Source organism: Poromitra crassiceps (genome assembly GCF_964638095.1).
Source record: "Poromitra crassiceps genome assembly, chromosome: 17".
NCBI classification, from domain to species: Eukaryota; Metazoa; Chordata; class Actinopteri; order Beryciformes; family Melamphaidae; genus Poromitra; species Poromitra crassiceps.
Window position 1 is genome coordinate 8,594,010 of NC_139635.1, and position 72,089 is coordinate 8,666,098.

Sequence of the window (72,089 nt, forward strand, 5' to 3'; positions counted from 1 at the left end):
AAGATAAGCCGCTTTTTGCGTTACCAGTAGGTCCTATGCCGAATTGCACGGTATTCTGCACCGCACTCTTTCGGGGGTTTTGCAGCACCAAGTTTGAAGTCAACCAGACAAATAAACCGCTTTTTGTGTTGCCAGTTAGTGCAGGACCTAGGTGGCACTATGCTGAATTCCCAGAAATTTGCACTACACTCTGTCGGGTCTCCAGCAGCGCACGCAATGAGCAACATAAAAATGAAGATGATTAAACACGAAACAGAATGAATGAATGACTGACTGAGGTGAAATAATGGAAGCCGGTATGATAAAAGTTGTGTTTTTGTCTGCCCGGTCCGCACTCAGACTCTATAATCATCAAGATAGCTTTGGTCTCATCTACTATTATAGGTAAGATGTGAGGCATCAATATTAAGCTTAGACTGTTTTATAACAATCGAAAATCTTGCTCGTAGTTGCTTAAGTTGATTGTGTGAGGTAGGGGGCCTCGGTATGATGATGGTTTGGGTAACAGAAATGGAAATGATTCTGGCAAGAGAATCGAAGAGAATCACAGGTTTATTACACTGGGCAGGTTACAGGTATTTGTATGGGTGTGGTCTGAAACAAAGACACAAATATACCGTATTACAAATTAGTCCAAAGGACTCATATCGTCTAACTTAAAAGGAACAATAATTATCCTATCATTGCCCAATTTGTAGAATTTGCCTCCCAAATGGCCATAACATATACACAGCCTCTATATATATATTCTGGATATAGCCCACAAAGTATACAGTAAGACAGCACTGATCCATAGCTATCATGCAGTGATGCAGTTGAACAAGAAAAACATAATTATAATCTTAATCCCCATAAACATGATGAAATTAAAGTGGAAAGCCCTGTTACACAAAATCAACCCCGGACATGAACAGCTGCAACCAATTAAGGAGCTAATTAAGCAAACACCACTTTGCCAACAGAAGCCTGGCCTAATACAGAAATACATGGTAAATATCTCCACCAAGACAAAGAAAAGGCCTGACATTCTAATCAACAACCCAACGGGTAAAAGGACTTACATCGTCTCATGAACGCACACACAACAAACAGGACGACAAACCTAACAGTAAGTCTGCTTGGAGGCTGCTTGCTGGAAAGTGTCAATCAGTCTACTGCCTGCTCGAGTCCTTGTCTCTGTCATGTGTGCGGACGAGGACAGGCTTGTCCGGGTCAGGGTCAGGGTCCCAGCAGCGCAACCCCAGATGTAAATTGGCTAAGGAGTGCTGCTTCACGACTGCAGGTGTTAAAAACAGGTGCTCATTGGATCCAAGGGAAATAAGTAGAAACAAAGATGGTTGACGTAATAGTAAATTCAACATGGTGAAGAATCAGAACCAAAAAACTACCATGATGCCCTGATGAAGACTATAGGCTCTATCTTCCCGACTTGCGTTAGCGCCCGTTTTGCGCTGGAGTACCGCCGCGCAAAGCCCTGGGCCGCTGCACTTCACGTCATCTCAGCGCAAACCCTGATAGGCGTGTTTATGCCCATATTAACAGGATTCACCACAAGTTGAGATCACTCCCCTTAACTCATTGAGTGCCATGGACCAATTAAATAGTGACGTAGAGTGCCAAGGACGTCTTTAGACGTCCAATGCGTTTTTTGACGGTGGGACGTCGATCAAAGCCTTCTGCATCTCCTGTACAAATATTGTAGCTATTGGAGGTCTATAACCTATTTTACGGACTCATCAGGTGGCGACAGTGCTCTCCAGATTACAGAAATGTCCGAATACAGCCTGAAAAAGCCGTGATCAAAGAGAACCCGCTCATGCTGCAGCCCAGAGCCATGTAGATTGCTCTGGCTGCAGTTGACGGTGCCTGCCCAACAGCAATCAATCCGCGCACACAACTGAGCTCCTCTGCCTCTGTCTGTCTGTCTGCATAGTTTCTCCACACGATTACCCACCAGAAAGGCAGCACCTGACGCCGAAGGGCCAAACCTTACCTGCAGTCCCGTTTGGCATTTCCTTGTTGCGCTGTGACCCACCCGGGAGCCGCGGCGCAAAAACGGGGGCTCCGAAAATAGACTGGGTGCGTGTGGGGAGGAGTTTGCAGCTGAGTGGGGGAGAGGGGGGTGGGGCACGCATGCACCACAGAACTACACCAGGTCACTACATCAGAAAATATTAGCTAGAGTCAGTGAATGTGCTTGAAATGCTGCATTTCACAAAAGGCTGAATATCTCAGCTTATAATTTGAAATGCCTGAAAACGCTGAAAACAACCTATCTTCTCCGGCTCATAACTAAAGAATGGAAAATGGTATTAATAAACTTTTTTTTGCTGATGATACAATAGAGTCTCCTTGTTCTTTTTGCGTGTTCGGTGTTTAAATAGTAATATCACACAATATTCTGTGGGCCTCGAGAAATCACTGAAAACGCTCTGAAAACTCTGGCACTGGGAGCGTCCGTTCTCCAAAAGTGGCTGGCACTCAATGAGTTAAAAGCCACAGTGTCACCGCCTACATGTCTGTGACAGGCAGCAGCTTCTTTCTTGCTTAGTGCAAGCAGAGTGACAGTGTGAGAGAGAGAAAATAAATGAATGAATGGTTTACTTTCGGTCATAGGTTAATGAACCACAAACAAAATGTAACAATTTCTGTGAATATACAGCAAGAGAACATCATCATACATGTACATATCAAACCATTTCACACAAATACAATTTATACAATCAATGACTGAAATAAGGAATAGGCTGAAGCCAAGGCTTATTTTTTGCCTAACCTGTAAGAAAGAGGGAGAGAGTCAGAGAGAGAGAGGGGGGAGAGAATGAGAGAGGGAAGAGAGAATTGGAGGATGAACCAGTTCGGATTGTAACGAAAATTGATGCTTTTGTAATTAGTAGCCTTTTAACACATTCACTGCCAGCCGTTTTTTTTTTTACTGTAGGTAGCTTCTGCAAAAGGGTTTTTTTGAGGATTCTGGCTCATCTTTCAACAGCCGAGGATTATTTTCTGTTAGGATTTTGTGAACACAAAATATCTCAAAAGAACTAATAGAATGTGTGCTTTCTCTGTCTAAAAGAGTTAGTTTGTAGAGTTAGTAGTTATGTAGGCATTAGCAGTTGAATACAGCATGGTTTCAGAGATTTTCAGAGAGTTTTGAGATAAATGGATTTTTAGAACCACCTCACGTGCCTGTGATTATGGGTGCCCTTGGGCAAGTGTGTATACTGTATTGTGTTTGTGTGTGTGTGTGTGTGTGTGTGTGTGTGTGTGCGTGCTTCGATAGAACAGGCAGAACAGTCACTTTAACCATTTATTTTTGGCATCAGTGAGACATCAGACATCTAAACAATATCGTTCTGAACAGTAATTTCCTCCATAGCACCAGCACCCCCTCTCCTTCAAACTCCTCCCTCCGTAGGTGTTTCTCTGGTGGCTTTGCAGTGTTTGTCACAGGCGAGTTTCTGCTGCCTGTTTGTCTGTGCTGCTGCCGCTCTCGGGCGAGTCTGGATGACTGTAAAATCGGGCTCGTTCGTTTCTGGGTTTTCGGTTGTGAGCTTTGATGAAGCTGCGTGCGATTCTGCTGGTGTTTCAAAGTGTGTTGCACCCATAATCTATTATGCAAATTTGCAATCCCCCACCGCCAGCTCCCAGCGCGAAAGCGAAAGCGTTTTCGCCAATCCATTTTCATGAGAATGGCTTCCTCACGCGGCTGTTTTTTCTTGGCTTTCTCTCGTCTGGAGAGCACTGTCGCCACTTAGTGGGTCGGTAAAATAGATTATACACATTCAATACCTCCCATATTTTTATAGGAGATGTAAAAGGGTTCGATCCACGTCCCACTTTGTTTTTTTGACGAGATATCTCGTCCACGGCAGTCAACCGCTGGTTTCTGCTTGACGAGATATCTCGTCCACGGCAGTGAACGTGTTAATTAGCCGTTTCGCTCATATAGGCTATAACATACACATTTAAAAATAGCGTATTCGTTTCTTTAACTCATTCACTGCCAATATCTGACTGGCATTTTTGGCACAGGCCAAGTATTTCCATAATGTTTGGTCATCTTTCAAGACCCACAGTAAATTCTGTACTAGGACTACAGTGATGTCCAATACCTCGAAATGAAGATCTAAGTCTCTACTTTCACCCCCAAAAAGAAAGTTAGCTTTTAGCATGCTCTGTACTCTACTTATAACCCTTTTTATACACCCCATGTTCACCAAAAAAGCCTGTCTGGGAAGAGAAAAGGGAGAAAAAAGCATTTTTGTAAAAGGGCACAATCTCAGGCATAACTCACTCTCAATTCTTTTATTTTGAACTGTATTGACATCAGACATGTAAATATTATTCGTTAGGACACAAATGACAAAAAAATAAATAAATATATATATATATATACACATGAAGTGCTTTTTTTTTACATTCAACAATACAGTTTACTCGGTGTGAGTGTGCAGACAGACAGACAGACAGACAGACAGACAGACACACCGACAGACAGACAGACAGACAGACACACACACACACACACACACACACACACACACACACACACACACACACACACACACACACGATCCCCTTTTTAGATTTCTAACCCAACATAGGATAAGCAATAACCACGCCCTGTGGCGCTGGGATTGGCCAGGAGCAACACTGGAGGGCACGCAGCCCAGCGATTTCATGAACCAACTGAAGAGCTCTTGAGAAGGACAGCGGGCTGCTGTGAGTGCCTTCTGCCCGCTGCTGCCTAGCTGTTCCTGTGTTTATTTTTGATTTGTTCTGGTACACCCGTCCTCGTCCATGTCTCCCTGTCATATCAACTCTGCTATTTGATCGTTCCCGTTTTCCCCTCGGCTATTCAACACGTCCTCACCGCCCTCGCAAACTGATCGATCATTTCCTCATTCCTCCGATGATCAAACACATCTCTTGATTACTTTCTCCCGTTTTCTCCTGGCTGGCACAGAGGAAGGCGACTCCAGCTCGTGCAGCGCGCCGAGGGCGTTTCAATGGCGTTTCTCCTGTCTGCACAAGGAAGCGTTACCCGTTCTCTGCTTTTCCTCTTGCTCAATTTCAAAACAACAGCTGCGGTATGTGTTTGATCGCGTGCTGTCGGCTACCCTTTGAAGGCAGGGACCTGTGTCTGTGTCACAGGCTGGGCAAGTGTTTGCTGCAGGCGCTGCACCAATAAAAACAAAAACACGTCAAACACGTCCTTGGCGGGGAAGGCCATTGCTGATATTCAGTCAATTCAGTCTTTGGCGGTGAATGAGTTAATAGGGTAGGGATGTGTGAGATTTTATTTCAATAGCCTATACCAGAATTGTCCATCGGGTTAACCTATTGTTGCATGGTGCAATTGTGCAGGGAGAGAGGTTACTGTATACTATCAATGGTTACTATACTAGACGGTGATGTGTCAGAAAGTGATTTTCTGCCAGAAACTGATTTCGATCCGCGGGACCACCACGCACAGCACAGCACAGCGCTGCCTCGGTGCCTGGGCAGTGACAAACCATGACAAACAAAGTATCATTGTTAAATCAAGGTGTGTTTTTTTAGTAGGTTAGGTAGGTTAGTTGAAAATCAACGTGGCATTCTGAGGAGGGAATTGTGTGTCCGCGTGCGAGCCGTGCGTAATGGCCCTATCCAAGCGAGGATTTCCTGCGCTGCGCTGGAGAATACTGTCTGCGCTCAGGTGTACGCCTGCGTTTGCGCTAAGACCAGCTATTTCCTGGTGTTAAAATTGAGAGCACCCAAGGCGATTTTTTCCAACACATTGCGCTGAACCGCCTATTTTGGAACAGGCAACTCCCAAACCTCTCTTTGCGCTCGCCACATACCGACGGTATCTTCCCCACAGCGCTAAATGACACTTGCACGAGACACATGATAGGCTAGAGGCCCACCGACACGCCTGGGCCACACCTACACCTGTGTCATCACAGCACAAAACTGGACGGTGCGCTGGGAAGATAGCAATAAGAGGCATGCAAACGCAGCGCAAAGGCAGCGCAAACGATAGCGCCGTACAAAGATAGGGCCCTATGTGTCGAAACGCGTAGGCGTGAAGCCACTTAATTAAAGGCTTTTTTAAAATTCTGCAAACACTGTGCCTTGGTAGTTTTTTGGTTCTGACTCTTCACCAAGTTGAATTTACTATTACGTCAACCATCTTTGTTTCTACTTATAAACCATTTTTTGTTGGCAGTAGGTGGCGCTATGACTATACGCGTGTCGAAATTGCACAAAATTCTGCACTGCAATCCATCGGGTTCCCAGCAGCACACTCCAAATTTTGAAGTTGATTCGATGAAAGCTTCTCAAGATAAACCACTTTTTGTTGCCAGTAGGTGGTGCTATGCTGCAATGCACAAAACCTGGCACCGCACTCAGTCGCATTTCCAGCAGCATGCTCCCCAAGTTTGAAGTCCATTCTATGAACGGTTCTCGAGATTAACCACTTTGTGTTGCCAGTAGGCGACGCTATGCCAAACTGCGCGTAATTCAACACCACACTCACTCGGGTACCCAGCAGGATACTCCCCAAGTTTTAAGTTGGACGAATGGTTCTTGAGATAAAGCGCTTTTTGTGTTGCCAGTAGGTGGCGCTATGCCAAATTGCACAGAATTCGGCACCACACTCTGTTGGGGTTGCCAGCACCAAGTTTGAAGTCGATCAGATGAATGGTTCTCGAAATAAACAGTATTTTTGTGTTGCAATGAGGTGGCACTGAATTGCCAGAAATTCACACTGCAGTCTGTCGGGTCGCGAGCAGCACACCCGTCAAGTTTTAAGTTGATCAGATGAAAAGTTCTTGAGATAACCCAGATTGTGTGTTGCCACTAAGTGGCGCTATGAGAATGTGCGTGTCCGAAATTCAGCACTGCATTCTGTTGGGTTCCCAGCAGCGCACTCCCCAAGTTTTAAGTCAATCTGATGAACGGTTCTCGAGAGAAACCACTTTTTGTGTTGCCAGTAGGTGTTGCTATGACTATGTGTGTGTTCAAATTGCACGAAAAGCAGCATTGCAAACCATCAGGTTCCACCAGCGCACTCCCCAAGTTTGAAGTCAATCCGACGAACGGTTCTCGAGATACGCGAAGGACAGACAGGCAGATCGATAATTTTCTAGGCTTTACCGCTCCTTCACCCCCCATTATTTCTCAAATGAGTGCAAATCAGACGTTCAAATATTGAATGCAAAATCACCACAATTTTATGTGACTGAATAGGCTACTACTCATACAGCAAAAACTAATTAAGAACTTTCCAGTTTGGCACCTCCCTCCTCTGTCCTGTGCTCCCTGTGGAGTCATGGAACATCACTGTTCTATAACTACTTGTCATGCTTTATTATCTATAAATACAGATGCAAGCTCTGCCGTGCCCCTGTTAGGGTGCACCTGCTGCTGCCCCGCAGTTTGTCTCTTAAGGTCCATACACAAGCGTTTTTTCTTGTGCGATTAATTTGCATGTCAGTCATATTTTTCTAACTTATATCAGTCAATGCAACCATGCATACCAACAGTGAAGCTTTGCTGAGTGATATTGCAGCAGATGTTTTTTTCAGACCAGGGTTGATTTTTCATAAATTCACTTCCAACGTTTACACACATCTGTTGCTGTGATTGACAGGTGGGTCAAAATTTGCTTTGCAATTTGGTGCTGTATATTTGCATCGCGCTTGGTGTGTAACGGTCTTTAGTATGATGTCCACACAAAGGTGGCCACAGCAGGGTTGGGTCCTTCTGCAGCTGCTGCTGGTGGCATCTCTCTCTGGGGCTGAGGAGCTGGTGTGTCGGCAGATAGGGGAGCCAGAGATCCCCCAGCTGTCTAAGAATGGGGACATTATTTTGGGTGGAATCTTCACTTTCCACAGCAGCTGGAAAGGCAGACAATACTCCTACATGCACAGACCACCGCCACTGCAGTGCACAAGGTAAATCACACTGTAGCCAGCTGTTTGACAGTAAGATAGAAGATTAGAAGAGCTGGGTAGATATACAAAATAATTAGAAATGTTTGCTCATGTAGTTTCACTTTTAATTTTGTTTCATTTCAAGGACATACTGGCTATAACAGCAACTATGTATAACTGTCTGGGTCAAGTTTGAATTTCAGAGCATTCCAGGTTGCTCAGGCTATGCTCTTTGCCATTGAGGAGATTAACAACAGCACAGACTTGCTGCCTGGCATCTTTCTGGGCTACAAGATCTATGATGAATGTGGCTCCATTGCAAGGGGAATAAGTGTGGCACTGGCCTTGGCTAATGGTAAAGAGGATATATCCACAGCCTCCAAGGCACCATGCACCAGACCGGCCCAAGTGCAGGCCATTATAGGAGAGACCCATTCATTCAAACGGGTGATTTTTTGGATTGGATTCACCAACGCTTGTAGAGAAAGCAGATGCACGAAGCGAAATGTGGAAGTATTTTGCTTACGTTGCTGACAGGGAAGGCAAGCCCCTGGACACATCAAACGAAGCTAGTCTGTAAAAAGTGGGGACACCTCGGCATTCCGAAATGTCGGCACTCCGAAATACCGGCATTCCGACAAAATTATGATCTGTCTCGCCATTGCGAAAGAACCCTCCCCCAGACCCTAACCCTAAACCTAACCTCTCCCACCCCCCACGCCTAAGCCTAACCTCCCCCAGAACCTAACCTCTCGGCGAAACATTTTTTGGAGATAAAAAGGGCCACCTCTCCGAAAGCATAGAAGTCAATGATCGGAATGCCGACACTTCGGAATGGCGAGCTGACCCCGTAAAAAGTGCTTCAACGCGACGCAGGTGAACGGATAAACATCGAACCAGGCTATTTCTCTCAGACAGGGATCCCAACTTCTTCAAAGATTTCAGTTCAAAGACTGGTTAGTGAATGTGAAGGATACAACATACATGCCCTCTTAAGTCAAACGAGTGTGATTTATTGTGTGACAAGCGAACTTATTTCACCATCGGAGTTACAAAATACAGCTTCAAAATACAGCTTCTTTCACAGCTATTTTTACACATGTGATCCCTCAGGTGTGAAGCGAAATTCCGGGAAATAGCCGTTATTGATTTACAGGTAATGTTCCTGTACGCATGTGTGAAAACGGCTTCTGGAGCGTGTTGGAATGCAACTGTTCTCACATAGACTGATGTAGGATGTGACTGCATCAGTATATTCATCCAGACTGGTCATGGCAGCCCTGAATACAATCCAATCTGTACAGTGCAAGCATGCACAGAGGTCTTCCACAGCTTCACTGTCCACTTTTTTTACATCCTCAGAACAGGTTTAGCGAGTTTTACACCCCATTTACATCTGGTTTTTAAATGTTACCTGTATCCAGATAAGTTATCTGGATAATGGTAGGTAGCATTTTAAAACCAGGTGTAATTGGGGTGTAAAAGATCTGAACACAATGTGAGCCAGACTATGTCCAGATGTGGTCAAGATGTTCTGATCACATCCTGATCACGATGCATCACCTTGCATTATTATGCATTTTTCCTTATAAAGATAACATCCTTATCCAGATACAGCCACAGATCACATTTAAAAACCAGGTGTAAATGGGGTATTAGTTGCTGTCACCCCCCCCCCCAAAAAAGTGTGCCCCATCCTCTCCAGAGTCTCCACCCTAGAACTTTGTTCCAGGGCACACTTGCACGACATCACTGATGACATCACAATTGCTTGAGTGACATCATTATTGATATCAATCATTGATGTTGCAATAAACACAACTTTTGATTCTCTTCCTCTCTCTCTATCCCTCTGTCCTGATTCTTTCTCTATGGAAACAGAGACACCAATGTGTGTCATCAGAGAGTTCACTCAGGGTGGAAACCGCTACCTTTTAGAAAGGATGTAGTTGTGCCTATTCATGTGGGGCAGTAGCCAAGGGCACCGTAATGTTAAGCCCCAAAAACACAGAAAGCGTTAATTGACGTGCCTCATTTGATGTGCGTCAATTTCTGCTCCTATAGCGCACTGCAGGCATCTGTAGGCTACCAAATACCAAGAGCACAGAACCATGAGTATTTTGGGGAAAAGGTCACAAACTTATATGTAGGCAGGCACCAATGAATAAAAAGTTGTTATACCGTCGTTTTGAGCCCGTCAGTCAGAGGCTGTAATCGTCCTACCTGTCTATCAGGCAGTGTGGAGAAAAAAGGAATTGCTGCTGCAGGAAGCAATCCAGTCTATCCAAACTTTTGACGATCTGATCTCATGACATGAAGCAGGGAAATATAATTTGGTAGCCGATGTGTTTAGAAGAGCATTCTCACTTTGTTCAGACAGTCTTGCCATTATGCGTTATATTTTACTTGCTTGCTATATTCAAACTGCTGTGAGATTTGTTTGGGGAGCATATGAGACAGGCGGGGATGAAAGTGGGGAGAGAGGGGGGGAGGGCTCAGAGCGTGTTGGTCGCTGCTTGAACCTCATTTGACGCTCCAAAATCGCAACAGGTTCGGAGTACGGGCTTCAAGGCAGTTTGACGCACATCAGAACGCTCTTGGTGCATGTTCGGCCATTTAAAACAATGGGTAGACTGAAAATGCAAGCGTCAGACGTTCCCAGTGCGTTTGGGGCTTAACACTATGGACAGACAGGATGCGTAAGCGCAGAAGCGAAGCGCATTTTCCTCATGAGCAGGCGCCTGGCTGTCCACACAAGGAGCGCATTTTTCTGCGCCGGGCATCAGCGACTCGCTCATCTTCATCTTTTGTTTTCACATATCTACCTCATTTTTATCATGAGTGTATAACCTCATGTATAACATAATGTGTTCATCACAACTGTTCATGGCATGTCCATGTCTTGGGATTGGGGTAAAAACTGAATGACTGACCACGGTAGGACAAAGAGTGTTTGTTCACGTTGTTGTGTAGGTAGGTCTATAGTCTCTCTCTCTGTCTCTCTCTGTCCCTCTCTAGCTCTGTTTTGTCAGATGACCACCTGAAACCCCACTTCAGTCCGCAGTGCGGACAGTCAGATCAGTTAACATGGGCACAGAATGAAAACTGGCTGCGCTTGTTTTGGACGTAAGGGTCCTTGGTGCTGCCGAGGACACCTAGTGCCATCATCAGTGATGTCATAGAGAACTGATGACATCATCAGTAATGTCAGAACTCCTAGTGACATCATCAGTAATGCTATAAATCCTATCCTGCTGGTGGTATAAATAGGATGAGTAGATGTAGTGTACAAACTTCTGAGTGGACAATGGCGAGTACCAGTCTACCAGCCCGCAGTAACTTGGAGACCTCTTTGTCTTGCGTTCGGAGCGACACCCGGGGGAAGCGCCAGCTAACTACAGAGACTCAACCTGTACAGTCCTTTAGAGTCCAGCTAACTACAGAGAATCAACCTGTACAGTCCTTTAGAGTCCCTTTAGAACACTCGTCTGTCCAGCCAAATCTCTGCTTTACAACAGCAGGTCCTGCCAGATCTCCACAACACAACTGTGACCCATGTGGGGAAAGCTTCAATCACTCAGGTTACATAACAAAACGCAAAGACATTCACACTGAAGCGAAACCCTTCCTCTGTGACCAATGTGGGAGCAGCTTCAGTCGCAGAGATGCCCTAATGTCACATCAACGGATTCACACTGGAGAGAAACCCTACAGGTGTGACCAATGTGGGAGCAGCTTCAGTCGCAGAGATGCCCTAACGTCACATCAACGCATTCACACTAGAGAGAAACCCTTCACAGCTGTGACCAATGTGGGAGAAGCTTCAATTACTCAGGTGACCTAACAAAACACAAACGCATTCATACTGGAGAGAAACCCTACAGGTGTGACCAATGTGGGAGCAGCTTCAGGCGCAGAGATGCCCTAACATCACATCAATACATTCACACTGGAGCGAAACCCTTCCTCTGTAACCAATGTGGGAGCAGCTTCAGTCGCAGAGATAACCTAACATCACATCAACGCATTCACACTGGAGAGAAACCCTACAGGTGTAACCAATGTGGGAGAAGCTTCAAGCGTGGAGATGCCCTAAAATCACATCAACACATTCACAATGGAACAGGCTACAGGTGTCTCCGCTGTAGGAGACTGTACGCTCAGTTATGTAATCTGAAGAGACACCGCTGCATCTAACCTGCCGAAGAGCACCTCCACTGGCCTATCTGGTAGCTTGGGACAGTGCAATAGATAACCATTTTGGCAGTTGGTTTCCAGTGTTTGGGAAGCTACTGTAACGCTGGTGTAGTGTAGCGTTAACTCCTTAATTAATAAACCTTTCTTCGGGTCGTGGATAATAACTGCACGAGGAGAGCTTCTGTCTTGAACCACTTCAGGTAACTTTATTGTTCGACTTCACATGACAACAGCCACCAAGCCCCTCGGCTTGGGGTCACTTCCCTGTTTGGGGTATCACTCCGCCCATTCTACTCCCTACACAGCCAAGCTGTATATATAGTTCCTACTTTAGAATAGAACTAGACAGAATATATTTATGACCTGATGAACCATCAATGATTAACAAAATAAATCTCATCTTACACTACTTTGAAAGCATAGCTTTGGAAGCTACCAACTACTTCACCATGGAAGTAGTTGAAACTACAGCAAAGCTACCCTGGGAGAAATGTTGTTTCGGAAACTACAAGCTACGCAGAAAAAGTAGTTCAGACTACTTTGTAAAAAAAAAAACATTAAATTGACAATGTACATATATATATGAAATAAAATATAGCCTACAAAAAAGCACAATGCCAGCAAAAAATATGCCTCTCAATTGAGTGTATTGCAAGAAACCCAATAGCATCCAATGTTATATTTTAGCTGTAAACAAATCTGGGTTCTTCTGGGTTTTGTTTTATCAGACAAATAAACAGTAAAGACTTGCCTAGGACCTTGGTTAAGGTTAGGGTAAGAATATCAGGCCAAGTCAATCAGAGGCAGTGTAGGCTGTGTTCCTTGTCAAGAAGTAGAGTTACGTTATTGGGATCCTGGCTGCCTTCACGGTCTATGCTGCCTTCAAAGCAGTCAGGACAGGCCCGGCGTTGGGGGCGGGCCTGACCGGGCCGGGCCCCCCCATTCAACAAACTGCCCCCCCCCCCCCCCCCCCCCCATTCAAAAAAAAAAAAAAAAAAAATTTTTTGTTGTTGTTGTTGTTGCTAAAAACGTTTTTCCGTTTTTCTGTTTTAAAGTTTAAAATGGAATCTGGCTGTCATTAGGCATTGATTAACTGAATGCTATTGCTAACTGTTACTTTGAACATCCATTTGCAATGATTCTGGCTGGATATTAACTATTGTAAATTTGTCACAATGAATGCAATTTGTGCACAATGTGTAAATACACTTAATATTAATTGTTTAGGCCTAATTATTTGTAAAGTCACAACACATTAGAGATGTGTGTAGTTCTTCACAGATTTAGCCTCTTCATTTTGCTCTCAAATGCACCAGGTTGACGAATTTTACTTTAAAATGTACAAAATCTTCTTCCGGGGGAGAATCCCCCCGGACCCCCCTTGGGTAGCTTGGCCCCCCCAAGCTAGGGGCAGGCCCCCTCTGTAACTTGGGTCTGGAGCCGGGCCTGAGTCAGGACGAAAGAAAAAAGGGCTGTCAAAGGGTTCTGGTTCAACAGTAATGGTCAAATAAGACAAATAAATATATTCCTTCCATTTTATTGCCCAAAATTGTAGTTTGTAGTTTCAGTAGTTAACTACAAAAAAATAAGCATAAAAAAAAATAGTTTAACTACTTGTCTCACTACACAAATATGAATGTAGTTGAACTACCTGCAAGCTACTGCAAAATGTCGTTAAACTACGTAGTTCAGCTACATAGTTCACTACTCCCCAACACTGGTTTCTTATTTCCAGTTTTGCACCCCCCCCCCCCCCCCCCCAATGTAACCATGGAACATCACTGTTCCATTACTATCTGCCATGCTTTTGTACCTATAAATACTGATGCAAGCTCTGCCCTGGTCCTGTTAGGGTGCATGCGCTGCTGCCCCGCAGTTTGTCTCTATGATCTCCACCCAAAGGTGGACAGAGCAGGGTTGGGCCCTTCTGCAGCTGCTGCTGGTGGCATCTCTCTCTCGGGCTGAGGATCCAGTGTGTCTGCAGATAGGTGAGCCAGAGGTCCCGAAGCTGTCTAAGAATGGGGACATTATTTTGGGGGGAATCTTCTCTTTCCACACCAGTTGGAAAGACAGACAGGACACCTACAGGTTCAGACCACCGCCACTGCAGTGCACAAGGTAAATCATACTGTAGCAAGCTGTTTGAGATAGAAGATCAGTAGAGTAGAGTATATACAAAATGCATTTAAAATATGGTTATCATGCTGAGTTGAGAAATAAGAAATCTTTGCTCATATTTTCACTTTTAATTTTGTTTCATTTCAAGGATGTACTGGCTATAACACCAATTATTTATAACTGTCTGGGTCCAGTTTGAATTTCAGAGCATTCCAGTTTGCTCAGGCTATGTTCTTTGCCATTGAGGAGATTAACAACAGCACAGACTTGCTGCCTGGCATCTTTCTGGGCTACAAGATCTATGATGAATGTGGCTCCATTGCAAGGGGAATAAGTGTGGCACTGGCCTTGGCTAATGGTAATGAGGATATATCCACAGCCTCCAAGGCACCATGCACCAGACCGGCCCAAGTGCAGGCCATTATAGGACCAGATTCCTCCTCTCCTGCCATGGCTGTATCCACTGTCATTGGACCATTTCATATCCCAGTGGTGGGTCTATTTTTTTTTTTTTTTTTTTTGCAACAAATGTATAATCATGTACTGTAATGACCTTGGACACAGTTTGATTTATTTATCTTGTGTTATTTTCTTGATAATACAGTAATTATTATAGTGCAATTTGTCTGACTGCTCACAGTAAAGGCGGTTTTAAGAGAATTACTGCTAATGTGCTCAATGTTAACGGTTTTAGAATTTGCATCCTCATCTTGGGAATATCATTCCTTTCTACTCCCTAGATCAGCCACCTTGCCACCTGTGCTTGTCTCAGTGATAAAGTCCGGTACCCGTCCTTCCTCAGAACAATACCCAGTGACTCCTACCAGAGCAGAGGTCTGGCCCAGTTGGTGAAGCACTTTGGCTGGACTTGGGTCGGGGCAATTAGGAGCAATAATGATTATGGCAATAAAGGCATGGCCATATTAACAGAGACGGCCCAACAGCTGGGCATCTGTCTAGAGTACTCTGTATCCTTCTTTAGAACAGATCCACCAGAAAAAATACAGGCAGTAATTGACATTATCAAAGCTTCCACTTCGCAGGTGATTGTCACTTTCCTCCCCCCCCATTATTTGGCAATACTAATACATGGAATGGCCTCTCAGAACCTGACTGGGTACCAGTGGGTAGGCAGTGAGTGCTGGATCGTTGATTCCTACACTGCGACTATGAATGGACACCACGTCCTGGATGGTGCGATAGGGCTGTCCATCTCCAAGGTCCATGTCACAGGCATGAGAGAGTTCATTTTGGATGTAAAGTCACTCAATTCATCTAGTAATGAATTGTTCACAGAATTCTGGGAGACAATGTTTGATTGTAGGTTCAAGCAGACGAAGGGCTCAGAAGGGAATCAGAGATACTGTACAGGGTCTGAAGATGTGTCTGGGCAGCAAACAATTTTCACTGATATGTCATACATGCCCTTCTTTAACGCTGTCTATAAAGCAGTGTATGCTGTGGCTCACACACTACATAATGTTCTTGGCTGTAAAGAAATATGTGGTAGTAAGATACAGCCAGATCCATTCACGGTGAGTTGAACACTGAAGGCTGAATGATAGTTCAACATGAACAGATTCTTTTTGCTTTTTTAATTTTTAACTGTATGTTTTGTTGTTGCATGTCCATCATTCTGCAGAGCTAATACAAGGTGCCAGTGGTTTACATTTAATGGAAGAAGTAATTAAAGTAATATCTATCTGCTTAGATTTTGCAGCACATAAAAAAGGTTCAGTTCAAGACAAAGGAGGGGGAGGGCGTTTACTTTGATGAGAATGGAGACCCAGCAGCAAAGTATGAAATCATAAACTGGCAGCTGAACGAAAATGGCAGTGTGGAGTTTGTCCCCGTTGGTCTTTATGACACATCTTTACCTGCAGAAAAACGGATGATTCTGCACCCTAAGTCCTTAATTTGGGCACAGAACTCAGAACAGGTCAATACCATATTATCATGGATTGTTAACTTGTGGGAGTATTATCGTAATGTCGATTTAATCAGCATTCCAAATGGTGACTTGTAGGACAACAGCATGTCAAAGTGTATCTCATACTGCTTTTTTGTTCATGCAGGTGCCTGTGTCAGTGTGCAGTGAGAGCTGTCCCCCAGGAACCCGTAAGGTCCTCCAGAAAGGAAAGCCGGTCTGCTGCTATGACTGTATACCATGTGCAGAGGGAGAAGTCAGCAACACCACAGGTACCTAAGTATTATTTAATGGATCAGAGACGCCTGTCTTTTTACCCATAATTTCATTAATTCAATAATCTTTTACTGCTGTTCCCACTGTCAGAGATTCTCTGTTGATAGTAAGTTCTCTTATTTACTCTGTTCATTTTACTCACCTCGTTTCTTAACGTACAGTAAAGTTTTCTGTCATTAGGAGAACCAGAAAGAACAGCAACCTTTTTGGCCTCGTTCCTTTGAGACATCACGTTCTTCAATGAGATGTCTATCCATAGCGCACATTTGGCTTTAACTGTGAATTTCTTTAATTGAATGGATCAGACTATAACGCCTGTAAATTCAATATCAGCAATCAAATAAATATTCAAATATAATACCAGTATTTATTATGTTTATATACATAACAGTACAATTCATAGTAAAAATGGAGTTCATCATCAGTGCATTTGAATATCAAATGTGGGAGTACTGTGAAATCGTGTTCTGATTTATAGAAAATGGTAGCATGTGATTATACTATAAACAACATGTACATGTACATTAGTTGTAGATAGTCTGACTCACTGGAAGCATGCAGTATAAGCTGGAAGTATAAGCTCTGCCATTGGCACCGACCATTTCAATCGGAGTGAAGGGAAATCCTTTTCCGCTCCCTGCATCTGTGCTCTCAAATGCTCCCACCACTGTGAAACCACAACAACGCTAGCTAGCGAGCTAGCAATCTACACGCTGAAAATGGCATTTTTTTTTACAAAGGAACGCAAAACGTGTCATTTTGGATACGGAAGTGAACAGCTTGAGGGCGGCAGTTCCAAGTACAGATTGTTTATTTTTATTTTTTCTGTATGCCCACAGAGAGCCTTAACAAGCATTAAGAATGAGCCATACTCATTGTATCCCATGCGGTTTCACCGGTTTGTATCCCATGTGAGGGCGGAGTTTCTGCAGGCGAACACGAGTTAAACACTGTCCTCTCTCCACCCTCTCCCACCACCCACATCCCCCAGCCACCAATCGAAACCTGACTCTCTATGACCTTCCTATCCCTAGCTAAGGTCCCTTTTCCCTAACCGCACCGCCTTCCCTCACCACACACCCTCCCAACACCCACATCCCGTTAGCCACTCCACCTACCCACCCCTCGATTCCTGACTCTATGAGCTTCCTATCTCTAGTTATGGCCGCTCTTCCCTAGTCCCACCCTCTTTCCTGACCACACCCCCTTCCACAGTCCGCGTCCCCCCTAGCCACTCCCCCTACCCACCCATCGAACCACGACTCTCAACAACCTCTCCATACATCGCTACGACCCCTATTCCCTAGCCCACCTCCTTCAGTTTATAAGTGAATGACTGACTGAGTGAGTGAGTGTTCTGACCCCGGCCTGGCCTGCTGCCACCGCCGTGGGAAGGGAGATACTCAGGAAATCTAATATCTGTTTTGATTTTAACTTGTAGATTCCATCACCTGTGTGCGATGTCATCCTGAATTCTGGTCAAACAAGAAAAGAGATGACTGTGAAAAGAAGGACACAGAGTTTCTATCATATGAAGAGATTATGGGGGCACTGCTCACGGCGGCGTCCCTGTTAGGAACTTGCATGACTGCTATGGTGGCTTTCATCTTCTTCAGACACAGGAAGAGCCCCATAGTCAAGGCCAACAACTCTGAGCTGAGCTTCCTGCTGCTCTTCTCCCTGGCTCTGTGTTTCCTGTGTTCTCTGACCTTCATCGGCCGGCCCTCTGAGTGGTCCTGCATGCTGCGACACACAGCATTTGGGATCACCTTTGTCCTCTGCATGTCTTGTGTTCTGGGGAAAACTATAGTGGTGTTACTGGCCTTCAGGGCTACACTTCCAGGGAGTAATATCATGAAATGGTTTGGCCCTGCTCAGCAGAGACTCAGTGTTCTGGCTTTCACTCTCATACAGGTCCTGATTTGCATACTTTGGATAACTATCTCTCCTCCTTTTCCTTTCAAGAACTTTAAACACTTTAAGGACAAAATCATCTTAGAATGTGCATTAGGCTCAGCTGTGGGCTTCTGGGCTGTGTTGGGGTATATAGGAGTCCTGGCTATGTTATGTTTCTTTCTAGCTTTTTTGGCTCGGAAACTGCCTGATAATTTCAATGAAGCCAAATTTATCACCTTCAGCATGTTGATATTCTGTGCAGTCTGGATCACCTTTATCCCTGCGTATGTCAGCTCTCCAGGGAAGTTCAGTGTTGCTGTGGAGATATTTGCAATTCTGGCCTCCAGTTTTGCACTGCTAATCTGTATCTTTATTCCAAAATGTTACATAATCTTATTGAAGCCCGAAAAGAATACAAAAAAGAACATGATGGGTAAAATACCATCAAAATCATCATGACTGAATATAGGCTAATAGGCATAGTAGAATGACTAGAACTTGTTTCAATAAAAGCATATTGTATTCATGAATAAAATGTGGTACTATTATAATTAACTGTGGTTGCTGTCATTGACATTAATCCAAATCATTGATACAGTACAGTATGTGTTTTTGAGCTTAATTCTTCACACAGACTGGCAAACTTGCTCTTGTAAACCCAATGCCTTTCTTTTTCTCATTCTTCTTCTTCTTCATTTTACTGAAGAACAAATGATCTATCTTACACTTAAATCAGAATGTCGGCCATTGAGACATTACTACATTTCTTCAGTCACAAGTTCATTCTCAAATTGAAGTTTCTTTTGGAGATTAAATGATTGTATTTATTGTATTGTACTATATATACAGTATATGACAAAAACAACTCTGGTCAGGTGTCCTGTTGTCTCCTGAGGCTTTGAGAGTTCAAACCCCCTTGTTTTTGAAGGTAAGATGATTGCCTTGAGCTGTAGAGCTGGTTCTGGCCTGCACAGCAGCACACAGCTACAGTATGCCATTGCTGATGCTGCTCCTTTTGGTCCTGCTAGTGGGGAGGGGAGACTGCGTGTGCCAGCTACAAAGGCAGGCTTCTTAGCTAACCGTAACGTGTAGAGTGAACATATGGGGCTCTATTTTCCCACAGGCCTTAGGCGCAGAAACTGGCCTTAAACGCAAAAAAACGCACCTTGCGCCTGCCTCGGGAAGATAGCAACATGGTTTTAGGCCACGAAATGCGCTGTATGCCAAACAGGCGTGGCGCAGTGCCAGAATAGGCCAGAATGGGCGTTTCAGCCTTAAATACTGGCCTAACGATATCTTCCCCCCTGGCGTTAATGTAGCGCTTTGCGCTTTTGAAAACCAGGCCTTATTCAGTGCGCCGCGGATATTCCACGCACAGCTTCTGCTCTGCTGATCTCAGTTTGTCCCCCTCTTTCTCTCTCTCACTCCCTCGCTCAGACAGGCACATGCAAGTCCGATAAAAAATAAGTTGTTATACCGTACATAGTATAACAACATGACCGTTTTTTATAACATGACAGTTTTGAGCCCGTGACATTCAGAGGCTGTTGCATCATCCTACCTGTGCAGTGGGGGAGAAGAAAAGGCGAGAGAAAACGAGATCATTCTGCCCAAACAAATGTTCACTGCCTGGCTTCCCTCCCAAAGCCACAAATGTGAAATCTCCCAGCATGCATTGGGCTAATACATTTCGATAATAAATAGCAACAAAATGAGCCGAAATAGATAGAAAGGTAGATCTAAATAATGTGTTGTGTTAACACAACCTGCAATTGTAGAACATTTCAATATTGGACCAAATAAAACATCGAAATCAAAACACAACCCTATGTGAAACATATATGTCATCTTGGGGCTATATCCCTTGCAGAATCCCTTGCAGATTTAACGTGATTTAGATGAGTGACAGTGTAACGCGGTTCTACTGTCATGTCCTACTGTGAGGTCCGCTCCAATAAATTGGCCTTACTTCACATTTAGTTTTACAATAAAAACACATTTATGCAATGACTTTACATAATGTAGGCTATTCACCTATTCACCTATTCGTCTATGTTCAGACCTTACAGTGGGCCAAATTCTTCCGGGTCCTATTAACATTTCCGGCGGTCACTGCGCAAAATAAGAGAGTTGTTTTTGGAGCGGACAGTGAAGGGGTAAAATAAAGAACGTAGCCTACTACTTTGAGCCGGTACACAGCAAGCAAGCGAGTATCCACTGTTAGCCAAGTCAGATAACGTTATCGTCGACAATGACGAGCATTTTCTTGTAAAACATACCTGGACTCCAACAAAGAAAGCTTCAGATAGCTAGTTGTCTCTCCTCCGAGGCAGCGCGAGCCACTAACGTCAATAAGACCCGCAGACGTTAACGTAATTCCCTGGAATGCGAGACTTAACGAGCCAGTTACATGGCGTTGCATTCTTAGACATTGCCGTTTGCTTTTATTTGGTATGTTACATACAATTGGCTAAATTATTAGTTAATTCAGAGTTAGATGATGTTGGAGCAGCGCAGCCATTTTTTATTTTATTTTATTATTATTTTTAGCCGGAAGTTTTGATACGGCCACACAACCGGGTCAAATGGGCGTGGCTACATAAGGTGAATATTTATGTGCATCATCCTACCTGTGCAGCAGGGGAGAAGAAAAGGTAGCAAAACGATATCATTCTGGACAAACTTTCACCAATCTAATCTCATCATGACATAGGCTATATTTTTCTAGCTGATGCGTTTAGAACATTCTTTTCACTTTGATCTTGCTATAGTGTAGCGTATTTACATGCTCGCAGTATTTAAACTGCAGTTAGATTGGTTTGAGAAGCATAATAATATGGAATAATAGCTTATATATGGAGACAGACAGAGGGGATAAAAGGGAGGGGGGGAGATCAGAGCCCTCGGCTGTTCTGAAGCCGGACTGGATCGCTCCGTGGAATTGGAGCTTAAAAGTGATGCTTGTGATTCGTTTACTGCACTTCCCCAATGAGCAGATTGTGCATAATTTTACGCTTAAAAGGCGTGGTTATAATGCTTAAGGCCACCTGTTGCGCCGACACCAAAATATCGAGTGCGCTGGTCCACACCCACTAATCTGGGCTGCGCCTGGCACTAAGCCAGTTTATAGGCAGATGGAACGATAGAGCCCATGGGCTCTATTTCCCCACAGGCCTTAGGCGCAGAAACTGGTGTTAAACGCAAAAAAAACGCGCCTTGCGCCTGCCTCGGGAAAATAGCATCATGGTTTTAGGCCCCGAAATGCGTTTTACGCCGAAGAGGCGTGGCGCAGTGCCAGAATAGGCCAGAATGGGCGTTTCGGCCTTAAATACTGGCCTAACGATATCTTCCCCCCTGGCGTTAATTTAGCGCTTTGCGCTTTTGAAAACCAGGCCTTATTCAGTGTGCTGCGGATATTCCTCTGCGTATTTACGCACAGGTCTCCTCTGCCGATCTCACACTCTCTCCCCCTCTCTCTCCCTCTCTCACTCCCTCTCTCTCGCACTCAGACAGGCACAAAGACCGATGAAAAACAAGTTGTTATACCGTACGTAGTATAACAACATGCCAGTTTTTTATAACATGACAGTTTTGAGCCCCTGACATTCAGAGGCTGTTGCATCATCCTACCTGTGCAGTGGGGGAGAAGAAATTCTGCCCAAACAAATGTTCACTGCCTGGCTTCCCTACCAAAGCCACAAATGTGAAATCTCCCAGCATGCATTGGGCTAATACATTTAGATAATAAATAGCAACCAAATGAGCCTAAATAGATAGAAAGGTAGATAGAAATAATGTCTAATGTTAACACAACATGCAATTGTAGAACATTTCAATATTGGACAAAATGATATCTCGAAATCAAAACACAACCCTATGTGAAACATATATGTCATCCTGGTGCTATAGGTGCTATATATATCCCTCGCAGATTATATCCCTCGCAGATTTAACGTAATTTAGGAGATGAGTGACAGCCGTAACACGGTTCTACTGTGACTACCTACTGTGATGTCGCTCCAATAAGACGACTTACTTCACATTTTCTTTTACAATAAAAACACATTTATGCAATGACTTTACATAATGTAGGCTATATTTATGTGCATCATCCTACCTGTGCAGCAGGGGAGAGAAAACAATATCATTCTGGACAAACTTTCACCAATCTAATCTCATCATGACATAGGGATAGGCTATATTTTTCTAGCCGATGCGTTTAGAACATTCTTTTCACTTTGATCTTGCTATAGTGTAGCGTATTTACATGCTTGCAGTATTTAAACTGCAGTGAGATTGGTTTTTGAGAAGCATAATAATATGGAATAATATAGAGACAGACGGGGATGAAAGGGAGGGGGGGAGCTCTGCAGCGTTTGGCTTTTCTGACCGGACTGGATCGCTCCGTGGAATTGGAGCTTAAAAGGGAAGCTTGTGATTCGTTTACTGCACTTCTCCAATGAGCAGATTGTGCATAATTTTACGCTTAAAAGGCGTGGTTATAATGCTTAAGGCCGCGTGTAGCGCCGATACCAAAATATTGAGTGCGCTGGTCCACGCCCACTAATCTGCCAATGCAACGATAGAGCCCATACACACTATGTCCACTCTACACTTCACATTGCTGTTGTTGATTCATACTGTTGCAGTCCTGACTCCTGACTGCATGATGACGACATTCCCCAAAATACCAAATAGTGTAAACATCATGGACGTTTTCCATGTCAACTCCAACATTTATATATATATATATTTTTTTATTTATTTTTTCAGGGACAGTGCAACATTAATGAACATTTTCATGTAAATGTGCCGGATTATAGCCTTAGCTAATTTCCATCCGCAGTCCCTCGACAGGTGAGGTACAGAAAAGTTTAAAAGAAGAAATAAGAAAATTAGTGCATACGTAGGGCATTCATAGACATACAGCAATGTAAATGACACATACATACACATAGGGTAAACACAAACAACACAACACAAATGAAACAAAAACAGGGAACATTAGGGATATTAACCAAGGTGGACACAGGACTTTCAAGGACATACAAAAACAACACATAAAACAAAAAGGTTTAAATGTGATCGCAGGTTTGATTTGATCTGAGCCATGACTTTAACAGCCCCTTAAAGGTGTGAAAGCTGCTACTCTCTCTGACTGACAGTGGTAGGCTATTCCATAGTTTGCTGCCCCCATAGGACAAAACATTTTGTCCGATAGAGGACCGTCTCAGAGGTAGTTCACAGTCGCCTCTCGACGAGCTTCGCGTGATGTTCTGGGTAGCTCTCCGTTTGATAAAGCATTCTAAAGATAGCTATTTCGTCATACATTACTACATTCAGTTTAAATTTGATCACAAGACCTGTCTCCAAAGCAGGCACCTGATGTAAAAAAGGAAGTAAACTAGAACCAGGAAATTATCGCCCAGTCTCAATTCTCTCTTCCATATCTAAGTTAATGGAAAGAGTCATTTTTGAACAAATTGACAGTTATCTTGCATCTCGGGAGCTCCTGTTTAAATTTCAGTCTGGATTCAGAAAATCACATTCAACTGACACCTGTCTGCTTTTTCTAACCGATCACATCAGGAAGGAAGTAGACTCTGGTAAATACTGTGGTATGGTCATGCTGGACCTTCAAAAAGCATTTGACACCGTTAACCATGACGTTCTACTGTGTAAGCTCGGGGCCCTGGGCTTCAACAGCACTTCCCTCAACTGGGTTAGGTCCTACCTGGAGGGTAGGGAGCAGGTGGTGGACATAAACGGAACGCTGTCCTGTCCCCTCCCCCTGACGTGTGGGGTCCCCCAGGGAAGTATTTTAGGGTCTTTATTCTTTTTAATTTATATAAACGATATGCAATCGGCCTGTGATTGCAACCTGTTCCTCTTTGCGGACGACTCCGCCCTCCTGTTCTCTCACAAGGACAGGGGGGAGATCGAAAGGAAATTGAGCAGTGAGCTTCACAGTGTTAGTGTGTGGCTCTCGGACAACAAATTATCACTTCATCTGGGGAAAATGGAGTCTATTTTATTTGGGTCAAATTTTAATTTAAAAAAGTCCCCCCGGGTTTAAAATTATGGTGGGTGACGTAGCTGTTAACACCAAGGAGGAGATTACGTACCTTGGCTGCATTTTAGATAACAAACTCTCTGGAGAGAGCATGGCCTCAAAAGTAATTTCCAAAGTAAATCAAAAAAACAAATTCTTAGCCAGAATTTCATCCTTCATAGACAAGAGCGCCCTTGAAACATTGGCAAATGCTCTGATTCAATGTAATTTTGACTATGCTTGCTCCTCCTGGTTCACGGCAATCACCATAAAACTTAAAAACAGGCTTCAGACATCTCAGAATAAATTAATACGGGTTATCCTGAAACTGCAACCCAGAATCCATCTCCTCCCCTCTCACTTCCTTAGCCTTAGGTGGCTCAGAGTGGAGGAGAGGGTTTCTCAGATCAAACTGTGCATGGTTTTCAGGATTTCTAAACGGGAGGCTCGTCGCTACCTCTCTGACTACTTCTGTAAAGTCAGTGATGTACATGGCTACTCCACAAAAGGAAGCACTTCCAACATTGTTCCCCCCAAATTTAAATCTTTAAAGGGTGAATGTACCTTCTCTTACTCAGCAGCTATTTTATGGAACAAACTCCCTGAGAGTATAAAGACCCTTAATTCCAGGTTTTATTTTAAGCTTGCCTTGAAAAAATGGCTGGTTGGTTCCCAAATGGGTTCCTAACCTTTTATTTTTCTTTTGTCTCCTGTATGCTCGCAGTTTTTAAACCCTAGGTAGGCCTTTGATTTATTATATGAGCTGGTCTCTCTTTTTATTTATTGATTGGTGCATTTTTTGTTGTTATTTAAATAACCATTGAGTGTATGGCTGTGTTGTTTAATGTTTCATTGTTTGTGTTTGTTGCCCGCGCACACACACGCTCACACCTGCACACATATTCACTCCACTTGCCCCATACAAAGGACCACAATGGAAACAAGCCCTTGGGCTTTATTGTGTTTTATTCCTTTTGATCAATATTTTTGTTGTATTGTCTTGCACAATTCTGCTCTTATTGAATCAATAAAGTTATCAATCAATCAATCAATGTATCCATTAAGGTCAAATACAGCATCAGATTCGACCTCATCATTGTGGATTTATTTTAATGACTGAATCAAGAATATCCATGACTTGTAGTTAGAGATGGGTATCGTTTGGATTTGATCGATACGGATAGCGATACCGGTACTGCTTATTGAAAGCGATACCGGTACTGCTTATCGATACCGATACTTATCGATACTCTTATCGATACTACTCTCCATAATGTCCTGGTGACCCCCTTTTTCTGATTCTATTAATACAGCTCACCTGTGTGAGCTCATCAAACAGCAACGCTGCAACCTGTGCCTCAATAGTTGCAATGTGATAATAAAGTACAACTAACTATAACAATCACTACATAACAACAAAAGAGAGTCAAAATAAACAAATACAAATTTATAAATACAATAATCACTATGACAATGTACAGACAGACAACAGACACAAAAAACTCTCTCTCTCTCTCTCTCTCTCGCGCACACACACACACACACACACACACACACACACACACACACACAAATTAATTAACTCATTGAGTGCCACGGACGTTGATCGACGTCAAAGTAAATAGTGACGTAGAGTGCCACGGACGTCGATCGACGTCAAATGCGTTTTTTGACGGTGGGACGTGGATCAAAGCTTCAGGCATCTCCTGTACAAATATTGTAGCTATTGAAGCTGTATAACCTATTTTACGGACTCATCAGGTGGCGACAGTGCTCTCCAGATTACAGAAATGTCCCGAATACAGCCTGAAAAAGCCGTGATTAAAGAGAACCCGCTCATGCTGCAGCCCAGAGCCATGTAGATTGCTCTGGCTGCAGTTGACGGTGCCTGCCCAACAGCAGTCAATCCGCGCACACAACTGAGCTCCTCTGCCTCTGTCTGTCTGTCTGCATAGTTTCTTCACACAATTAGCCGCCAGAAAGGCAGCAAAGGGCCAAACCTTTCGCTGCAGTCCCGTTTGGCATTTCCTTGTCGCGCTGAGCCGCCCGGCGCAAAAACGGAGGCTCCGAAAATAGACTGGGTGCGTGTGGGGAGGAGTTTGCAGCTGAGTGGGGGAGAGGGGGGTGGGGCACGCATGCACCACAGAACTACACCAGGTCACTACATCAGAAAATATTAGCTAGAGTCAGTGAATGTGCTTGAAATGCTGCATTTCACAAAAGGCTGAATATCTCAGCTTATAATTTGAAATGCCTGAAAACGCTGAAAACAACCTATCTTCTCCGGCTCATAACTAAAGAACGGAAAATGGTATCAATAAACTTTTTTTTGCTGATGATACAATAGAGTCTCCTTGTTCTTTTTGCGTGTTCAGTGTTTAAATAGTAATATCACACAATATTCTGTGGGCCTCGAGTCATCACTGAAAACTCTGGCACTGGGAGCGTCCGTTCTCCAAAAGTGGCTGGCACTCAATGAGTTAATGAAAACACGACTACAAACACTGTTAATATATTAACAGTAATGTGTCAATGCATCACCAAATACAATCAGGTATAAATAAATTATAAGGTATAGGTAGGACTTATTTTAATGCCCGAATCAGGAACACCTACCTGTATAGGGCCTTATCTTCCCCCCTGGCCTTAAAATAGCGTTTAAGGCCGGGCGCAGCGCAAATTGTGGGCGTGGTCAAGCGCAATCCATATTTTCCCCTCGGTGCTAAACCACCCATCGGGTGGCTAAACCCATCTGTTAACCACTTAACCACGCCTTTTAGGCATAGAATTATTCACAACATGCTCATTGGAGAACTGCTGTAAATGAATCACAATCTTCCTTTTTAAGCTCCAATTCCACGGAGCGATCCAGTCCGGTCAGAAAAGCCAGCCAAAGCGCTCTGAGCTCCCCCCCTCGGTCTTTCATCCCCCGTCTGTCTCCATATATATTATTCCATATTATTATGCTCCTCAAACAAAACTCACTGCAGTTTAAATACAGCAAGCATGTAAATACGCTACAGCAGATCAAAGTGAAAAGAATGTTCTAAACGCATCGGCTAGAAAAATATAGCCTATCCCTTGATTTCATGATGAGATTAAATTGGTGAAAGTTTGGGCAGAATGATATCGTTTTCTCTCGCTACCTTTTCTTCTCCCCCACTGCACAGGTAGGATGATGCAACAGCCTCTGAATGACAGGGGCTCAAAACTACCATATAACAACTTTTTTCCCATTGGTCTTTGTGCCTGCGTAGTGTCTACATAGGCTATAAATTAGTGGCCTTTTCCCCCAAATAGTGATGGTTCTGTTATTCTGTGCTGTAGCCTACATTTCAGATCTGATGCTTGCAGTGCGCTATAGGGGCAGAAATTGACACGCGAGAGAGAGGGAGAGAGGGAGTGAGAGTGAGAGAGGGGGGAGAGAGAGTGAGTGCATCCCCGGGGCCGGCGCGCTGAATCTGCATCTTTCCTGTATATCCGCTGCGTAATTACGCACGCAGTACCAACCAATTTAGTCCGTCATCTTCCCCTTGGTGCACATAAAGAAACATGCTTCCGTCACTGTCTGCTTCATGGCGAGAGAGACTTCAGCTGTATGCTACTCGTGATAAAACCAGACATCGAATTTTCAACAGTTAACTATATCCCCGGTGCACTGAATAAGGCCTGGCTTTGAAAAGCGCTAAGCGCTAAATTAACGATAGGGGGGAAGATAGCGTTAGGCCGGTATTTAAGGCCGAAACGCCCATTCTGGCCTATTCTGGCACTGCTCTTCGGCGTAAAGCGCATTTCGGGGCCTAAAAACATGATGCTATCGATGCTATATGAGTCAGCCGCAAAGCGTGTTTTTTTGCGTTTAGCGCCAGTTTAGCTCCTAAGGCCAGGGGAAAGATAGGGCCCTATATCTACAGTACAGGTAAAATATATTTTGCAACACTGAATGTTATGGAATACAGTTGTGGGGCATTTCAGTTAACCCATTTAAAATATAATTTTGTAGGCCTTACCGATCCTTCATCCCCCATTATTTTTTCAAATTCAAATCAGACGTTCAAATATCGAATGCAAAAACACCACAATTGTATGTGACTGAATACGCTATTACTCATACAGCCAACACTGGATTGATTGATTGATTGATTGATTGATTGATATAGAAGACAACATCCAAGAGATGACATGTAAGTGTGAACACTTATTTCCAACATGGTAAATGGTAAATGGCCTGCATTTATATAGCGCTTTTATACAAATCGCTTTACAATCAGTAGGTATATTCACCCATACATACACTGATGGCGGCAGGCTACCACGCAGGGTGCTGTCACACCATCAGGAGCAATTTGGGGTTCAGTATCTTGCCCAAGGACACTTCGACATGCAGACTGGAGGAGACGGGAATCCAACCACCGACCTCTTTTATCCAAAGCGTTTAGAGGACAACCCGCTCTACCTCCTGAGCTACAGCCGCCCCGGTCTTATAAAAACAGGACATACAGTAACATAAAACAACATATAAACAATATAGAACAATCAAGAATAAAAAGAACAAGAGATACAAACCAACACAAGTTCAAAAACCATTTCCCCGAAAGGCAGCATTACTCTAGCTTACTCAGCAAGACCATGAAGCATCGCTGTTCCATTATTATTTGTCATGCTTCAATATATAAATACTGATGCAAGCTCTGCCCTGGTCCTGTTAGGGTGCATCTGCTGCTGCCCTGCAGTTTGTCTCTTAATGTCCACCCACCTAGAGCAGGGTTGGGCCCTTCTGCAGCTGCTGCTGGTGGCATCTCTCTTTGGGGCTGAGGAGCCAGTGTGTCGGCAGATAGCGGAGCCGGAGGTCCCCCAGCTGTCTAAGAATGGTGACATTATTTTGGGTGGAATCTTTTCTCTCCACAGCACCTGGAAAGGCAGACAGGACACCTTCATGTACAGACCACCAGCACTACAGTGCACAAGGTAAAGCACACTGTAGCAAGGTGTTTGAGATAAAGTAGAAGATCAGAAGAGTTGGGTAGATATACAAAATAGATTGAAAAAAGGTTATTACACTGAGTTGTGAAATAAGAAATGTTTGCCCATATTTTCACTTTTAATTTCATTTCATTTAATTTCAAGGACATACTGGGTATAACACCAACTATTTGTAACTGTCTGGGTCCAGTTTGAATTTCAGAGCTTTTCAGTTTGCTCAGGCTATGCTCTTTGCCATTGAGGAGATTAACAACAGCACAGACCTGCTGCCTGGCATCTTTCTGGGTTACAAGATCTATGATGAATGTCGCTCCATTGCAAGGGGCGTAAGTGTGGCACTGGCCTTGGCTAATGGTAATGAGGATATATCCACAGCCTCCAAGGCCCCCTGCACCAGACCGGCCCAAGTGCAGGCCATTGTAGGAGAGAGCTCCTCCTCTCCTGCCATGGCTGTATCTACTGTCATTGGACCTTTTCGTATCCCATTGGTAGGTAGTTTTTTCCCCCTCTCCCCCTCCTTTTTATACACATGTATAATCATGTACTGTAATAGTGCTTGGCCACAGTTTGATCTATTCATTTTGTTTTATTTTCTCAACAATACAGTAATTATGATACTGCAATTTGTCTGACTGCTCACAGTAAAGGCAGTTTTAAGATAATTACTGGTAAAGTGCTCTATGTTTTCCTGTGTACTCTTTGCATCATCATCTTGGGAATAATATTCCTCTTGTCTCTACTCCCTAGGTCAGCCACCTTGCCACCTGTGCTTGTCTCAGTGACAAAGTCCGGTACCCATCCTTCCTCAGAACAATACCCAGTGACTTCTACCAGAGCAGAGCTCTGGCCCAGTTGGTCAAGCACTTTGGCTGGACTTGGGTCGGGGCAATTAGGAGCAATAATGATTATGGCAATAAAGGCATGGCCATATTAACAGAGACGGCCCAACAGCTGGGCATCTGTCTAGAGTACTCTGTATCCTTCTTTAGAACAGATCCACCAGAAAAAATACAGGCAATAATTGACATTATCAAAGCTTCCACTTCGCAGGTGATTGTCACTTTCCTCAGCGGGAATACTAATACATGGAATGGCCCCCCACAACCTGACTGGGTACCAGTGGGTAGGCACTGAGGGCTGGATCGCTGATTCCTACACTGCAACTATGAATGGACACCACATCCTGGATGGTGCGATAGGGCTGTCCATCCCCAAGGCCCATGTCACAGGCATGAGAGAGTTCATTTTGGATATAAAGTCACTCAATTCCTCAAGTAATGAATTGTTCACAGAATTCTGGGAGACAATGTTTGATTGTAGGTTCAAGCAGATGAAGGGCTCAGAAGGGAATCAGCGATACTGTACAGGCTCTGAAGATCTGTCTGGGCAGCAAAACAGTTTCACTGATATGTCACTCATGGCCATCTTTAACAATATCTATAAAGGAGTGTATGCTGTGGCTCACGCACTACATAATGTTCTTGGCTGTAAAGAAATATGTGGCAATAAGGTTCAGCCAGATCCATTCACGGTGAGTTGAACACTGAAGACTGAATGATAGTTCTTCATTATGTGCTTACTGCATCGTTTAATAATTTGTTGCATGTCCATCATTCTGCAGAGCTAATACGAGGTGGTTTACATTTAACACTTTGAGTGCCACGGCCCTTGGGCAAAAGGTTGCTTGCTGTGCCACATAGGCTGCAATGCATTTTAAAACAGTCATATAATTTCTTTAATAATTACTATGTAAACACTGAACACGCACAAATAACGATGAGACTCTCTTCTATCACCTGCAAAAAAAAGTTTATTGATCCCATCTTCCGTTCTTTAGTTATGAGCCGGAGAAGATAGCTTGATTGAACCAAAAACAGCCCTTTTTTTCTACGAGCTGAGATAATGAGCCTTTTGTGAAATTAAACATTTCAAGCACATCACTGACTCTGAAGCTAATTTTCTGATGTCTGGGTCTGTCTGGGTGAAGTGTATGCTGCTCTGCGTGCTCTGCGTGCCCCCCCCCCCCCCCCCTCAACTGCACACGCCTCCTCCTGGGTGTGTCTTATGTGTCTGGTGGCTCTCTGCTGAGTTTGCTGTGCACACACAGTGAACGGTGCGCGACATCCAGCTTTTTGGTTCCGCGTGTGTTTGTCACGGGCTCCCATGCTTCCAGTTGAGAATAATAAGGCTGATTATGCGGATGTGCTGTCGCAGCGGACACGCAGGTGCTCAGTTGTGACAGCGGATGCAGCTGCTGCGGGCACAGCTGGCGTTTGGCTTCATGCATGTCGATGCATACGGACGGATGCGATGCGATTTCCTTTTTCCCCAGCGACTTCTTCTGTGTGTTTGGCTCCACTTTCTCTTATCAGGAGAGTGCTGTCGCCACCTAATGGGTTTGTAAAATAGGTTATAGACCTCCAATAGCTACAATATTGTAAGAGGCGATGTAAGAAGCTTAGATCGACACCCCCCCCCCCCCCCCCGTCAAAAAAACAATTTGGAGTTACTGACGCCATTTGGCGTCGCTGGCAGCCTACGGTAAATTTCTAATGACGCCATATGGCGTCGCTGGCACTCAATGTGTTAATGGAATAAGTAAAGTAATATATCTATCTGCTTATATTTTGCAGCACATAAAAAAGGTTCAGTTCAAGACAAAGGAGGGGGAGGACGTTTACTTTGATGAGAATGGAGACCCAGCAGCAAAGTATGATATCATAAACTGGCAGCCGAATGAAAATGGCAGTGTGGAGTTTGTCACCATTGGTCTTTATGATGCATCTTTACCTGCAGAAAAACAGCTGAATCTGCACACCAAGTCTTTAATTTGGGCCCAGAACTCAGAACAGGTTCATACCGTATGATCATTCATGTATTGTTAACTTGCGGGAATATTGTATCGTAATCTCGATTGAATCAGAATTCCAAATGGTGACTTGTAGGACAACGGAAAGCTCGCACACTGCAATGGCTCCAAGTTGAGTGTATTTATTTTACACCGTTAAAAAAGGTAACGTTTCGGGCAGCACCCTGCCCTTCCTCAGGGTGCTGCCCGAAACATTACCTTTTTTAACGGTGTAAAAATAAATACACTCAACTTGGAGCCATTGCAGTGTGCGAGCTTTCCTTTTTCTCTCATCAGTCTCTACCTTGAGCTCTGCACCTGCCCTATTCAGGTTTTGGATGTGCGTGTCTCTACTTTTTCTCACTTGTAGGACAACAACATATCAAAGTGTCTCTTATTTTTGTTCATGCAGGTGCCTGTGTCAGTGTGCAGTGAGAGCTGTCCCCCAGGAACCCGTAAGGTCCTGCAGAAAGGAATGCCGGTCTGCTGCTATGACTGTATACCATGTGCAGAAGGAGAAATCAGCAATACCACAGGTACTCTAGTAGTATTTAAGGGATCAGAGTATAATGGCTGTAAATTCAATATCAGCAATCAAATAAATATTCAAATATAATACCAGTATATGTTTATATACAGTACAATTCATAGTAAAAATTTTGTTCATCATCAGTGCATTTGAATATCAAATTTGGGAGTACTGCGAAATCTTGTTCTGATTTATAGAAAATGTTTGAGTAGCATGTGATTATACTGTAAACAACATGTACATTAGTTGTAGATAGTCTGACTCACTGGAAGCAGGCTGCGAGTATAAGCTCTGCTAATGATGCTGAACATTTCAGTCAGAGCCGCTCCCTGCAAGCTCTGACATTTCAGGCAGAGTGAAGGGAAATCCCTCGCTCCCTGCATGTTTGCTCTCAAATGCTCCCACTGCTGTGAAACAACAACAACAACGCTAGCTTGCTTGGGTAGCGTGCTTAGGAGGACATGACAGTGGAGTGCCGACTTTTGTTAAATTCGGACAGCGCCACCCACTGGCAACACAAAAAGTGGTGAATCTCGAGTAGAACTGTTCATCTGGTCGACTTAAAACATTATGTGTGCTGACAGAGTGTCGTCCCCAATTTCGGACACGTGCATAGTCATAGCACCACCTACTGGCAACACAAAAAGCAGTTTATCTCAAGAACTGTCCATCCAATCGACTTTGGGGAGCCCAATTTCAGACGTGCGTACTTTTTGAGCAATATGTTAAAGTGTCAATGTTAATTTACATTTATTTATTCGTTTATTTGTCAGGGACAATGCATGAATCATTGTAACAAGTTACAAGAACATGAAACATATGCGATGCATATAGGATATCTAGCCAAGGCTAATTTGCAATCCCTGTCCCTGGGTAGGCTTTTCTAATAAAAAACATAATCTAAACAAAGTGCAAACATAAAAATTGTGACACGATCATACATAGGTTGTTAACAAACTACAGTAGCTTAAAGGAAGGCTTTATTGATTTTCAACCTGCTTTATGTCATTTTAATGTTGGTAATAATAATAATATATATAGAATAGATGGGCAGCCTTTACCTTGTCTGCATGTTTTCGTGTACTGATAGCTCTACAGTTTATTCCAGGGCACTTGTGTGTTAGAATGTCCAGAATGACGCTAAACGCATATCATTCTGGACACGGAAGTGAACAGCTGTTCTGCTGATTGATTGATTGATTTACTTTATTTGGTGATGTCAACAAAACAGGGCACAAATACAAAAACAGCACACATACAATCACCGAGGATAAAAACACAATAAAGCCCTAAGGCTTATTTCCATTGCGGTCCTCTGAACATAAAAACATAAGCATAAAAGAGACAGACATAAAACACGGATGGGTATCACCACAAACACTCAGATTAAGATTAGTAACATTATTACTAGTTTGAAAAGTAATAAAGGCACACTTCAATATTATAGGATACATATACATTTGTTGTTATATGTACAGGAATTACCAGCAAGACAATCAACACACCACAACGCAAAAAGGGTGCCATAGCAACCAGAGAGCAGCGGCAGCGTTCACTCAACCGGAACAGGGCCAATTTGGTCATGGGAGGGAAAAAGAAAAGGTGGGGGGGGGGGGGGGGGGGGGGTTGCGAGAGAGGGGAAGGGGGGGGGGGTGAAGGCAGGTGGGCGGGATGGGGGTGGGAGTTGGCGAGGGTGGAGGGGTGCGTGATTATGTAGAGTCCAAGTGCGTGCGTGTCCATGTATGTGTGCTTATGAGTCTTTGGAGGGTCCATGTGTGTGTGTGTATGTAAGTCAGCTTCCCTCGGCTGATAACACAGCGGTTGCTGTGGAGATAGCCTCGTTCTTTCCCAGTCCAAGAGTCAAACAACAGATGTCCATACGAGGGAGGGGGGGCAGGGTGGGTGTTGAGAGCGCTTGTTGCAGTCGAGACTTCAGGAGAAAGTTTGCTGCTAGTGGCCTTGATGGCCGATAGCAGGTGGGGGGAGGCCAGATTAGATCAAGATGTTTGGGTTTCCGCGGGAGGAGCAGCATTCAACTGCATTCCTCTCTCAAGTCTGTCTGTGGTCCTCAATTTAAACACTTCGGCTCGCAGAGCAGTGATTTTCTCCAGGAAGTAATCTATTTTTGCGATTCAGATCAGAAATTGCAACAGTCCGAGTACTCACTGCCCCGCCCATCTCGTTTATCATGACGTGCAGCCTAGGGTCAATGGCTGCTGTCTTCCCGTAGCCCGCGGCGAAGGTCCCGTCTGGGCAGAGGGGGGGGGGGGGGGTTCCCCGGACCCCGCATTCCTCATGGAAGATTTTGTCGATTGCGTTGAGAGACCAGCTTAATAATTCCATATTTGTAGTTTCGAAGAGACAAGTGCAAGATTGGCTCCAGATTAGGACAGGTAGCAAGAGAGGGAGAGAAGGAGAAATGCGAGCAAGTGAAGGGAAATCCCTCGCTCCCTGCATGTTTGCTCTCAAATGCTCAAACGCTCTCAAATGCTCCCACTGCTCCTCAAGGGCAGCTGTTACAACTACAGATTGTTTCTTTTGATTTTAGATTCATGCGCACAACCATCGAGAGCCTTAATGAACAATGAGCCATACCAGCTGGCAAGGGCAGAGTTTCTGCAGCCAGACACGTGGATTTCTCAATGGAGAAAACATATACAGAAGTTAAACACTGTCCATCTGCATAATATGACTGAGATTATAATAACACAACGCGGGTTGAAAACCGCCAAAGCCTTCGTTTATAGTTACAACTCATCACAGCCGGAGCCAAAGGGGTAACCAGGGGTTGAACCAATTTAGTTGCGGCCGTCCCCTGCCCCCAGGGAAGAGATTTGCACAAAATAATGGAATCAGTATTCACAAAATAATGTGCAATGTAGCTGTCATCGCATGGTCATGGCTTCTTTATATACACTAGCGGACCCGTGGGGACCCCCCTGTGAGTTAGGCCCCCCCTGGTCTGGAACATGACATCATCACTGATGACATCACTGATGACATCATCACTGAATTTATCTATCTGCTAGAAGAAATTAACAGTGCAAATACTTTTACTTTCCCCCATATCTCCCCAATTGTGCTGCCCCGCGGTCACTGTCCCACCCCCTCTGCTGATCTGGAGAGCGCCGTAGGCACACACGCTTCCTCCGATACATGTGCAGTTGCCAGCCACTTCTTTTCACCTTTTCACCGGCAGGACGTAGCATGTGGGAGGATCATGCTATTCCCATCAGTTCCCTTCCGCCCCGAATTGACCGACCAGAGGAGCAGAGGCGCTAGTGCAGCGACCAGGACACATACCCTCATTGCGGCTTCCCACCCGCAGACACAGACAATCGGGCCTGTATGGATGCCCAACCAAGCCGGAGGTAACACAGGGGCGTGAACCTGCGACCCTAACGAGTGACATACCTTGAAGCTCACCCTTATGGCCCCTTTAAGCAATATTTGGGGGTACCTCAACATCACGGCTTGTTTTCAAATGGTCCTATACCCCTACCTCTACTCTAAGCCTAAGCCTTACGCGTCCCTTGATCCCCAGCTCTTTACGACCTTCCTATCCCTAGCTACAGCCCCTTTTCCACAGCCCCGCGCCTTGCTTGACCTCTCTCCAAACCCTCCCACCACACACATCCCCATAGCCACTATTCCTACCCACCGCCGAATCCTCACTCTACACGACCTTTCTAGCCCCCCTCCTACCACCCACATTCCATTAGCCACTCCAACTTACCTACCCGTCGAACCCCGTCTCGACGACCTATGCCTATGCCTCCATACGGCCCCTATTCCCTACCTCGTCTCCACAAAATGTTTATGAGTGAGTGAGTGAGCGAGTGAGTGTCCTGAATTTTGCCATCTTCTGATCCAGGCCTGGCCTGCTGCCACCGCTGTGGGAAAATAAGGGTGCTACTCAGGAAATCTAATATCTGTTTTGATTTTAACTTGTAGATTCCATCACCTGTGTGCGATGCCATCCTGAATTCTGGTCAAACGAGAAAAGAGATGACTGTGAAAAGAAGGACACAGAGTTTCTATCATATGAAGAGATTATGGGGGCACTGCTCGCGGCGGCGTCCCTGTTAGGAACTTGGATGACTGCTATGGTGGCTTTCATTTTCTTCAGATACAGGAACACCCCCATAGTCAAGGCCAACAACTCTGAGCTGAGTTTCCTGTTGCTCTTGTCCCTGGCTCCTGTGTTCTCTGACCTTCATGGGCCGGCCGTCTGAGTGGTCCTGCATGCTGCGACACACAGCATTTGGGATCACCTTTGTCCTCTGCATGTCTTGTGTTCTGGGGAAAACTATAGTGGTGTTACTGGCCTTCAGGGCTACACTTCCAGGGAGTAATATCATGAAATGATTTGGCCCTGCTCAGCAGAGACTCAGTGTTCTGGCTTTAACTCTCATTCAGGTCCTGATTTGTATGTAATGTCTATGTAATTGTATGTAGGTTTAGGGTTAGGGTCTGGGGGAGGGTTCTTTCGCAATGGCGAGACAGATCTCAATTTTGTCGGAATGCCGGTATTTCGGAGTGCCGACATTTCGGAATGCCGAGGTGTCCCCGGCCCTATGTGTCGAAACGCGTAGGCGTGAAGCCACTTAATTAAAGGCTTTTTAAAAATTCTGCAAACAGTAGTTTTTTGGTTCTGACTCTTCACCAAGTTGAATTTACTATTACGTCAACCATCTTTGTTTCTACTTATAAACCATTTTTTGTTGGCAGTAGGTGGTGCTATGACTATGCGTGTGTCGAAATTGCACAAAATTCTGCACTGCAATCCATCGGGTTCCCAGCAGCACACTCCAAATTTTGAAGTTGATTCGATGAAAGCTTCTCAAGATAAACCACTTTTTGTTGCCAGTAGGTGGTGCTATGCTGCAATGCACAAAATCTGGCACCGCACTCAGTCGCATTTCCAGCAGCATGCTCCCCAAGTTTGAAGTCGATTCTATGAACGGTTCTCGAGATTAACCACTTTGTGTTGCCAGTAGGTGACGCTATGCCAAACTGCGCGTAATTCAACACCACACTCACTCGGGTACCCAGCAGCATACTCCCCAAGTTTGAAGTTGGACGAATGGTTCTTGAGATAAAGCGCTTTTTGTGTTGCCAGTAGGTGGCACTATGCCAAATTGTCTTTCTGATTCTGATTGCACGGAATTCGGCACCACACTCTGTTGGGGTTGCCAGCACCAAGTTTGAAGTTGATCAGATGAATGGTTCTCGAAATAAACAGTATTTTTGTGTTGCCATGAGGTGGCACTTTCCTGAATTGCCAGAAATTCACACTGCAGTCTGTCGGGTCGCGAGCAGCACACCCGTCAAGTTTTAAGTTGATCAGATGAAAAGTTCTTGAGATAACCCAGATTGTGTGTTGCCACTAAGTGGCGCTATGAGAATGTGCGTGTCCGAAATTCAGCACTGCAATCTGTTGGTTTCCCAGCAGCGCACTCCCCAAGTTTGAAGTCATGAACGGTTCTCGAGAGAAACCACTTTTTGTGTTGCCAGTAGGTGTTGCTATGCAGAATTGTACGAATTTTGCCACTGTCAGGTCACCAGCAGCGCACCCCCCAAGTCTGAAGTCGATTGGACGTATGGTTCTAGAGATAAACCGCTTTTTGTGTTGCCAATGGGTGGTGCCATGACTATGTGTGTGTTCAAATTGCACGAAAAGCAGCATTGCAAACCGTCAGGTTCCACCAGCGCACTCCCCAAGTTTGAAGTCAATCCGACGAACGGTTCTCGAGATACGCGAAGGACAGACAGGCAGATCGATAATTTTCTAGGCTTTACTGCTCCTTCACCCCCCATTATTTCTCAAATTAGTGCAAATCAGACGTTCAAATATTGAATGCAAAATCACCACAATTTTATGTGACTGAATAGGCTACTACTCATACAGCAAAAACTAATTAAGAACTTTCCAGTTTGGCACCTCCCTCCTCTGTCCTGTGCTCCCTGTGGAGTCATGGAACATCACTGTTCTATAACTACTTGTCATGCTTTATTATCTATAAATACAGATGCAAGCTCTGCCATGCCCCTGTTAGGGTGCACCTGCTGCTGCCCTGCAGTTTGTCTCTTAAGGTCCATACACAAGCGTTTTTTCTCGTGCGATTAATTCGCATGTCAGTCATATTTTTCTAACTTATATCAGGCAATGCAACCATGCATACCAACAGTGAAGCTTTGCTGAGTGATATTGCAGCAGATGTTTTTTCAGACCAGGGTTGATTTTTCATAAATTCACTTCCAACGTTTACACACATCTGTTGCTGTGATTGACAGGTGGGTCAAAATTTGCTTTGCAATTTCGTGCTGTATATTTGCATCGCGCTTGGTGTGTAACGGTCTTTAGTATGATGTCCACCCAAAGGTGGCCACAGCAGGGTTGGGTCCTTCTGCAGCTGCTGCTGGTGGCATCTCTCTCTGGGGCTGAGGAGCTGGTGTGTCGGCAGATAGGGGAGCCAGAGATCCCCCAGCTGTCTAAGAATGGGGACATTATTTTGGGTGGAATCTTCACTTTCCACAGCAGCTGGAAAGGCAGACAAGACTCCTACATGCACAGACCACCACCACTGCAGTGCACAAGGTAAATCACACTGTAGCCAGCTGTTTGACAGTAAGATAGAAGATTAGAAGAGCTGGGTAGATATACAAAATAATTAGAAATGTTTGCTCATGTAGTTTCACTTTTAATTTTGTTTCATTTCAAGGACATACTGGCTATAACAGCAACTATGTATAACTGTCTGGGTCAAGTTTGACTTTCAGAGAGTTCCAGTTTGCTCAGGCTATGCTCTTTGCCATTGAGGAGATTAACAACAGCACAGACTTGCTGCCTGGCATCTTTCTGGGCTACAAGATATATGATTCATGTGGCTCCATTGCAAGGGGAATAAGGGTGGCACTGGCATTGGCTAATAGGAATGAGGATATATCTACAGCCTCCAATGCACCCTGCACCAGACCAGCCCAAGTGCTGGCCATTATGGGAGACAGCTACTCCTCTCCTTCCATGGCTATATCCACTGTCATTGGACCTTTTCATATCCCAGTGGTGGGTAGTTTTTGTTTTACTGCTCACAGTAAAGGCAGTTTTAACAGAATTACTGCTAATGTGCTCTATGTTTTCCTGTGTACATTGTTTTAGAAATTGCATCCTCATCTTGGGCATATCATTCCTTTCTACTCCCTAGATCAGCCACTGGGCCACCTGTGCTTGTCTCAGTGACAAAGTCCGGTACCCATCGTTCCTCAGAACAATACCCAGTGACTTCTACCAGGCCAGAGGTCTGGCCCAGTTGGTCAAGCACTTTGGCTGGACTTGGGTCGGGGCAATTAGGAGCAATGATGCTTATGGCAATGACGGCATGGCCATATTCACAGAGACGGCCCAGCAGCTGGGCATCTGTCTAGAGTACTCTGTGTCCGTATTTAGAACAGATCCACCAGAAAAAATACAGGCAATAATTGACATGATCAAAGTTTCCACTTCAAAGGTAATTGTCGCCTTCCTTACCGCCCAAGATTTTGAAATGCTAATACATGAGATGGCCTCCCACAACCTGACTGGGCACCAGTGGGTAGGCAGTGAGGGCTGGATCATTGATTCCTACACTGTAACTATGAATAAACACCACATCCTGGATGGGACTATAGGACTCTCCGTCCCTAAGGCCCATGTCACAGGCATGAAGGAGTTCATGTTGGATGTAAAGTCACTCAATTCATATAGTCATGAATTGTTCACAGAATTCTGGGAGACAATGTTTGATTGTAGGTTCAAGCAGATGAAGGGCTCCGAAGGGAATCAGAGACACTGTACAGGGTCTGAAGATCTGTCTGGACAGCAAAACAGTTACACTGACATGTCAAACATGCCCATCCTTAACAATGTCTATAAAGCAGTGTATGCTGTGGCTCACGCACTACATAGTATTCTTGGCTGTAAAAAAACATGTGACAATAAGGTACAGCCAGATCCGTTCACGGTGAGTTGAACACTGAAGGCTGAATGATACTGTAGTTCAACAATACAGTACAGTATGTGCTTCACTTGAACACCCTTTTTAACGGTATTGTTTAATAAATTGTTGCATGTACATCATTCTCCAGAGCTAATACGAGGTGGTTTACATTTAATGGAATAAGTAAAGTAATATCTATCTGCTTAGATTTTGCAGCGCATAAAAAAGGTTCAGTTCAAGACAAAGGAGGGAGAGGACGTTTACTTTGATGATAATGGAGACCCACCAGCAAAGTATGACATCATAAACTGGCAGCCGAACAAAAATGACAATGTGGAGTTTGTGACCATTGGTCTTTATGACGGATCTTTACCTGCAGAAAAACAGCTAAATCTGCACACTAAGTCCATAACTTGGGCACAGAACTCAGAACAGGTTAATACCGTATGATCGTTGTGGGATTATTGTATGGTGGTCGATTTCATCAGAAATGGTGACTTGTAAAGACAACAGCATCAAAGTCTATCTTATACTGCTTTTTTGTTCATGCAGGTGCCTGTGTCAGTGTGCAGTGAGAGCTGTCCCCCAGGAACCCGTATGGTCCTCCAGAGAGGAAAGCCGGTCTGCTGCTATGACTGTATACCATGTGCAGAGGGAGAAATCAGCAAGACCACAGGTACTCTAGTATTACTTCATGCAGGCGTTCATGCCAAGGTCCCCCAAATAGCATTGTACTGAAGAAACTCATTGACAATACTAATTGAAAATTACAAGGAAATCACATCAATACAACATCTGAATATATTTCCTTAATGTTATTAATGTGATAACATAATCATTACACTTTTATTTCAAATATTTTCTCATTTATTGATATTCAATGTTTATTCTTTCCGTTATAAACATTGTTCCAGACTATTTCCCACACCAGGGGGAAATGGCAATGAATGTGATGACATTTTGCCTAGCAGGCAATTAGACAGGTGGGCATGTGGAAAATATCATTTTTATGTGGAATAGGGCTGCCCCAGACTCGTCGACGTCAAGCGATTATGTAAATTTGACGACTTGCAGGAAGTGCGTCGGCATTAGGTGAAGTAAAGATAATTAATACACTAGATAGCTCTGTTCCAATATCAGATTTCAAAATAAAAGTTTTTAATGGCTTCTGTGTGTGTTAGATTTGGGTAGAATGGCTTTTATTTGGGGGGAAATCCGGAAGTCAAATTGTTGTTGTTGGTTAGCGGAAGCAGCTAATAACTTTAGAAGTTGGCTCCATCTATCACATGGATTTGTGATTCCTACTCCCAGGCGACAGGGACAGGACAAACTTCAAAACATCACCCACGATCATCTGGGAGTATTTTAGACCGAGAATCAACTGTGCTGCTCTGTAACGTTATAGGCCCACTCCGCAAATTGGAAATGACATAAACATAACGATAATGTTATACCTGGAGCGTGCGTCCCTGTTGATGGGCAGCAGACAGCACCAAGTCAGTCCTGTTTTAATCAGGTTGTAACACACTTTTTGATCACGCATATTAGGATTATCAACACGTTGAATGTGTTTGTTAGTATACGTTACTTAATTAATGTAAGTTAAATAATTTAAATTACTTTCCTTGCCCCACACTAATGAAATAATTTTTTTTTGACAATGATTATCTTAACTACATATTACTCCAGTTTAAACATTAATCTGGCAGCAATCCTTTTGAATTTGAGGTTCAGTATTAAAAAAATAAAAGAATCGACTAATCGAAAAAATAGTGGTTAGATTAATCGAGAAGAAAATAATCATTTGGGACAGCCCTAATGTGGAAGGAAAGGATTCAATTATATTTGCAGACCAACGTTTCGACACGACAGCGTCTTCATCAGAGTCAAACAGTAATGGCAAAAGACAAGTTTAAATAGAGAGCCACAGGGATGATGTATTTTTGTAGTCGGAACACAGAAGTCCCGGACTTCATGGTTCTTCACTGTTTCTGCCTATTGGATTTTTGAATAGGTTTTTGGCACGATGCTTCAAATAAGGTATCTGGGCAACGCAAGCTCAATCAAACGCGAACCAGTGTTCAGCGGGATAATCTTCACACATGAGGACCACTTTCATGAGTTTTGAAGCGTTAGCCGTTTGCTAGCTAGCCGCCCTTTTAACGGCACGTAAAACGGCCACCCAAACGCCGGGCCTGGAAACAATATAGAGTATATACATACTATAAATATATAATACAGTATATACTTACTTACAAAACAATATATACATATTTTACACAACTACTAGTAACTGTCCACTTGTATCATATTATATAATATAATATAATATAATATAATATAATATAATATAATATAATATAATACTATTATTACTCTCATTACAAGTACATGTGTTATGTGGACAAATAGTGTACAGTGTGCAATGTGCATAAGCAATGTGAGTTGAGTAGTGACTTTATAGGAGGGGAGGGGAGGAGAGAGTCTCCTCTCTCTGCATGTATGGGAGTTATTGCGGTGAGCATGAAAGACCTCCCGTACTCAAGAAATGTAATATCTGTTTTGATTTTAACTTGTAGATTCCATCACCTGTGAGCGATGTCATCCTGAATTCTGGTCAAACGAGCAAAGAGATGACTGTGAGAAGAAGGACACAGAGTTTCTATCATATGAAGAGATTATGGGGGCACTGCTCGCGGCGGCGTCCCTGTTAGGAACTTGCATGACTGCTATGGTGGCTTTCATCTTCTTCAGACACAGGAAGAGCCCCATAGTCAAGGCCAACAACTCAGAGCTGAGCTTCCTGCTGCTCTTCTCCCTGGCTCTGTGTTTTCTGTGTTCGCTGACCTTCATCGGCCGGCCCTCTGAGTGGTCCTGCATGCTGCGACACACAGCATTTGGGATCACCTTTGTCCTCTGCATGTCTTGTGTTCTGGGGAAAACTATAGTGGTGTTACTGGCCTTCAGGGCTACACTTCCAGGGAGTAATATGATGAAATGGTTCGGCCCTCCTCAGCAGAGACTCAGTGTTCTGGCTTTCACTCTCATACAGGTCCTGATTTGCATACTTTGGCTAACTATCTCTCCTCCTTTCCCTTTCAAGAATTTTAAACACTTTAAAGACAAAATCATCTTAGAATGTGCATTAGGCTCAGCTGTAGGCTTCTGGGCTGTGTTGGGGTATATAGGAGTCCTGGCTATGTTATGTTTCTTTCTAGCTTTTTTGGCTCGGAACCTGCCTGATAATTTCAATGAAGGCAAATTTATCACCTTCAGCATGCTGATATTCTGTGCGGTCTGGATCACCTTTATCCCTGCGTATGTCAGCTCTCCAGGGAAGTTCAGTGTTGCTGTGGAGATATTTGCTATTCTGGCCTCCAGTTTTGCACTGCTATTCTGTATTTTTATTCCAAAATGTTACATAATCTTATTGAAGCCCGAAAAGAATACAAAAAAGAACATGATGGGCAGGTAAAATGCCATCAAAATCATCATGCTGAGTGAATATAAGAGGCATAGTAGAATGACAAGAACTTGTTTAAATAAAAACACATTTCATTCATGAATTCAATCGGGTACTATTATAAGTAACTGTGGTTGCTGTCACTGACATTAATCCTAATCATTTCTACAGTAACACTTCTTAGTAGCACCTCTTCACCTCCTCACCCCGATGGAAATAGGGTTCGGCTCCGTGCTGGTCCTCTTTCCATCGGGGGTGAGGAGGTGGTGAGTGTGGACAGCTACAAATACCTGGGCGTTCACCTGGACAAAAAACTGGACTGGAGATGCAATACCGAGGCTGTCTACAAGAAGGGGCAGAGCAGACTCTATTTCCTGAGGAGGCTCAGATCCTTCAACGTGTGCAGCAAGATGTTGCATATCTTTTACCAGTCTCTGGTAGCAAGTGCAATTATCTTTGCAGCCACCTGCTGGGGCAACTGCATCAGAGCCGGCGACTCTAACAAACTGAACAAACTTTTTAGGAGAGCGGGCTCTGTGCTGGGGACCACTATGGAGCCCCTGGAGGTGGTTGTGGAGGGAAGGATGCTACAAAAAATACTCAAAATCAGGGATGATACGACACACCCCCTACACGACCTGCTGGCTGGACAACGGAGCGGTTTCAGTCAGAGGCTCCGTCAGCTCCCCTGCAGCAAGGACCGTTACAGGAGGTCTTCTGTGCCCACCCCAATAACAATATACAATAACTCCTGGACACGCCGAGAGAGGAGGGTCCTCCTTTCCCTACCCCGCCCCCCTCCCCTCCCACCCTCCTATAATGACCCTCCTGAATGTTGAATCCATACTGCACATGCACAGTGCACACTCATGCCCACGTTGCACAGTGCACACTCACAATGTATAGTCATAGCTATATTAGCATGTAATATAATACGCCATACAGGGTACGGCATAGTCATAGCAGTTATAATATAAATAATCAAACAGTGTACAGCTTTAGTGATAGAAATAATAGTATTATTTAATATACTTACAGTTTCCGGGAAACGAAAGATGTAACGGCGGTGGAAGTAAAGTTGTATATATTGTATATTGCATATTTTACGTATTGTATTGTTTCTTGCTTCTTTCTAGCAATATGTTGATACTGCTCTTTTTGCTCTGCACCTTACCTACGGGAATTTGTGTAACTTTTTATTGTTTAATTAGTTGTTGCTGTCATTGATGCTACTGCTGCTGTAACGCCAGAATTTCCCTACGGGGATGAATAAATTACTCTATCTATCTATCGATCTATCTATCTATCGCTATCTTCCCTGCGTCTTAAGCTATCATCTGTCTCCACCATCCAGTTTTGCGCTGGAATCTAAGCCCAGACAGGTGTAGGCATGTCCGTGCGCCTCTTAGCCTATCATCTGCCTCCCGCAAGTGTCATATTGCGCTCTGGCGAAGATACCATCGCCATGTTCCAAGCGTAAACACAGCTTCGGGCGTTGCCCGTGCCAAAATAGGCGTTCCAGCACAATGTGTTAGGAAAAAAAACCCACTATGCCAGGCGTACACCTGAGCGCACACAGTATTCTCTGCGCATCCTTACTTGGATACATTACGCACGGCATGCATGCCACTTTCTCTCCAACACCTCACGCGCGCCCACACTCTTCCCTCCTCAGAATGCCACGATTGATTTTCAACGATCGCCTACATTGCAGAAAAAACACCTTGATTTAAAAATTATAATTTGTTTATTAGGCTACATAATTCCCGACCATACAGGTCTGTGGTGTGAGGTAACAGTAGATTGCTTCTGAGAAAGTTGTGCCGGCCAGTAGGCTATACAGTAACCTCTTTCCCTGCAATTGCACCATGCAACAATAGCTTAACCCGAGTGGAAAATTCTGGTATAGGCTATTGAAATAGGCTAGAATTAAAATCTCACACATCCCTACCCTATTAACTCATTCATGGCCAGTTTAGGACTGCCAATATTTAGCACAGGCCAAAGATTTTCATAATTGTTGGTCATCTTTCAAGACCCACAGTAAATTATCTATTAGCACCAAAGTGATTTGCAATACCTCAAAATGAAGATGTACGTCTCTGGGTTCACCAGGAAAAAAAAGTGAGCTTTTAGCATGTTCTGTACTCTACTTATAGCCATTTATATACACCCTGTTTTCACCAAAAAGGTCTCTCTGAGAAGACAAATTGCAGAAAATGGCATTTTTGTAAATCACACAATCTCAGGCAGAACTCGCTCTCAATTCTTTTATTTTGAACTGTATTGACATCAGACATGTAAATATTATTCGTTATGACACAAATGACAAAAAAAAATATATATATATATATATATATATATATACATGAAGTGCTTTTTTTACATTCAACAATGCAGTTTACTCAGTGTGAGTGAGTGTGATCATAGAATAGAATGCAGAGATCAGTGTAGTCTCTCTCTCACACACACACACACACACACACACACACACACACACACACACACACACACACACACACACTCCTTACCGCGAGATCATCCGGGTCCTGTCGCATTGGAGTCAGTCCAGTCTTCCTCGCCCTCGACAGGAAAGTGGCCGTGCTGCTTGGCTCTGTGTGAAAGCCATTTCTGTGGCGAGGCTGCTGTTCTCCTCCTCCTCACACAGTTGTGACTCCGTCTCGTCTCTTTCGGGCTGGGACACAGGAACGGGGTCGAGGGACCAGGATCGATCATGTTGGTCACGGGTTTGACTACCGCGGTTTTGATGTCCGCTGCCCTGCAGCAAGCCGATCAGCTCGTGCAGCGCGCCGAGAGGTGTTTCAATGGCGTTTCTCCTCTGCAACAAGGAAGCGCGTTTCTCTGTTTTCTGTTTTTCCTCCTGCTCATTTCAAAACAACAGCTGCGGTATGTGTTTGATCGCGTGTTGTCGGCTTTGTCTTTGAGGCTAGGGACCTGATAACATGTCACAGGCTGGGGAAGACTTTGAACTACGCGCTGCACTAATAAAAACAAAAACACGTCAAACACGTCATTGGCTGGGAGGGCTATTCCTGATAACACGTCAAAGACGTCTTTGGCCATGAATGAGTTAAAGAAACAAATATTTTTAAATGTGTATGTTATAGCCTATATGAACAAAACGGCTAATTACAGTAAGCGCACAGTTTGGGACATAATAACACCATGTGGATATTCACTGAGTAACTGCGTGGCAGCCCTTTGGTGTGTTTCAAATGGATCGTTCCATCAGCACCAATTTTCGTTAGTTTCTAATAGTTTATCTGAATCCGAACTGGTTCATCCTCCAATTCTCTCCCAGTCTCTTCCCTCTCTCGTTCTCTCCCCTCTCTCTCTCTCTCTCTCCCCCTCTCTTGCTCGCTGCCCTCTCTCTTTCCTCTCTCTCACTCTGTCACTCTGCTTGCCCAGGGCACTCAGCAAGAAGGAACCTACTGTCACGAGATGACGGCAAGCGCAGCGAAAGTGGTTTATCTTGAGAACCGTTCGTCCGATGGACTTCAAACTCAGGGAGTGCGCTTAGGGGGACTCAACGAAATGCAGGGAGTTGGATTCCATGCATTTTGGCATAGCACCACCAACTGGCAACACAAAAAGCGGTTTATCTCGATAGCCATTCATCTGATCGACTTCAAACTTGGGGAGTGTGCTGCTGGGAACCCAACATAGAGCAGTGCCGAATTTTGTGCAATTCGGCATAGCGCCACCTACTGGCAAGGCAAAATGCGGTTTATCTTGGGGCAGCTGTAGCTCAGGAGGTAGAGCGGGTCGTCACTAATCGCTTTGGATGAAAGAGGTCGGTGGTTCAATTCCCGGCTCCTCCAGTCTGCATGTCGAAGTGTCCTTGGGCAAGATACTGAACCCCAAATTGCTCCTGATGGTGTGCCAGCTTGCCACCATCGGTGTATGAATGGGTGAATGTACCTAATGATTGGAAAGCACTTTGGATAAAAAAGCGCTATATAAATGCAGGCCATTTACCATTTACCATCTTGAGAACCGTTCATCCGATTGACTTCACACTTGGGGGGTGTGCTGCTGGGAACCCGACGTAGTGCAGTGCTGAATTTCTTGCAATTTCACATAGCGCCACCTACTGACAAGCAAGCAGTTTATCTCGAGAAACATTCGTCTGAATGACTTCAAACTTGGGAAGTGCGCTGCTCGGACACCGATGGAGTGCGCTGCCGCATTTCATGCAATTTGACTCATGCATAGTCATAGTGCCACCTACTGGCAACACAAAAAGCAGTTTATCTTGAGAACCATTCGTCCGATCGACTTCAAAATTGGCGGGTGCATTGCTGGGAACCCGATAAATTGCAGTGGTAAACTTTGTGCAATTCAACCAATAAGATCACAGCTTTCACGTAACGTATCTCCAGGACTGTCTGTCTGATCGACTTCTGTATGTCTGTCCTTCGTGTATCTCGAGAACCGTTTGTCGGATCGACTCCAAACTTGGGGATTTCACTCAGGTATGGGGACCTGACTCAAGGGAGCTGGAAGGTGGGTGCTGAGGGTGCTGCAGCACCCCCTGGTGGAAATTGTTGGATTTGGCTGTCTTGTGTTTATACACCAACAAAATGCATTAAAAAACAGTTTGTGCTTCCCTCTAATTTTATTTAATACGCTCTCTCTTCAAAAGTGTTTGATTTTCATCATAATCTGGTTTTCCATAATAATAATAATAATAAGTTCAGTGTTTATGCCTGTGTTGCTGTCTGTTGTAGTGTAAAACGACTAAAGGGAGAGCAGGTGCTTACATGAAAGTGAGTGAGAAAAGGAGAAGATACTGAATAATGACATCACAACAGTATAATCCTAATGTTAATTTAAAATTCAATATTCTTCTAAATAAGGATGAAAGTCCAAAAAAACGTAAACTTTTTTTCGGCGCTGCGGGCAGCACCGATAGTCCCTTCCTTACAGCACCCCCTACCTAAAAGCACTTCCAGCGCCACTGTAAGGATACAGAAGAGACAGGCAGCTGGATAACGTTAGTTAGAAAAATGACCTGACTGATTCAAGATTCAAGATTCAAGATTTTTATTGTCACTCCATGGTACAAGTATCACGTGTGAAATTATTGTGCTGTGGACTCCGTTTACAACATAGTACAAATGTAGGGCATATGAGTGCAAAAACAACAAGAGACACAACAAGCAATAAGGCAGTATAGTGATAAGACAAGTCAGAGACAGTGGCATATTCACTGCACATAGGTGCACATGTCATGTGCATACTTTAGCCGTGCTTAAACATTTTAAATTCGGCGTATTTGACATATAGGTGCAAATAGCATATTCCTTATTAAACATACAATTAAACTCTGCGTTTTAAATTTGGCGTATTTGACATACGGGTGCAAATAGCATATTCCTTATTAAACATACAGTTAAACATTAGACATACGTAATGGTAGCAGCTACAGTACGGTACAGTACGGCTACTACACTATTTGTGTATGTTAAGGAGTCTCGTGGCCTGCGGGAAGAAACTGTTCCTCAAGCGATTTGTGCGTGCTTTTGGAACCCTGCATCTTCTCCCTTAGGGGTAGCAGGGAGAACAGGCTGTTGTGGGGATGGTTTGTGTCTTTGATGATCTTCAGGGACCTCCTGTGGCACCGCTGTTTATACAGTTCATGCAGATCTGGCAACTCACATCCTGTTACGTGCTGGGCCGCGCGTCTCACTCTCCATAGCGCCCTCCGGTCCATGGTGGTACAGTTCACGTACCAGGTGGTGAAGCAGCCAGTCAGCAGGCTTTTAATGGTGCCTCTGTAGAAGTCCGTAAGGATTTCTGGCCTTAGCCCAAATTTCTTCAGGCGCCTGAGTCCATGTATTCGCTGTTGGGCCTTTTTGACAACAGTGGCGGTGTGGCCGGCCCAAGTCAGGTCCTGGTGGATGTTGACTCCCAGGTACTTGAAGCTGTCCACCCTTTCCACCACTGTGCCGTTGATGGTGATTGGGGGGTGTGTGCCCCCCCCCCCCCCCCCCCTTCCTGTAGTCTACAATGATCTCCTTGGTCTTGGAGACGTTCAGAGAGAGGTGGTTGTCCTGGCACTATTGTTCCAGGGCCCCCACCTCCTCTCTGTAGGCCGTCTCATCGCCCCCCGAGATCAGCCCCACGACCGCTGTGTCGTCTGCGAACTTCACAATGGTGTTCGAAGTTTGAGTCGCCACGCAGTCGTGGGTGTAGAGGTCGTACCAGAAGGGGCTGGAGACGCACCCCTGGGGCGCTCCTATGCTGATGGTCAGTGGTGAGGAGGTGAGGTTGCCCACCCTCACCACCTGGCGGCGGTCTGTCAGGAAATCCAGGATCCAGTCGCACATTGCTGTGTTTAGTCCCAGATCCTTGAGCTTGCGTACCAGCCTGGAGGGTACTATGGTGTTGAATGCTGAGCTGTAGTCCACGAACAGCATTCTTACATAGGTGTCCCTCCCCTCCAGGTGGGACAGGGTGGTGTGGAGCATGTGTGCTACTGCATCCGCTGTGCTCCTGTTGGGGCGGTATGCAAATTGTAGCGGGTCGTGGTCCGGGGGGAGTGTGGGGCGGATCTTTGATATGACCAGCTTCTCAAAGCACTTGCTGGCTATTGGCGTGAGGGCTATTGGGCGCCAGTCATTGAGGCTGGTCACTTTTTGCTGCTTGGGAATGGGGATGATTGTCGCTGCTTTGAAGCAGGAGGGAACTTGTCGGAGGGAGAGAGACTGGTTGAAAATGTCTGTGACTACGCCTGCCAGCTGGTGGGCGCAGGCCTTGAGCACCCGCCCGGGGATGCCGTCAGGGCCGGCCGCCTTGCGTGGGTTGATACGCAGGAACGACCGGCACACTTCATCCTCAGTGATGGTGAGGGGGCGGTCTGGATGGAGGGGGTGGAGGGTGGGGGGGTTGGTGGTTAGGTGGGAATGGGGGGGGGAGGAGAGGAGGGGAGGGGTGATGGGGGGGAGAGGTGGCAGGGGGGGGAGGAGAGGAGGGGGGGTGGGGGGTTTGGGGAGGAGGAGGGGTGGTGGGGGGGAGGAGAGAGGGGGGGGGTGATGGGGGGGAGGAGAGGGGGAGAGGGGGGGGGAAGGAGGGGAGGCGCTCTGGCAGAGGGGTCAAACCTAGCGTAGAACGCGTTGAGTTCGTCCGGTAGGGTGGGTGATGTGCTGGGGTTCTGTCGTTTCACCTCTTTGAAGTCTGTGGCAGCATGGAGCCCTCTCCACAGGTGTCTGGGGTTGTTAGTGTCCAATTTTGACTCCAGCTGCCTTCCATAATCTCTCCGTGCTATTTTTATAGCAGTCCGGAGGGCATATTGTGCCTGCTTGTATTGGTCTGTTGTGCCAGAGCTGAAGGCGGTGGTCCTGGCGTGAAGGGCAGCCCTGACGTCGCTGTTGACCCAGGGCTTTTGGTTTGGCATTATTTTAACTCTTTTTGTGGGGACTATGTCGTCGGTACACTTCTTTATGAAGCATGACACCGTCTCTGCATACTCGCCCAGGTTTCCTGCAGCTTTGAGCTCCTCCCACACCACTTGGTCAAAGCAGTCCCTCAGGATGTCGTCTGATTGGTCTGACCAGCAGTGGGCGGTTCGGAATGCTGGGGGTTGTTTTTTTAGTTTTTGTTGGTACCTGGGTACGAGTAGAATGGAGGCGTGGTCCGATTTGCCGAACGGGGGGCGGGGGACGGCCTTGTATCCATGTCGGATATTTGACTAACATTTGTCCAGTGTGTTACTGCCTCGGGTGGGGAAGTGAATATGCTGGTACAACGTGGGCATTCTACCTCTCAGGTTTGCCCTGTTAAAGTCCCCAGTCACCACCAGGGCCATTTCTGGTTGTTTAGCCTTCTGTGCGCTGATAGCGCGTTGCAGCTCTTTCAGTGCGATAATAACGTTCGCTTGTGGAGGTACATACACACCCATGATGGTGACTGACGTGAATTCCCTCGGACTCCAGAACGGCACGCATTGAAGCATTACATACTCAAGGTCCTCCGAGCAGTATCTCCCAATGACAGTGATGTTTATACACCAGTTTTCGTTAATCATTAGACAGATGCCCCCGCCCTTCTTCTTCCCGGATCGTTCGTTTCTGTCTCCTCTGAATACACTGAAGCCTGGTAACGCGATAGAATGGTCTGTTGTGTCAGGAGTGAGCCAGGTTTCCGTTAGACACAGAACGTTACATCGCGCTATGTCTTTTTGGTATTTTGCACGCGCTCTTAGTTCACAAAGCTTATTCTCCAAGGATTGGACATTTGCCAGCAGTACACTGGGTAACGGCGGCTTGTTAGCGCGCCTCCTTAGGCGGGCGAGAATCCCCCCTCTCCTGCCTCTTTTCCGCTGGTGTTTTATAAGTTCAGGAAATTCTGTGAGGTCGGGAGCTTGCCAGTTTTGTTTGGGTTGTTTCCGTGCATTTCTGATGTTTATCAGCGCGCCCCTGTTGTACCTACGTGCGGTGGTCCCGCTGGCACCGTCTTTGTTATCGATAATGTTGTCGTTGTCCGCCATCTCGCTGGCCCTGTCCCTTTGGGGGGGGACGCAGTGGGAACAATAGGACAATAGACCTGCGGTGATCCCACAGTAATCCGTGCTGTAGTTGTGCTTCCTTTTGCCAAAAAAGTGCACATACCGTAAAATACCAATTAGAAGCCGACTTCCAAATTGCCGCGGGTCCCATATATAAGCGGGGTCTGGATACATATTTTGTACATAAAAGCAGGTCCCAATTTGACGCCCGGTTAGTTTTTTCAATGTTTTCTTTTTACCTTTGCGACATCCTGTTGAATGCATCTCCCAAACACAACGAAGAAGGAAAATTGGATGAAGAAGACGAACAACGAGGAAACGGGAACAACGAGGAAAAAAAACACATGCACGAAACTTGCTGATCAAAGTTCGTTTTCCGTCAACATCTGATGATTCTGAAAATTGTGTAGGCATTTCCTGAAGATTTTTATACACTAAAACCGACATCTCTGGTGTAATAATTATTTTGAGAAATGTGCCTATGGTAGTTTCCCTGCCAGCGGGCATAGAAGTCGGCTTCTAATTGGTATTTCACCGCACACTGAAGCGGAGGAGGCAGCGCATGCAGCCAGCGGAGGAGGCAGCGCATGCAACAAATAATCTGCTCACATGATGATCATGTTCTCTCACCTTCAGCGGAGAAAGTTTAGTGGTAAATACCGGTAGGTCACAGTTCAGCTCAAATTTTATTTGATTTCATGTACAGGCCAGAACTGGCATGCAATGTGCTCTGCTGCGCTGAGAGGGAGGCGCGGCTCTCCCCATAGACAAGCAATCGTGTGGGGGGCTGTAGCCAACTCATTAAAATAAATGGTTTAAATAAACAATTTCATACTATTTACAATCTTTGCTGAGCAATATTTTTGTACAAAAATAATTAAAGCAGGTCCCAAACTGCCGCAGGTCCCATATTGACGCGGGGTCTGGCTACATATTTTGTCAATTAACGCCCGGGCTAATAATTGGTATTTTACGGTACGCTACTATGTACACTGTATAAAAGACACTGATATATGCGCTAGATATTTACAAAGCGACTAGACGCAACGAAATTATAAATAAAACGAAATTACTCTAAAAAAATACCTATTTTCCCTACGAAGTCACGGAGCTTGCACAGCTGGTCGCCTCTCTCCTGGCGCCTCACTCACTCAGACAGAGACTGAGAGACAGCAGATGCCCATACCACGAATGAAGGATAAACAGATCCAGGATCTGTCCCTTGATCTGGTTTGGCTTAACCAGATCAAAGCAACCACGCTATTCTGTACCATGATGCCAGTTATCAGCTGGGTGTGTCAGGGTGTATTCACACCGGGGTTCCTCTGCCTTTCCGACATGCTGCCACTCCGAACGTTAACTTCCATTATTCGGACTGGCGGTCGTTCACCTTAGAAGCCGCAATGCCGACCTTAGGTTTAGGCGTGGGGGTGGGAGAGGTTAGGTTTTGGGTTAGGGTCTGGGGGAGGTTAGGTTTAGGCATGGGGGGAGGTTAGGTTTGGCGTGGGGGCTGGGAGAGGTTAGGGAAAAACGGGGAATATAGACCCCCTTTCTCAGTGCCGATATTTCGGAGTGGCAGAACGTCGGAGTGGCAGCACGTCGGAGTGGCAGCATGTAACCATTCACACCTGTAGGTCGTTTGCTTTGTTCCGATTCAGGTACTTAATTGATACAATTGTTGCATTTGTGCCTTGGTTCGTTTGTGTTCACACAGCCACAAATGAAACGGTCCAAATAGTATTGTCAAACTTCCTGGATTGGCCAGCTGACACTCTGATAGGCTAATAGCCTCTCGGGATGGACAAAATAATTCCCAGAGATTTTCCTATATGATTATAAAAATGCGTTTTGTTAGACCTACATTTTAGGCTATGTCGGGCATCCGCCGTGCGAGGAGAGAGAGAGAGAGAGAGAGAAAGAAAGAAAGAAAGAAAGAAAGAAAGAAAGAAAGAGGGAGGGATCGGGAGAGAGAGACAGAGGGAGAAAGTTCTTTATTTATTTATTAACTCATTGAGTGCCAGCCACTTTTGGAGAACGGACGCTCCCAGTGCCAGAGTTTCAGAGCGTTTTCAGTGATTTCTCGAGGCCCACAGAATATTGTGTGATATTACTATGTAATGTACGCACAAAGAACGATGAGACTCTCTTCTATCATCTGCAAAAAAAAGTTTATTGATACCATTTTCCGTTCTTTAGTTATGAGCCGGAGAAGATAGGCTGTTTTGAGCAAAAAGACAGGTTTCAAATTATAAGCTGAGATATTCAGCCTTTTGTGAAATTAAGCATTTCAAGCACATTCACTGACTCTAGCTAATATTTTCTGATGTAGTGACGTGGTGTAGTTGTGTGGAGCCTGCGTGCCCCACCCCCCTCTCCCCCCCCTCAGCTGCAAACTCCTCCCCACACTAACACACAGCCTCACGCACCCAGTCTATTTTCGGAGCGCTCCGTTTTTGTGCGCCGGGCGGCTCCCAACGCGACACATGCCAAACCGGACTGCAGGGAAAGGTTTGGCCCTTCGGCGTCGGGTGCTGCCTTTCTGGCGGGTAATCGTGTGAAGAAACTATATGCAGACAGACAGACAGAGGCAGAGGAGCTCAGTTGTGGGCGCGGATTGACTGATGTTCGCAGCCAACGTCAGCTGCAGACAGAGCAATCTATATGGCTCTGGCTGCAGCATGCATCGGTTTCTCTTTGATCACGGCTTTTTCCTGCTGTTTACTGATGTGATGATCCAAAAATCCCCCAAAGTTTATCGATGCAAGTCACAAGTCGCCAAAACAGGATCTGAAAGATGTTGTTTTTAAACGATAAAAATGTTCGTTCTTCAGGCCATTAAGCACAGCGCAGCTGACTACGGCAGCTGGTTTATCCAAAAATGCGCACCGTTTACTGCTGTTGTGGCGGATCGAGGTCGGCTCACGTTCTCACCACAAACGAACCGCACCAGAGTTTGTTTAAAGCGGACCGAGACCGCTTGTTTTGTCCCGCATCCGATTTCAGCTCTGAGCTCATGGAAAATGCTTGTGAACAGGAGCTCGTCCCCACGAAAGAGGCGTGGTTTTGTAACAACTAGCCAATCACAATGCAATATGGACAGCTCCGGATTTTACAGCGTCAGACATGCCTATTTCCTCATTCATTGAAAGCCACATCAAAGTGGCTAATTAACGGAGCTTTACTGCATGTCACAATCAAAGTCTGCATTGGATATGAGTCTGTTACTGAAGGACTGTCTAAAGTTACCGCTTTTATTCACATCAGTCATTAGATTTCTGCTGCCGTTTCTGCCTAGTGTCTATACAGCAAATGAATATAGGTGTAAACTCAGTCTAAATTTCCACAGTCCGTAGGCCTATTTAGATCATAGATTTAACGTTAGAAATATGAGCTCTGAATCAACACGGTGCGGGCATAGTTTTAATTTAATAAAAAAATAGCCTATCCACCTTATTTTTGCCGGCCATTTTGCCTTACGTTAACTATGGGTTCTATTTCCGGTGTAACCAATTTAGATAACCCCCCAGCCCCCGACAAAAAAAACGTCTATGAGGATTTTACCCTTTTACAGCAGAGCCATTCTGCTCTACAGCCGTGTCGTTCGGGTGCTGGGATAACGTAATGCATTGTGGGTAGTCGGCTACTAACTGTGGCTAATGTTAGCGGCTAGCTAGCTATGTTACATGGCAGTAAAACGCCACCAAATTGATTTAAATTTTAACCATTTCGAGTAACACACATTTCGAGTTTCCATACGGACCTCCAGCGTTGGTTAGTTGTTTATAACGTGACTATATTTATAACTTTTATAACGGACTCCAGCTTCCGGTTTATAATTCGGGTCTGCAGCCAGAGTATAACAAAGGAAATGGCAAGCGGCAACAATGAGTCACGTTAAACCGGACCTTGTACCCACGATTCTTTTTTACAGTGGGGCATTCAAAAATAAGGATAAAAATAGCAGCTCCGTTGCACAGAGCACCTTAGTGGAAACCTTTTTACACAGGTGATTTAGTGATATTTCTCCACGCAGCGTTCAGCATGCAATCAGCAGGGTCAAACGTGCTTGGGAGCAAATACAAATTAATACTTCACGCTGGAGGAACAAACCATAATCTTAAGGAAATATGAAGAATTCAAATATGTAGGCTAATAAAAACCAAAGGCAACACTGCTGCACATATTAATCACAGAAAGAATGGCTGGCAAAAAATGCAGATTGTCTCAATGCGTAAGTTATTCAGCTTGCTTGATTTCGCCACCTATGTTCAGCATCTCCGTTGCGCACACGGTGCGCTTTGGAGACGTATGATTAAATGGGTCTTGGCAGTCGCAACACTCTTCTCTCTTTTTCCAGGAAGCTCATTGGTTCGTGAGCGGTGCCTTTTAAGGTTTAATCTTATCCTTGCAACTTAACCTGCTATCGACCAGGTTAAGTGTGAAGCATAAGTTGCTATGGAAATATATCTCGGTAAGAAGTTAACTAGCATCGTAGCACGGCAAGCGCAGGGTTAAACATGAAGTTACCTCGCTAAGCCACTAATCTTGCTTCGTGGTATAGGCCTCAGCACAGGGCTACCCAGTTAGTTACAACGTAGCCAGCAAGTTACAACGTAGCCAAAGCTTCAGTTAAATTTCATCTGTTAAACCAACATTTGTTCCACAACTCAAAAATGTGCACTACCATAATATTAAATCCAGAAATGGCTAAATCAATTACCCATTAAAAACCATTATAAACTGCAAAAAAGTGCTATTTTTGACACTTTTTACAAAAAAGAATTTTTTATGACTTCCTCCAGATATTTTGGACATAAGGCTTCAAAATTATGTTTTTTAATATTTTTCAGCAGATTGCAACATTTTCTCATGTATGTCATGCATCTATTGCAAGCAATTTTGCTGGTTTCTGTTTCTGCTGCATTATGGACCACTACAGCCCAATGGAATAAATAATTTCAGCTAAAATGGTGTTCATATGGATGTGTGTGTGTGTGTGTGTGTGTGTGTGTGTGTGTGTGTGTGTGTATGTGTGTGCGTGTGCAAGCCCTCAACTCACTGACCTCTCCTTCACCCCCCCCCCCCACACACACACACACTTTGATGGCATGTGAAATACAGAGAGAAAACTTGAGCTGACTTTGATATACGGTAGGCAAGTTCAAAGCTCCATCCGTATGTGTCCTGATCATGCACCCGCACACGCACACACAGAGGCCCATACACCCCTACACATGAGCTCATTCACGGAATAAAAACAATGTGGGGTGATCACTCACCTGCAAAGAGCCGCGCATCGGAGAAAAACAAAACACATCTGCAAGGCCTGGGAACCTGGCATTTTGTTTATGCAGGTGCAGGCTCAGGGATGGAGGGCGAGGCTGCTGCTGCTGGTGCCATCTCCCCCGAGGAGGAGGGCACCGACCTGGGCCAGGAGATGTCCTCTGAGTCAGGGTCCGAGGGAGCCGACCCGAGATTCACCCCAGCGGGGATCGACATCTCGTCCTCCAGTGACAGTGAGGGAGAAGATGAGGCGCGTCCCGCTGCGTCTGCGAGAGGTGGAGTGTGGGTCCCGCTGCTGGGCCCTGAATGGAGAGCAAAAGACAGGACACCCTGGTTCCCCCAGCCGCTCCCAATGGAGCGCACAGCTCCAGGGGCCGTACCCCAGCCGGGGACAACGGCCTATGCTGCGGCCCGCATGTCGACCATAGAGTCGACATTTCGCCTGTTGATCACGGATGAAATGCTGGAGCATAGCGCCAGCATGACGAACCTCTATGCTCGCAGGTAATGTATAGCCTACCTAATTTTATTTCTATTATAGCCTATAGCCTATTGTAGTAGGCTCTTCTAGATATTGTATTTTTTCTATTATTCATAATTATTATCATGTTACATTATAAGGAATGCTGAATAAAAGCAATATAAATGATATAGCCTATCTTATATCTTGTAGATCGAAATTGACTGGCTGGGTGGAGCTGGGAACAGCAGAGCTCAGAGGCTTCATTGGGCTGCTGATCTTGGTCAAGGGATGAAGCAACCCTGAGCCTCTGGGATGAGTATACCGGGCGGCCCGTGTTCCGGGCCACTATGTCTCACGGCCGCTTCTGCCTGATCAGCCGCGCCATGCGCTTTGACGACAAGCAGCCTCGGGAGCATCACATGGCTGGCCGGGCAGGCAAGCTGGCAGCCGTCCAGCCCCTGTGGGGGTCCTGGGTGGATCGGCTCTCCCTCCTCTACAGCCCGGGACCCCACGTCTGCATGGACGAGCAGCTCTTGCCATTCAAGGGGCCCGTTTAAGCAATACATGCCATCTAAACCTGCCCGGTATGGTCTCAACATCTGGGCAATGTGTGACTGTGCCAACAGTTATGCATTGAACATGCAAATCTACACGGGGAAGAAGGCTGGGGCTGCCCCGGAGAGGAAGCAGGGCCAGCGGGTTGTCCTGGAGCTTACGGAGGGGTTGCGGGGGACTGTCACCACCGACAACTTTTTCACCTCCTACCAGCTGGGGCAGCTCCTGTCCCGGAGGAGGATCGGCCTCCTGGGAACGGTGCGTGCCAATAAGCCGGAGTCCCCGCAATACCCCTCCGGCCAGCCGCGCGAGAGCGACCTCCTCTCACCTCCGTGTTCGCCTTCACCCCCACCCACACCGCCGTCTCCTACGTGCCAAAGCCCTGGAAGAACGTCATCCTAATGAGCACCGTGCACGGGGGAGCGGATGTGAGCCAGGCCAACCATAAGAAGCCCCAGATGATCCTGGACTATAACCAGAGGAAACGAACGTTGGACAATCTGGACAAAGTATGTATAATTATTATAATAATAATAGGCCTAATAACTGATAGTAAATGCCTCGTCATATGACATATTCTAGCTGAATTTATTTGATTGTTGCTTTTATGAGGAGTAGCCTATTAATTTTTCTTTTCCCCCTCCCCCCCCCCCTTTCCTCTCCCCTCCCCCCTCCAGTGCCTGGGCACTTACAGCTGCAAACGAAAGACGAACCGCTGGCCCATGGCAGTGTTCTTGAACATCGTGGATGTCAGCGCATTCAATGCCTTCCAGCTGTGGGTGGACGTCGACCCCTCCTGGGAGCAGGGGAAGAACAACCGCCACAGGTTGTTTCTGCAGCAGTTGGGGAGGGAGCTCATGGCGGAGCAGGTGCAGACAAGGGAGCGTCTTCCGAGAGAGCCAAGGGCTGCTGCCCTGGTAAGACAGGCACAAGCGCCTGCCCACCCTGACGAGGGACCTGCCGGTGCCGCAGCAGGCCCCGCCCCTCGCCTGCCTGGCCCGCAGCCCGACCCGATGCTGGGTGGCAGGCGAACCTGCCATTTCTGCACAGGAGGCAAAAGCCGATTGACCACCACCTGTGACCACTGCAGCAGGCCACTCTGCAAGCAGCACAGGAGGCTGGTTTGCCCAGCCTGCTGGGGGCACCAGTGAACTCTGGACTATCTCTCTCTCTCTCACACACACACACACACACAGTCCGTTTGACAGGTTTTTGTTAGTATGCTAATAAATTGTTCTTTTTCAAAGTGAAGTTGCATTTCTGCTTTATTTCTAGAGCAAAAATAATGTAATAGATTATGAGAAGGTAGAAAAGGCAGGGTAAACAGCTGCAAGCATGGTCAATGAAATGGCCAATTACTAAAAACTGGCATTGAAAGGGTTGAAATTCTGAAAAGTAATGAACATTGGGTCTGTAGGATGAGATCTGAAGGTACTTCAAAGATTGAGCAAAAAAAAGAAAAAAATATTCTACCCTTATTGTTGTTTGGCAAATAATTGACCAAAAATGCTCAATTAGATGGTCTAATATTTTTTACAGTGCATTTTTTTTAATTGACACTGAATAAAAGGTAAGAATGGAACAAAGTCAATATTGGTAATAATCTTTTACATAGACCCCACTGTGATAATCCCACCCAAAAACATTGACTTTGGATTTTAAAGCAGCAAGTGAAACTGTTTATAATAAAGGCTTATAAAGGGTTACAATTCTGAAAATGAATAAATATTTGGGGTATGTATAGCTTCATCCGAAGGTATAATGTTTGAAAAAAAAGAAAAAGAAAAAAAAAGAATAAACTTCACCAAAGCTTCATTCAAAGATAATTGACCAGAACTGGTCAACTAAAGGGGGCGTAGACTATGCAGATAAGTATTAGTTAACCATCTATGAGGGTTAAGGTAGCTCATTTTATCCTTGTCCTGCAGTGGGCAGTAACCCAGTAAGCCCGGAAACTTGAAAGAAGACTGCTGTGCTGTAACGTTGCATGTGCGTCTGCTGTACATCAAGCTAAGCTAACTCGTATCTCTTGTTGTTTTAACTAAAGTTTTTTCGGCAAGCCGTTTATCGCCGTAATGGAAGAAAAGCTGCTGTTTCTTTTTATTTTTATTTTGAGGAGATGGCGGAGGAAGAGGCCGAGGAGGACCGGGCCAAGATGGGGAGGTTGAAGGAGTGGACAGCACTGTTGTCTAGCAAACCAGACCAGGTACAGTAGGCCTGAAGTTAGCAAAGTTAACGCCAGCTCCGTAACTGGACAAAAAACTACATGAATGACAATACAGTCTATTGTCTTGGGCCCAGGGTTGGCCATTGCAGTAACATAATGGACCAAGAGTTTATTTTAAATGTCTCAAAGACACAAAACTAGCATTAGATGCTATGCTAGAACCACATTACCCCACATGACTGATAGCCAGCTAGCCCCGTCGGCCTAGCCAGCCAGCAAGATAGTTTAGAGCAGTTATAATTCATTGCGATTTGCAAATAGGCCTACACACAGATAAATACATACATCAATCACAGTTTAATAAATAAAATAAGGCAGATTGCTAAATTGAAGTATTAGGATTTAATACAATTGAAGACAGATGGTTACAGTAATTCACAACATTTAACATTGAGACGGTCTACTATACGATGATAAATAGAGAGCAGATGAATATAAATTTAAAATCACTTGACCCTTTTTCATCATAGGAAATAAATGAATGTATGGCAGGGGTACTCAATTAAAATTCATAGAGGTCCAGAAAATTTCCTCAAGCAAAGGTCTGGAACATTGTAACATAGCTTGCGTTATGATTCAGTGCCATTGAACTTAGGCTACTTCAATTATTGCAGTAGCCTAATGGTACAATGTCTGTATGTAGTCAACGACTGACTGTTAAATCGAAATAAACATCAACAATGTTTATTTAGTTTTCATATTTAACTGGATTAATTAGAAACAACTAGCCTATTATAATAATAAATACATGTTATTTTCTCATTTCAAGGGTTCAAGGTTCAAGGTTTTTATTGTCACATACAGCATCACAGTTGTAATGAGCAGTGAAATTAGGGCCGCAGCCACTCCAAGACTGTGCACATGTAGAGACAGACAAGACAACAGTAGTCCAATTAGTTCAAAACATAGTGCAGTCAAATAGAGTAAGAACCAAATGCTAAGTTAAAAAGTTAAAAATTTAAATGAGGTAAAATTAGGTAAAAGCTAAGAGTTCACTATGTACATTCAAGTCTGGTCCAGTAGGGGGTTCCAACAATAGCACCATACAAATAATATAGCAGCAATAAACATAATGCACTACAATGCTAAAATAATGCAAATGTATATAAAGTGCTTGATCTTGTACTATAACAATACAAATCTGCATATATATTATATACCTATTTATATGTAAACAGTAATAAGCAGCAATAGCAATTATAGTGCAATACAATATAGTGCTATAGATTAATGTAAAGTGCATAGATCTAACTATATACATCATTATTACCACTATTATTATAATAGCAATATATATATATATCATCTATTTATGGTTGTCGAGGGCCCTAATGGCCTGAGGGAAGAAGCTATTGTTCATCCTCTCAGTCTTAGCTGCTAGATGTTTCATTCTCCTCCCAGACCGCAACCTCTCAAACAAGTGGTGGCCTGGATGGGAGCTGTCCTTCATTATTTTTGTCGCCTTGGCTCTGCAACGTTTGGGGTAAATGTCCTCCAGGCGGGGCAAGGTGGAGCGGGTAATCAACTAACATAATGGCTGCAACTGCTCCCCCATTAGCCTAACTGCTCCCCCATTAGTCAACTGCTCCCCCATTAGGGTCTGGAGGAGCTAACCTCTCCCAGACCCTAACCCTAAACCTAACCGCTCCCACCCCCCATGCCTAAACCTAACCTCCCCCAGACCCTAACCCTAACCTCTCCCACCCCCATGGAGTGAGAACGTGTTGAAACTTTGCATGCCGTTGGGCAGTGAATGTGTGTGTGCCCTCACTCTGGATTTGAGTGTGTGTGTGTCTGCTCATGTGTGGTGTGGCACTTCCATAGACAGCTGCTCAGCATCTCACTTCACGAGACATACTGGTTTTGAACTGCTCGTGAGACCAATGAATGAACATGAGTCAGTCTGCTCTGGATTAAGCTTTGTTTTCGCCATCTACTCATTTCTTTTGAGCACGCCATGTGAAATTACTTCTATCTATCGCATTTCTAAGAGTCTTGCCTCTCCTTCGTCCATGTGTCACTCTGCCGCAGCAGCAGCACTAGGGGTGCTCCAAAAAATCGATTCTGAAAGGATCGCGATTCTTAATGCCACGGTCCCTGGATCGATTCCAAACTCCCAAGAATCGATTCTACTTTTTTTTCTCTCTCTCATTGCCTTCTCCGCACTGTTAGTGTTATTGTTTCCCCTCCGCCTTTCGCCTTTTCTGGCTTCCGTAGTTGTTGCTGCACCATTGCCCCTGCGTCAGACAGCCAGCCAGCCATGCAGGCAGTGTGGCTAAAGGCTATCGGCTAACGAACAAAAATAAGAAGAACAAGTAGCTCTAACGTTAACAGCAGCTAGTTCGCTGCTAATTCTAACGTTTCTCTGGCGTTGCATGTAACGTTAGTTGCTGGAAAATCATGGCGGACGGTAGAAAAGAAATACAGCCTGCTCCGTCTCATCTGAAGGCAGACATTTGGACGCATTTTGGCTTCTACTTTCTCCCAGGCAAGAAGGAGCTTGACATGACTCATACAATCTGCAAAACTTGCGAAACGAAAATTAAATACTGCGGGAATACAACTAACCTCAGAAAGCACATGGGACGATTTCACGAGGAGTTGTTGAAAGAATCTGAGAAGACGACAACACCAGCTGCAACCTACCAACGCACACTGCACGACTTTAACAAACTCCCAGGCAATTCTCCACGGGCAAAGAGAATATCCCAAGCCGTCGCCTGTTTCATTTCAAAAGACCTGCGCCCCTACAATGTCGTTAAGAACAAAGGATTTATGTTTCTGATGAAAACAATTGAGCCAAGGTACAAGATGCCACGCTGTAAGTTCTTTACTGATAAAGCGGTGCCCGAGCTTTACCGAGAGACCAAGATTAAAGTCGGGAAAGCCTTGACCAAAGCCCCCAGAGTAGCTCTTACTAGCGATGCGTGGACATCAAGAGCCACCCAGTCATATGTCACGTTCACCGCTCACTATATCACGGAGGCTTGGAATCTCGAGTCCAAGGTTCTACAGACAAGAGAGATGTACTAAAGCCACAACGGCAGTAACGTGAATGCCATGTTTCACGCTGTCGCAGACGAATGGAAGCTAAACATCAGCGACGTGGTGTTTGTTACAGATAACGCTGCTAACATGCTCGCTGCTGTCCAGATTGATAACTTGACACATGTCAAGTGCTTTGCGCACACCGTCAACATTGCTGCTCAACGAGCTCTGAAACTCCTCTCGGTGTCACGGCTGCTTGCGAGGATTAGGAGAATCACTGCACATTTCCACCGCAGCACCATCGCAAGCCATGTCCTCCAGGAGAAACAGAAGCTTCTGGAGTTGCCGAAACAAGCTGGAAACTGATGTGGCAACAAGATGGAACAGCGCGTTTGAGATGGTGGAGCGTTTCCTAGAACAGCAGCCTGCCATCGCTGCTGCTCTCCTCTCTCCCGAGGTGAGAAGAAGTTCTTCAGCAAGTGACATCTGCACACTCAAAGAAACTGACGTCACAGATTCTGAAGAGCTAGCAACAGCACTCCAGCCACTCAAAGAAGTAACCAATCAGAAGACTCCTCACCTACCCTGTCACTGATCGCTCCACTGCACGCGCAGCTGCTACAGGACACAGGTAAATATTAGTCTACTCAACCTGTGTGAAGCACTTTGAGTCCTCTCTGTATACGTGTGTATGTGTATATGTATTATATATATAATTTGCTTTGCTTTACTTACAGACGCTAGACCCGGTGACAAACAACTGGTCGCTGATATCAAATGGGCGATCCATGAAGATCTGGCAAAGAGATACACGACCGTGGCGAATACGATCCTTCTCTACACAGCCTCTACGCTTGATCCCAGGGTTAAAGCTCTGCCTTTCCTTCCGAGAGAAGAAGAGCAGGACATCCGTGCCGCAGTGATTGCAGAGGCTACTGCAGCACTTGAGGTAATTATTAGTCTACTCTTTAATAAACATGTTTTTAAAAAGTATATTTGCAGCCTATGTGTTTAACCTAATACAGACATAAAAAAAAATACATGTATGTTACAAAACATCACTTCACTAAGTTCTTGCACATGTCCAATTCTATCTTTTTTATTGTATAAAGGCAGACCATTATTACAAACTGTAGAGCTGTAAATGAGGGCAATACCCAGGATCTGATATGAAATAATTTAGTATTTTAAAGGGGGGGATGACCAATTTTATCTTGTGGTAAGGGGATCCCGTTTTACAAAATAGATCATTAATATGGCCGCAAACTTTTTCTGCAGAGCGAGGAGAGACCAGATGAGGAGGCTGAGGAGAATCCTGAAGAGGAGCAGCCAGGAACAAGCCAAGAAGACCCTGCCCCTAAAAGAAGATCTACACTGGGGAATCTGTTGGGCAAAACATTTGCTGAGGTAGGACCCGATAAACTTTTGCTTCTTCCCTTCCTACTCCTTTTCAAACATGAGATTTGATTTTTATTTTCTTACTGTTTTTTCTTTTTTTTTATTGTTTGAAATAAATATGTATTTATTCATTCATTCATCCAGGTCAGATTTGCCCCTAAATCTTCCCGTACCAGAGCTGAGGAAGAGATCAGAATCAGAATCAGAATCAGAAAGACTTTAATGATCCCCGGGGGGAAATTGGGACAAGTTACAGTAGCTCGCTCACAGAACACACATAGCATAAAATAAACAGTAGTAAATGCGATATTAAGCAAAATAAGCAGAATAGGAACACAACATACAGTAGCATAGAATAACAGTAGTAAATGCGATAGAAGCAAAAATAAGTAGAATATGTCTAGTAAGCAAAATACGTAGAGTAAGTATACATTCCGTGCCAATTATCATTATTGCACCCTGGATGAAGAAGTATCCGGAAGCCCCTCCACTGTCTCTCGAGGGAGACCCCCTTCACTGGTGGAGGTCCCATGAGTCCGCTTTCCCTACACTAGCCAAACTAGCCAAGTGCTATTTATGCATCCCTGGTACTAGTGTTGCAGCGGAAAGAGTATTCTCTACTGCTGGTGATATTGTCACAGCACAGCAGAGCCGTCTTAGTCCAGAACATGTAGATCAGCTTATCTTTCTACAAAATAACCTATGTGTTCCAGGTGAAGATGATGAGAAGAAGGGCAGGAAGCGCAGGCGTGATCATTATGATGATGAGGACGACACTACAGGTACAGATTCAGAATAGAAGGTACTCAAGGTAGTCATTAGAAAGACAGCACTTTAGCCCAGTAAGTCTGTCAGAAAGCACAGACAAGATGACACAGAGAAATAAATAAGCTTAGTCCTTGGAAAGAAGACAGCACTATCCCAAAATTGTATGTTCATGAGGGGGGCGATGGTTCACTTCTACAGAGCCACTGTGGAAAGTGTCCTCGTCTTCTCAGTCACAGTGTGGTACGGCAACACAACCGCCTTGGAGAAGAAACAGTTGGAAAGGGTGGTACGCATAGCGTCTAAAATCATCGGCCACGACCTTCCAACTGTTTCCTCCATTTATACCACACGCACCAAACGCAAGATGCAGAAGGTGATCGCCGACCCCTCCCACCCTGCTAGCTCTTTTTTCAGACCCCTGCCCTCAGGTAAGAGACTTCAGTCTCTGGGGTTCCTTTGCCTTTCCGACATGCTGCCACTCCGAACGTTAACTTCCATCATTCGGACTGGCGGTCGTTCACCTTAGAAGCCGCAATGCCGACCTTAGGTTTAGGCGTGGGGGTGGGAGAGGTTAGGTTTTGGGTTAGGGTCTGGGGGAGGTTAGGTTTAGGCATAGGGGGAGGTTAGGTTTGGCGTGGGGGTTGGGAGAGGTTAGTGAAAAACGGGGAATATAGACCCCCTTTCGGAGTGCCGATATTTCGGAGTGGCAGAACGTCGGAGTGGCAGCACGTCGGAGTGGCAGCATGTAACCTCAGTCTCTCAGGTGCAGGAGGAATAGCACTTATCCTGAGGCTCCGCCTCCTGAACTCTGATCCTCTTTTCACTCACACTTTAAACCCTGAGGCTGCCCGCCACTGAACTTCGACCCTTCTCACTCGCACTTTACAAGCTGCTTTTTATAAACAATTGTGCACTTTATTCAGTCCCTCTCATACTATGTTGAATGTATTTTTGTAGTGCTTTTATCCTTTTTATTCTCTTAGTTTTCTAATCTTTTTGGGTTTGACTATGTGATCTCTGTTATGTCTGTTTTATGTCTGTTTTTAAGAGCTGCACTGAAACAAATTCCAATCAACTATGTTGACATGGCAATAAAGTATTGAATCTTGAATCTTGAGTCACCCTCACATTGTTTGAACTTTTTTTTTGTTTAACTGTGGTCTGTGTTCTATTTACTATTACTCCCCCACAAGGTAGTTCAGTGCAGTGGTTTCAATAAAGTTGTTGGGAGATGATGTATGAGCAGCAGACAGGTGCTACCCTCTAGGAGGATTTTCTTTTGTAATATGTTTACAAAGTCAATGCTGTGTCAAGCATTATTGTGATTTGTTTTTATTATATTATTTTATTTATTTTCGAAAGTGTCTGGCAAGTGTCTGAGAAATAGCTAAATAACTAGCCTAAGCCAGCCTACCAATTTTATGTTTAAACAAAATCTGACAAAGAAAATACCAGCTTTGTGTAGAATAATGTCAATTTGGAAAGAGGCAAGGTTCTGAGAAATAGGCAGCTAGCCTAAGCCTTCAAATTTTATTTATGTAAGAGCATTTAAAAAAAAGTTGTATTACAACTGTTTACCTTGACAGCACTTTGACTTGAGAAATACTTGAATGTTTGTTCTGCAAACTAACTGAATTGAGAAATACTTGAAGTTGAATAGACATATCTGTTTTATTATTCAAGTTCAGCAATCAGCATGTTCATGTTGTTCACTGACTGAATTGAAAAATGCTGGAAGTTTAAAGTTAATCACTGACTAATACTTGAGAAGTTGAATGTCAAGTTCAGCATTCCATTAATAAATGTGACATTTTTTGTCTTAGATTTGCCTTTGTGTGTTATTGCAATATAAACCTACATGTTATACACTTTATTGTGCTATATTCGGCTTTCTTAGAGACTGAGTAGATCCTGAAATCCCCCTGTGTAGAAAATCGCTTCTAGATTTGAGAATCGTTGGAATTGAGAATCGATTCTCGATTCTGGAATCGAGAATCATTGGAATCGAGAATCGATTCTGGAATCGGATCGTGACCCCAGGAATCGGAATCGGATCGTGGCTTAGCCGGATCGGAGCACCCCTAAGCAGCACAGCCTAGGTAAGCAACAGGCAGAATCGATTCGCTTGTTGATTGGCTGAGTAGCATCACGTGTGATGATTTACAGTGCATGCATTGGTCTGTGAGCTTCCTGGCAGATAAACCAGTACCGTAAAGGCTAGAAAAGCATGTGCCGGTTAAAATAGAAAGGCTCCGTGAAAATTTAACTATTCAATGATTGTAGGTTGTAGGGCTCAGCTCCGGATAGGACGGTGTCTGGGTCCAGCTGCAGTTATAACCGCACTAACCGCAGATATCCCCGGGGCAGATCATAAAAATAAACATTCTGATTAATAGCGGATGGGTTGCAGGCAGTTGAAATGATGTATCATTAATGAGGAACATTAATATTAATTATGTTATCTAGTCTATGATCGTATTTTAAGCTTTATTTTTCGTCAGGCACATGTTAGCCACCTATGTTAGCCGCCTTGTTAGATGGCAAGGACCCAAGGCACTGGGGCAGTAGTAAACAAATAGCCGCGTGATGGGATGCCTTCTTTCTTAACTCCTTATATGGTCAATGATGTCACCAGAAAACAGGAGTCTCCACTGAAGACACGTAGGAAGAGAAGACGCAACGCGCTAGTATTATTTTCCCATACAGCTGAACCCAGTCTTGATCTAAACTTAAAGCTATAGCGTTAGCCTAGTATGCTACAAGGGCAAGTGCTGGACTGCATTATAATACAGCATGGACATTTATTTGGAGTGGACTGCAGTGATCGCACCGACGGCAGCAGAAACAGTAAGTTCATCTACCCAAATCGCTCATTTATAGCGTGAAATGTCGGACGCACAGTGGGCGCGGATCTGGATGATAATGTGAATGACAATGATGATGATGATGATGATGACGATGTTGATGACGATGATGACGTGTAACGGGACATAACTCAGCTCAAGCATTTCACCGTGTGTACTTGTACATCCGTGTGACAATAAACATCTTGTATCTTGTATCTTGATCTATAAATAGTACAAAATAATTTACGTGGATTTATGGCGGGCGGATGGCTCATGCATACACGTGGATTAGGGTGGCATAAAAGCCCACCTGCGCATTTCTAATGGATATGGTAAATAGATTGGTTGACATAAATGGCTTGAACTATAAACAGATTTCAAGAGTTTTAAAATTTACACGTGACGTGGCCCCATCTCCCCCAACAGGATAACTTGACCACCTACTGTCACCTGAACATTCATGTGCCACTACTCCGCCTGTACTTTGATGATCGAGACACCCGTCCAGACTTCAGGCTCCACCGAGACGCCATCACAGCCCTCCTCCGCATGATGGACCCTAGAGGCACCATGGCTGGGGACCGGAGCTGGAAGTGCTGGTTTTCCTCTTTTGGTTAGGAGCTGTTACCTCCTACAGGTAAGAATCTTTTTTTTTTTTTACTTTTCGATGAGCCTCTCTAAGAGACCAAAGAAGCGACCTCTTTAAGCAGCTCCAACATCTCGTCCTTCTTCTTAGCTTTCTTTGCTGGTGGTGGCCCTCGCTCAGATGCTCCTGCCTCTCCTTCCTCCTCCTCTTCCTCTACTGCTGCACCTGACCCTGGCTTGTCCTCTGGGATAGAGGCAATGACAACAAGGGGGGTCGTGGAGTGCCTTTGTCCCAGCACCTCATCCATGTCGACAAACCAGGGCCAAGTAGCAGCAGTGGGTTTTCCGCTGCTGACCCCCTCTCCTGACGCTGGACACTTGCAATCCTAAAATAGAGGATAATCGTCTTAACATGACAGTCAACAACAACAACAAAACAATACCACAACTACCCAGGACTCCAAATCGACCCCCTTTCTGTTTGGAAGTGGGAATGCACTATAATTGTCTAATGTCACATGGGCATGACAAATCCACTTGTCTATTCCTAAATTGATTTAAGGTTGTACCTGCCCATCCATCTATTCAAAATACCCAGACCTACTGACATGCTTACATATGTTCTAAGCGTCATCAACCAACCATTTCATCAGTCTAGGCTACATTACCTTGTATTTTTTCTTTAGGTTGTCCCACTTCTTTTTGGCCTGCAAGTGGGACATTTTTCCTTGGAGACCCATTTTCTCCAGGACGACCCTACTGTATGTCCACAGAGAGAAAAAGACCGAAAGAAAGAAAGCACAAAGGTTTGTACCGCATCTAGTAACAATTTTTTTAAGAAAGAAAGCACAAAGGTTTGTACCGCATCTAGTAACAATTTTTTTGTTAAGTGCTCATTAAAACTGACTTAATTTCCAACATTGTAGCTTAAGTTCCGTTCATTGCAGGTATAAATATTGTATAGGATGAATCAGCGTGACGTCACCCAGAAATGCGGAACCCCGCGGCAGTTGATAGTCTATGGCGTAGCTACGGGTGCGCCTGGGTGTGCCAGTGCCACCCACACAGGCAGCTGGCACACCCAAAAAGAAAGGGGAAAAAATTTAGTTTTTTCTTTGTTTGTCTGCAAAACACATCAGCTGTCATGCACAGCCTGTCATGCCTAAGTGTCCGACTGTCCTGCTATGCCTCTGTGCCCCAGAGCATCATGGGAAACTAGCTACGCACAGTAAACAAATGCAGCCGCAGCGCCAAATCAAGCAGACATGAAACAGAGCTCGCTTTTAAGCTTTTTCGACAAAGGCAAGAAACCTCGCATTGACGAGGAAGAAGATGACTCGTCGCCCTCCCCCTCAACAAGTGCGGCTTGTAGTGCACCTGTATTGGTGGTGGACAGTGGAGAGACAGATGATGATGAAGATGATAACAGCGGGGGGACGCAGCCAAAAACACACTGGTGGTTTGTATCGCAGCAGCAGAGTCAGAGGACACTGAGAACGCTACAGATCTCTCTGCAGTAGACGAACCTGCATGCCAACCAAACTTACGTTCTTTCCCGACTAGAACACTCATTGGAAAAAGTAGGTGAGACTTTTTTGAGATACCAAAGTGGTTTTACATGTTGCCAAAAAAGTACAATTTAATTGACTGCTTCTACCTGCTAATAATGAGTGTGAAAAGGAGCAAACATTGATGGTTATGGTCATACTGTATGGTCCTATCTTAATATTCCTCTCAATCTGGCTTGAAAAGACCCAAATTCTTTTTCACACCCTGTCTTTCTGTGGCACACCCAATGTCCCAAGTCTGGCTACGCCAGTGGTATGAGTTGTGCCAAAGAAACCTTAATATCTCAAAAACTATACATGACATCACTTATATTTATTTATATGTATAATATATGCATGTCGTGTTAAAAGTTGTGTGAACTGTCGCAGTTTTTAAAATCTAAACAGAGTTAGCTGGCTAGAGTCAGACACTCAAGCCTCACGCCACTTGGGCTCCATACGGTTCCATTGCCGTTGCCACGCAGTGACGCGGTTTGTTTACCAAAATGCTGCTCGGCTGATCCCTCGTATAGAAGCTACCCTACACATTTGCTATTTAACTAAGTTACTTAGTTCTGCCCTACCTCCAGCCATGAGCGGCAGTGTTTTTCTGCCCAGTGAAGAGGCTGTCATTTGCGGCCCTCAGGCGTATGAATTGGCCAGTTTGTTCTTTGCTCCCTTAAGACAAAAACACAGAAGCAAATAT

The 72,089-nt window shown here is 44.8% G+C and overlaps 2 protein-coding genes across 2 annotated transcripts; both read left to right on the forward strand.

Annotated features, from left to right (window-relative positions):
• Window positions 1–7,713: 7,713 nt before the first annotated feature.
• LOC310792182 (extracellular calcium-sensing receptor-like) lies at window positions 7,714–18,798 on the forward strand (the record flags this gene model as incomplete). Its single annotated transcript, XM_083653911.1, has 6 exons — window positions 7,714–7,946; window positions 14,435–14,732; window positions 14,981–15,775; window positions 15,952–16,179; window positions 16,316–16,439; window positions 17,885–18,798. The coding sequence occupies 6 exons, from the start codon at window positions 7,714–7,716 to the stop codon at window positions 18,796–18,798; spliced, it is 2,592 nt and encodes an 863-aa protein (XP_083510037.1).
• A 10,337-nt stretch (window positions 18,799–29,135) lies between these two features.
• LOC310792183 (vomeronasal type-2 receptor 1-like) lies at window positions 29,136–44,205 on the forward strand (the record flags this gene model as incomplete). Its single annotated transcript, XM_083653912.1, has 12 exons — window positions 29,136–29,359; window positions 29,565–29,862; window positions 30,122–30,349; window positions 32,635–32,758; window positions 36,706–36,973; window positions 39,137–39,352; window positions 39,730–39,820; window positions 39,960–40,180; window positions 40,544–40,754; window positions 40,938–41,165; window positions 41,283–41,406; window positions 43,310–44,205. The coding sequence occupies 12 exons, from the start codon at window positions 29,136–29,138 to the stop codon at window positions 44,203–44,205; spliced, it is 3,129 nt and encodes a 1,042-aa protein (XP_083510038.1).
• Between the last annotated feature and the right edge of the window lie 27,884 nt (window positions 44,206–72,089).